This window comes from Talpa occidentalis, unplaced genomic scaffold (assembly GCF_014898055.3).
Source record: "Talpa occidentalis isolate TD23 unplaced genomic scaffold, MPIMG_talOcc4v2.1, whole genome shotgun sequence".
Classification (NCBI taxonomy): domain Eukaryota; kingdom Metazoa; phylum Chordata; class Mammalia; order Eulipotyphla; family Talpidae; genus Talpa; species Talpa occidentalis.
The window spans coordinates 43,684,802-43,756,890 of record NW_026555331.1 but is presented as its reverse complement, the minus strand read 5'-3'; the positions used below and the strand labels follow the sequence as shown (position 1 = coordinate 43,756,890).

At 34.2% G+C, this 72,089-nt stretch overlaps 1 long non-coding RNA gene across 2 annotated transcripts; it reads right to left on the bottom strand.

Annotated features, from left to right (window-relative positions):
• Positions 1 to 14,817: 14,817 nt before the first annotated feature.
• LOC119240379 (uncharacterized) lies at positions 14,818 to 42,060 on the bottom strand. Of its 2 annotated transcripts, none has more exons than XR_005124124.2 (3): positions 41,886 to 42,060; positions 17,285 to 17,418; positions 14,818 to 15,391 (listed from the first exon to the last, which is right to left on the bottom strand). It is a non-coding gene; the product is annotated as an uncharacterized LOC119240379 (long non-coding RNA). The 2 variants fall into 2 exon arrangements; XR_008550618.1 differs by lacking the exons at positions 14,818 to 15,391; positions 17,285 to 17,418 and adding exons at positions 20,855 to 21,139; positions 26,443 to 26,683.
• Between the last annotated feature and the right edge of the window lie 30,029 nt (positions 42,061 to 72,089).

Here is a 72,089-nt window from a genome sequence, read left to right as displayed (position 1 = left end):
TTATATCATGAAATGTAAGTTATTCTTTAACACTTTATTACTCAACATTGATATATAAATTTTGAGCAGAAATTTCAGATGCAAAGGCACATTTAAATGGCATTTTAAAATCAAACAAGTCATTATCTTTGCATTGTTATGTGCTAATAAATTAACATATCTTTGTGTGAGGCTATCAGATGTCTTCTTCCCAGAAGGAACATGAATTAATGGTTTTTACTTTCCAAAAGTAGGAGGGTCATCAATGTAATGTTTTCTGTAAGTGTCTCACAGTTGTCTGTATTTTAGCAGATGGAATTGACATTGTTTTTTTCTTAGCTAATATAAATATCAGAAATACATAGTATAAAATTATAATAAAAACATGCATATATATATATATTATCCTATGTCAGTTGTTATTCCCAATCTTTATTTTTCTCTTTCACAAAATATGCATACATTCAAACAGGTCTATTGTGAATGCTTATGGAATAAATCCAGAGTAAAATTAGATTATTTACTCCTGATAAATACCTATGATATCCACACCTATCCTTTAAAATTTTAACTTTTTTTAAAGTTTTTTTCAAGATTTATTTATTTATGCATACAAGAACTGGGGTACAGGCCAGAGGTGTGCAAGTGAGAGGATTCACTGAAGATAGAGTGGGAAACAGAACAGACAGATTGACTGAAATACACTGCTGAGGGGAGCAGTGGGCGAGACAGGAGAGGTCTGCTGCTCCATGTGGGTGCTCCCTCGCAGGGGATCGAACTTGTGCTGCAGTGGCTGTGGATAGCTTCATAGGTTGCTTCTTAACCCCTTGCACCGCCAGGGAGTACCTAAAATTTTAACTTTTTAAAGATATTGCTGTGCTATCTTTTAAAGATTCTTCTTTCTTTATATCTCCTATTCATTAAAATTTGCCATGATTATTATTTTATTGTCTGATGTAAACAATAACATATATAAAAGAAGAAAGTCTAATGTTTTCTTTTTTTTTCCCAAAGATTATTTATTTATACAAGCACTGGGTACAGTCAGAAGCACGGGAGGGTGAGAGAATTCACCAGAGCGGGGAACAGAACAGTCAGACTGATGAAGTACACTGCTGAGGGGAGCAGTGGGCAGCAGGAGAGGTCTGCGAGCCATTTGGGACCCTCACCTGGTGGCCGGGGATCGAACCGGTGCTGCAGAGGCTTCGGGCAGCTTCGCAACCCAGCGCTCAACTGCTGCGCCACCGGGGAGGCCCAGAAAGTCTAATGTTTTCATTGAGTATCAGTATTTTATATCAAATGGCATTTATTTCGCTTGTCTTGCATCTTTTTTTTTTTTTTGCCAGCACTTAATATCTAAACAATTATCTGTACTTTACACTTAATTTTACAGTTCTCTTTTCCCATGTTTTGCTGACCAGAGTTGTGTAGGGTGTATACGGCATTATGAGAGCACTAGAATTCTAAATTTGGGCCATGCTATTATATCAAAAACCATTGATAAATCACATTTCCATGTGAATGTTTACTGGAATTTTAAGGAGATATGGAGATACTGCTTTTGAGAGATGGTAACTTCTACAAAGTTGCTTAAACCTGTTAAAACTAGGGTTTTACTTAGTATTATTTTCCTTTACATATTTAGGTAAATGTGTTTACTTTTGAGTTCTTTCCTATTCAATATTAATGTTCCAGTTTTACACCTTTTCCTGAGAAAAAAGAGATTTCTGTAGTTCATTTGCAATTGCCGGTAGGATATAGAAACACCTTGCACCAGAAACTTAAATCCCAAAATGTTATAGATCAAGTTCAACACAGTCTGAGAAAGGAAATCTGTGAGGCAAGTGGATGGAAGTAAATTGATGAATACTATCCCTTATCTTCTGCATCCCTCAGTCTAGACACAGTCTTCTGCTTTTTCTCATGGTGAAAGTAATGTCACATCGTGAGTTCTATCTTTAGCTTTTATGTATTGTCCCACTTGCTCTAAGAGCACACATTACACTGTTTTTACAAAACTCAAAAGTAATATAATTGGTTCAAATTGGCATTGGAATCTTATCTCACTCCTCATAGATCCTGTCTCCCAAATTGGAGTCAAACTTAAAATAGTCCAATGCTGATCATCATATCATCTAAGGCTGTCTAGACAAGGTAAAAATGTTCTCATAAGCAGTCTTGCAGACAGGAAAAATACAGGTTTGTGTAAATTGCTGGTTCAACCCTTTTGTGATATGATTACAAAATGAGAACTCTGATTTTATGTCTTATACATGGTATAGCAAGTAAATTGAGAGAGTGAAAGCCGTTTTGTAGAATCTGTTCCATGGCACAGGAGTCTAGCCCTGAGTTCTCTATCCAGGATGAGAGTAGGAAAAAAATATACTCAATTTCATCTTTAATGGCAGGCTCACATTTTCATTCAGTTCATATTTTATCTATTTTTTTGGTTACCATTCTTTGTTGGACCCTTTCTACTTTGATTTCTTTTTAAATAAAGGCACTTAAAAGTTCATTTTGTTTTAGTGATTAGGAAGATCATTTCTCTCAATGTTCATTTGCTCCATAGCAAAATTTTCTTTATTTGCCTTTTTATTTCTGTTTCTTATCTTCTGGGTGCCAGTTATTTTTGACATAGATTCTGTTCTAGAGCCTTTTGGATATAACTCCTCTTGGAAAAAAATGTATATTTCCTAAGTAAAAATTTGTAGGTGTGTGTGTGTGTGTGTATGTATGTGTGCACACATGTACACAAGCACGTGCATATGTTTGTTTCAGGCAAAAGGGAATCTCATTGCTCCTAGGTGATATGTGGTGAGTGCAGTGATCCTTCCCTGGACTTCAGTGGATGCAGAAGGGCAGTGTGGCCTCTTTATAACTGGGTCTCTGAAGTTTGCAATATTTTATTCATTATTTTTTTTTTTTTTGGTTGTTGTTCAACAGTAGGAAAACCATTTAAATCTAAACACTTAGGGCCTGTTTAGATCCTGTGGAATTTTTCTTCTACTTTCCTTTTCCTCTTCTTTACTGTCATCATCTAAGTTATCAACATTATTTCCCCTCTGTTAGTTTTCTGTTGCTATGTAACAAATTAACACAAATTGATGCCAATTTATCCTGTCACAGATCTTCAGGTGAGAGGTTTCAGGTGTGTTCAATTTGGGTTCTTTGAAGGTCATGTTACAGTTTAATCTCCATAAAAAGGGGTGGACCTAAGTTCCTAAGTTCTGGTCCCATATAAGAAAGGGTAGGGCTGAGCACTAAGGAGACTTGCAGAGGGACTTAGGAGAGAAGAGTTGGAGCAGGCACGTAGAAGAGTGACACATGAAGGCTTGTGACACGTAGAGGAGTGACACATGAAGGCTTGTGACACGTAGAGGAGTGACACATGAAGGCATGCTTGCTTCTTGGCCTACGACTTGCACCAGAGACTCAGAAGGACTTGGAAGGAGACACTCGGAATAGAGGTGGATGAGAGACCTGTGCAGAGGCTTACCTTGATTTGTCAGCTGTTAACTTGATTTGTACTTTGATTTTGCTACTTTCTTTCCAGACTTACCTGGCCCCTTCTGCCCCTTCCCTCTGGTTCCCTGACCAGAAGAAAGCCTAGACTTGTGGCAGTCTTTTGGGTCACAGTGAACCCACTTTGTGCCAATCCTGGTTGTCTGGGCACTTACCCATAAGGAGATGGGTAACTCTGGGTGTTTTATTGGGAAACTATTGCCCTTTCTGTCTATGCTATGCACATTCATTCTATTAATGTAATTTTTTTCCTATGGAAGTTCTTAAGCACTAGAGTATGCTTTGTATTTATATGGCAGATGACAGAACCTATTTGAAGCATGCATGTTTGGGGGGGGTTCCTAGGTACCTCTCAGTTTACCCACTCATAGTCTCATGAGGCTGCAATCAATATATTGGTAGGGCTTTGTTCCCTTCTGGTGACTCAGAGGGGCAATCAGTTTCCTTGCTCCTTCAGGTTGTTGGAAGAATTGTTATGAGACTGTAAAACTATAATCCCTGTTGAATTGTTGACTGTCATCTAGGAGCCACTTTGAGTTCCTAAAAGCTCCCGTGTTTCTTGGCACATGCCCCACTCCACCTTAGAAGCCAGCAATGACATGTTGAATTCTCTTCATGCTTCTCTATCTCTTTTGCTATCAGCCAGAGAAAATTCTGCCTTTCAGAGGCTCATATGGTTAATTGTGTCCACCCAGGTAATATCCCTTTTGATTCACTGAAAGTCAACTGACTGATAACTTACATCTATAATCTTTTACCTCCTAATGTAGTCACAGGTGTGATATCTTATTGTAACTCACTCATCCTATTCTCCATTTTATGGGAATTCTGCCTGATATACCCATTCTTCATTTTTCTGTGTTCCTTTCGTTGTCACATGTTGGATTTTCTAGAGTCATCTTCCATGTTGTTTATATTTTTTCCATATTTTCCTTTTGTATATTTTAGGAGATTTCTTCAACTCTTATTTTCTATTTCATAGAGAAACTGCTTTTCTAAGAGACTGTTCTTATTTTTCTTAAAGAAATAGCATTCTGTCATTGTTTCATGGTGTAATATATTATTGAATGCCCTAGTTATGTAGCCGACGATTTTGAAGTTATTTTGTTTGTTCCAAATTATCTCTGATTTCTCTGGTGGTAACTTTTACTGTGTTTAAGTTTAAACTTTTATGTTTCTAGTCCTATATACACATGCACACACATACACACACACATTTAGTAATCTGTTCATATTTAAGACAGTATTATTGAGAGTATATGATGGACTTAAACATAGAAAAAGATATGTAACTGGTGACGGATGGGGCATTTTTACTGTTCTACCTCGAGGGCCATAGAGGGAGAGCTGTTTGGTCAACTGGGGTGGGCACACAAATGTACAAATATAAATTTTTATTTTATAGTGATTATTGGCTTTCTCCAAACAGATTATATTTTTTCTAGTATGCTATCAAATGTCATGCCTGTTGAAAAGGGTAAAGGTGCTACAAGAGAAATTAGGTTACTGAGTAGCAAATTTATTTTATGCATATATTTTTAATGAATGTTTTTTTTCTTCCCTGTTTCATCTGTTGGTCTGCTCACATACACCTTCATCTTTGAAAAGCTTATTGTCTTTTATTCTTTGATGTTCCTCTCATTCATTTTTCTGGCATATAATTGGTGGTTTTGTACTTCATAATCTTTCCTGAGTAGTTGGTGGGGTAGATTGAAAACAAACACACGTGTTTAGCCTGTCATCATAAAATAAAAGTATAACTTTTTTTGCCTATCTTTTGAGTTTGCTAATTTCAATTTAGTAATTAAGAGCATAAACTTGGGCCTCCCCTGGTGGCATAGGTGGTTGACAGCAGCACTGTGAAGCTGTGGGCCGCCTCTGCAGTGCCGGTTCGATCCTTGCCAGCCAGCGAGGGTTCCACATGCGAGCAGACCTCTCCTGTCTCACCCCACTGCTCCCCTCAGCAGTGTGTGTTGTCAGTCTGCATGTTCTGTTCCCCCCTCTGTCTCTGGTGAATCCTCTTGCCCTCCTGTGCATCTGGCCTGTACCCCGGTTCTTATATAGATAGATAAATAAATCTTAAAAAAAAAAGCATAAACTTAAAAACACCTTCAGTTTAAAACCAACTGTATGACTTACTAGCTATACCTCAAGTATACAACAGTTCAAACTATTGAGACAGCAGATCATTGATACTTAGTGTAGAACAGTAATCTGTTTGTCTGGGATAATAGCCTGACCAAGCCACTGACAAGTTAATATGTTATTTGGTTTTTATTATTGGTGTGATCACTAGCATTATTAAATATTGATTGAAGTCTATGATGTCAGGGGCAATGAGAATACAAAGATAAAATGGTAAATATTTTTTAAAATATAAGTAGAAATAGTTGTTGCATGTAAAATGTATGTAGTATTTTTATGTTATAATAGGGATAAATTTTCCTCTAGGAATAGTTCCACTTTTTATAGTGCCTAATAAAATGTTTTACTAACAGAAAATATTTCAATCAGCTATTCTTAGATTCTGTATTTCTTTTCTATGGGTAAACTATAAATTTTTTATTTATAGTTGTTTTCAAAGGACACACTGCTGAATATAATGTATATGAAATATGAAAGTAGCTTTTAGATTGCCTAATTATCTTTTAGCATGTATATAATAAAATAGATAATACATATATAATTATATAATATATATCTCTTTGGCAAATGGTCCTTGTTAGTCATTATATATCCCTTAGGAAAATGGTCCTTGTTAGTCATTCCTTACTCAGACAAAAATTAATTCCAGTTGGTGGACTGCTGGATTATTGCTAGCTTTGAAAACAGAAGAAGTTGCTGCACTTTGAAGTTTTAAGTCACTTATCACTATGTATTTGGGAACAACTCTGAGACTTTGTACATTAAATACAAGACCAGCAATACAAATTGAATGTTTTCTGTTTAGCAAAAAGGGATGTGTAAACAGTTGCCAGTTCATTCTTTGCTTTTTATTTTTTCTATTCCAAATGTGCTAGGTTATTAGCTCAGCTTATGGAAGTTCTGACTTTATTATGACATTTACCATGCATATGGTTGCATTGAGCACTTTAATATTTCTAACTTAGAAATTTTAGTTTCATCTTGAAAGAATGAATACCTTTACATAATTAATCTAGTGCTACAAATAAAATATTTTATGGATTTACAAAGTGGAAGTTTCATACATTCTTAACTTACTTGGTCTGTTTGTAATTGATATGTTCTTCAGAACTTCTTTTTTGAACTGACAAATTTGGTTCTTTTTCTGTTTTTTATTGTATGTTTTATAGCTCTTGTATGTTGTCTGATCATCTTCTGACTTATCCCCTTGTTGGGGAAAGTATCGATAAGACAAATATTGCTAATGGATTAGTTTATTGAAAAACTCCTGTTAACCTATGAGTAAAAATCCAAATTCATTCAAGGTAAAGACCTTTGCCTATTTTGCTAACATGGATTGAATTATTTTCTACTCATTTCTATACAACTAAAGTTAAGGCATTTTTATTCCCCAACACAAACTGAACAAAATTAAAATTGAAATTGTGTTATGTATTGCTATCTTTGTGTATGCTTGAAACTACTACCTTCTCTTCTTGTCTGCCTACCATCCTATAAGACTCATCTCAAGGATGACCGCCTCAGTGAAATTTTCCTGAGGGATTAGATTCTTTTCAATGCTCCCACATTCTATTGACCTCTAGGAAATTCCTCTATTATTGCACCTGTCATATTAAAATCCAGTCATCTTTTACATGTTTGTTTATTCAACTCAATTGAGCTTATTCAAGTCAGGGACTGAGATATTCATTTCTGTTATTTTGGGCGCCTAACTCAGTGCCCAGGTTATTAGGTATTTAATACAAGTTTGATGAATGGATAGATGGATAGATGTGGAGATGAATGACAAAATTATGCTTTCTAAAAATAATTGCTTGGAATATAACATTAGTCTTGCTCTCACTTTAGTGCATATAGTTTAAAAAGATTTCAATGAAGTGAGTTTTCTACCTCTGGAAATGAATTTGTATATTTTGCAACTCCAGTAAAAAGAGCTAAAATACAAAAAACCGCTTCTCAAGTCATGCATTAATTTCTTTAACATTTTTAAGATTTAAAGTGTGGTGGGAGAGCTTAATGGAAATTCAAAGTGGCTTTGAAGGACATCTCAGTAGTTACTTGAAAATGAGATCATTCTGTTTATCTTCTAGCTCACTAAGGAAAAAATTACACCACCACTGGGGAAAAATAGATTTTGAATTTTAAGTCACAACAAACAAAACTAATAAACAGCAAACCACAGAGACCTGTCAGCTGAAAGGAAGATACAGCAGTCATCTTATAAACAATTCACTAGTGTGTCAACAGTCAGTCTGACAGGGAAAGCAAGTGAACTTTTTTTTTTTTTTTTTTTAAGAAATACCTATTTTGCTGACTAAACCTTGAGCAAGATGTTGTGTGGTCAGTATTGATCTGGAGTAAAGGTGAGCCATGCAAATATGAAGAGGCTGTATTTCCAACATTAAATAAATAATTTTTCATTGAGTTACATTTCTTTTGACATTTAAAAATTGTGACAGTGTCACAGGAGTGGTAATTCTGGGTACTGTTGGGTTATATATAAAGAGATGGCTAAATTAGTGCAGGTTATATTGGGTTTATTTTGAAAGAGCTAGGGTTTCAGGTGGATGATTATCTGGTTTGAGATGCAGTCATACACCTATGACAAAACTGGATTACTGGGAGGAATTTACTGAAAATAAGATGAGAAACATAGGTGAGAATAAGAGAAACATGTAGTTTATAAATGTTGGCATCATCTGAACTAATATCAATTATCGTTCATAGGCATACAGAGGCAGGGGAAGGGTGAAGTTTGATTAAGAGAGAAAAAAAACCCATCTTTTGTGCGTTGAAGGTAACTAAGGACTTAAGGGAGGCTCTACCATAGTTGACTTCTGTGTTATTTAAGCGTTGTGATCTTTTTTGACTCAATACTCAGAGGTCAGTCTTTTTTCCTATTAGTGTACTGCCTTTTTTTCCTCTTAAAATACTTATCCTACAAGAATATATGGTGCTAAGAATGGTCATAACTAGAGAAAGGTATGATAATTTTACCTATATTGTTAGTGACAATGAAATATTCACCCTGGAAAAGATAATTTTCTTTCATAACTCACATACTAAGTAGAAGTCAGTAATAGTCAGTTATGTTTTATGTCCTTGTTTTTCTCACAATAACTAGAAAACATGTCAATGTTTTTAGAAATCTTAATATAAAGTCTATTCATATTTTAGTGTTCCTGCTGCTAATGTAATTTTGATTGTACAGTCAACAATTACATAAATATATATAATATCAACACATACAATACATAACATGTTAGTGTAATGTAGTGTTTAATATATCAATACCATTATCTATCTATACATGTACGCATACATGTATGTGTACATATATACATATAGAGCAGTTAGGAAGGAGTCAGGACCTAAAAACTTATCTTAGCTTCTGTTATAAATATTTACAAAAGTTATATATATATAAAAATATATATAGAGAGAGAGCATAAATTACAGATAACCTACTTAAATATAATGCCCTGGAAAAGGAAGAAATGAGGAAATAGTTTAATGAAAGAATTAAATGGAAATTTAGGACTATAGATGTTATGGTGGTGGGTATGATGTGGAATGTATCCGAAGAGGTAGGGTCCTATATTTCTGAATAATACACAATATTATGAACCAATGTTACCTTAATTTAAAAAATTATTTATGAAAATCAAGTCATGGTATAAATCCTGAGTTATATTTTTGGAATTATCAATTAATCATTGCCTAAAATAACAAGTTTATTTTTTATTTAGTAATAATCCAAATATAATAACCAATATTTATTATTTCTTATGACTGAGGCAATGTGTACATACATTATGTCATGTGCATTCCCAATAACTCATTTTTACACTGTTTTAGGGAAAATGCAATGAGTTTCAGGGGAACCTGATAATGCGTTTCAAGTCATAAGTGATGAAGCTGGGGATCACACATGTCTGGGTATCATATACCTGTATACACACAAGCTGGAAAGTTTTACAGAACTATACCAAGGAGAATATTGCAAAATTTTCTGATTTTAAATACCATGATAATTTTTTAAATAAATATTTTCCTGTTGAGCAATGATCATATATATTGATTTTCATATTTCTAGCCATAATTAAATTGCCTGGTATATAGATGCTCAAATTATAATACTAGTTTTGAACTAAGTTAAATGATTTGAATATTAATAAATAACATTTTTGTTAGAATTACTGGATATATGTCTATGAGTCTTCACAGAATAGTTTTAGTTATTATAATGAACAAAATCAGCTTTCCTGACCCAGGATGATAGTAGAAGGGACATCTCAAAATTGAAAGGAAGAAGAAAACAGAACAGAACAATCTGACCAGAGAACTAAGCACTGAAATGTTAAAGGATATTTATGTAGTATTGTGCTTTTTCCTCTCTATAAACTATTATATTGTCACACCAAATATATTTTTGTTCTAAGACTTTTAAGTGTTGTTCTTTCATTAAATATCATTCACCTCGTATTTGTTCACTTTTTAGTACACTGAAATTCAAAGCTGAGAGCATAATTGGGTCTGTTTGAATAATCAAGAGTTGAGCTAAAAATACCCACAGTGGGAAAAAGTCAGGGACTCAGTTATAATTTACCTCCCTATTCCCTGATGCTACATTAGCTATAATGTTCCTCTTTTAAATATTATACCTAAACCTGTTTTAAAAATGCCACTGAGATATGTATCCCCAGATGACACAACAAAAACATGATATTCTTCCTATTGATTCTTTTAGGAAAAAGAAAAAAATTATAAATTCATTTGTGATAATATCTGTCACAGTTTTCAATACAGGTTTTTCTTATAACTCTTGTTATCCAAGAAGTTATGTAATTTTTAAATGCTCTTTTGAAGCAAAACTGAAGTCGCATCTGTCTTATGTTGCTTCCTATTGTTAATGCCTTTTATAATCAAGTTTTTCTTTTTAAGGATTTGCTTTATTATATTTTATTTTTTCAGACAGTTTTCAAGAAGCTGCTGGAATATTTATCCTACTTTTAGTCAGTGGATTCCTGCTGTCTGTTTTGGCACTAGAAATAGTTGGTACTACAGATAGTTTTCACAAATTTATTTCCATATCATCATTGATCAGATAATGAAGCAGGGAAACTTGGCTTGATGGCTGGTCAGTTTTCATTCAAGTATTTCATCATTTAATTTAATCTTAGTCTTGGAAACAAAGTTTGCCTTGGAAAACTATGTTGTTAATCATCTGTTGGATTAAATATATTGTGTGGTCTTAGAGGGGAAAAAATAGGATCAGTGGATAAGTGTTCCTTCATCTTTCTTCCTCTTCTTGACCTCACTCTGTGGCTCCACGTATTCTGTATCCTGGGACATACTGCTTAAGGACATCTTCTGATCATGATAAATACCAGAAGCATTGGTCCAGTCATAATATTGGTTAGGAGGGGGCTCCTCTTTCCAAATAAAATTGAGACTGACACAGAGCAAGGGAGTACATAAATATAACTATTGTTATTTAATATGAATAAGCTGTAATAAAAGCTTATAACTATAACTAAATATAAAATATAACTATTGTTATTTAATATGAATAAGCTGTAATAAAAGAACAAGATAAATGAATGCAATACAGTTGTAAACATTGTATATGTTTTAAATTTCAGAAGCAAATAGACAATTGGGACACTGTGTAAATAAAAATGACACATATGTATATTTATATCCATGCAAGTTGTTTCAGGGAATGGAACACAAAACCCTGTCAAAGGTTTTTTTTTTAAGATTTATTTATTTATACAAGAACTGGGATACAGGCCAGAAGTGTGGGAGGGTGAGAGGATTCACCAGAGACAGAGCGGGGAGCGGAACAGGCAGATTGACAAGAATACACTGCTGAAGGGAGGAGTGGGCGAGATAGGAGAGGTCTGCCACCCCATGTGGGTATCTCCCTGGTCGGCTGGGAATCGAACCTGAGCTGCAGAGTCTGCAGGGCAGCTTCACAGTACTGCGCTCAACCCGCTGCGCCATTGGGGAGGCCCCTGTTGAAGGTTTTGATTAATACTGGGAATAGAACTGGTAATTTTCTTTGGAAAGAAAATCAAGAATTAGGTTTATCACTTTATCATTTTATGGTCAGATGAATTCATTATTTATAAATTTATTTACAGTAATGTATTTATAATAATAGACCTAGGTGATGATATTGTGAGCCACTTTATGGTATCTCTAGATAAAGCTGTATTTTTTTAATCTCCCCAAATTGTTATTAAAAACTACTTTCCTCTAGGTAGCTCAAATGGAGTAAATGAAAAGACTTAACTTTACATTTCATACCCTTTGGGTTTTGTTTGTTTGTTTTAGTTTATTACTTTTTTTGCAGGTATTCCTGTTAATAAAAAACAAATAATGGCACTACCGCTGAAAGAGAGAAACCTGTCTTATTATTAATAATATCTTTTACACTTGAGAGAAGTAAAATACCTAAACTTACAAATACAGAAGATTTTATTCCCCAAAAGTCATGGATACAAAACAAAGAAAAATTGTTGCAGAATGAATTTGATCAATCAAAGGGAAGTAACTGGTAAAATGATCAATTGATACTATCTTCCTGATAAGTTTTGGTAAATTGATTATTAAGAGAATTTAGAATCAAGAGGCTTTTGAAAGTTAAGGCTACAATTTTTTCCCAGGGGAAGATTTCCTTTATCACTTAACTGAACCTAGCTCATTTCTCAGAAAATAAAAAGAAACCGGAAAGCCTGAGGTTTGAGTCATGCTATGATAGCACCTGAAAAATGTCTTTAAACTTGCCCATTGAATTCTCAGAGAAATACTCTTTTTCCTTCCTAAGCCTTGCTTGTCGATCCTATTCCTCATTTCAGTATCATGCTCCCAAACCCCTTTTCCCCAACTTACAGCTGTTTTGGAGGCTTGGTTTGGAATAATCTCTTTCTCTCCGTCTCTCTCTCTCATCCTCCCTCCCTCTGCTCCTCCCTCCTTCCCTCCTCCTCTCTCTGTCAGAGAACCCTTAACTATTTCTCAAAGCAGCAGTTTATTTTTCCATAAATAGCTTTCTTGCAATATAATATACTATTCATTTCACCCATTTTACGTGTGCAATTCAACATATCATAGTCACAGTGTTATGTGACCATTGCTACAATCTGATTTTAAAATACTTTAGTCTCTCCGAAAAGAAAATCTGTTAACAATCAGGTTGTGTTTTTTTAATGCTGCCCCTCCTCAAACTCTAAGAAACCGTTATATATATATTTTTTCATATTTTAGAATTTCATATAAATGGAGTCATGTTCCTTTGTGATTAATTCTTTCACATAGCCTAATGTTTTCAAGATTCATCTGTTTTATCATGTATCAGTTTTTTAATGTTGAATTAATATATATGCCTGTAATATCTTTAATATTAATCGAGTGGTAGATCTTTGGGTTGTTATTAAACTTTGGCTGTTTTATATATTATGCTGTAAGCATTCATGTACAAATTTTTGTTGTACACATATGTTTTCAGTTTTCATGGGTAGATAATTAGATATAGAATAACTGGATCCTATGGCAACTCCATGTTTAACTTTTAAAGAATCAACAAGCTATTTTCCACAGCGACTGCACTGTTTTACATCGCCACCTAGTAATACATGTGTTCCAATTTGTTGCCAGTCTTTATTATAGCTATCCTAGTGTCTTTGAAGTAATATTGGGGTTTTGATATACATTTGTCTGATAAATGATATTGACATCTTTTCATATGTATATTGACCATTTGCATATCTTCTTTGGGGAAATATCTGTTTAAATCCTTTACCAATATTTATTTTTTAAAATATTTATTTATTTATGCATACAAGACCTGGGGTGTAGGCCAGAGGTGTGGGGGATGAGTGGATTCACCAGAGACAGGATGGGGAACAGAACACACAGATCTACTGAAATATGCTGCTGTGGGGAGCAGTGGGCGAGACAGGAGAGGTCTGCTGCAGCATGTGGGTCACCTCCCTGGCCGGGGATCGAACTTGTGCTGCAGTGGTTGTGGATAGCTTCATAGTGCTGCACCTTAACCCCTTGCACCACCAGGGGGTTCCCCCTCCTTTACCAATTTTTAGATTGGGTTATTTGCCTTTTTATTTTCTCAAAACCTATATGTTTTATATGTAAGTCTTTTATCAGATATATTATTTACAAATATTTTCTCCCACTCTGTGGTAGTCTTTACTTCTTGGCAGCATCATTTTTAACACAAAAGTTTAGATATTAATTTTGATGCTGTAATATTTATTTGTTCTCTTGTCATTTGTGCACACTTAGGTATGTTTCTCATATCTAAGACCTTGCCTAACTTAAAGTTATAAATGTTTACTCTAATATTTCCTTAAGAGAGATTTTTTTTCATTTTCACTGTACTTAGCATAAAGGTTGATGATTCATTTTGAGTAACTTTGTATATGGTATAAGGTATAGGTCTGGTTTACTCTTTGTATATGGCTAGTTGTTGTCCTAGTACCATTTGTTGAAAAGACTATTCTGATCTCATTGGTAACCTTTTCAAAAATTAATTGATAGTAAATTCAAAGGTTTATTTCTGGTTCAATTCTGTTCCATTGATCTATGCATCTATCTTCATGCCTGTACATTACATGGATTAATGTAGCTTTGCAGTAAATTCTAAAATTGGAAAGTCTAAGTCCTCCTAATTCTTATTTTTCTACATTGTTCTGTCTATACTGGGTCCCTTTCATTTTCACATAAATTTGAAAAAAAAATCAGCTGGGATTTTAATATAGGTTGCTTTGAATCTGTAAATTAATTTATAGAATATTAACATTTTAATAATAAGTTTTCTGATCCATAAAAGTGAGGTGTTTTTGTACATATTTAAGTATTCTTCATTTTTATTTTTAAAGATTTATTTATTTATTTATACACGCACTGGGTACAGTCAGAAGCGCTGGAGGGTGAGAGAATTCACCAGAGCCAGAGCAGGGAACAGAACAGGCAGACCGACGAAATACGCTGCTGAGGGGAAGAGCAGGTGCAGCAGGAGAGGTCTGCGCGCCATGTGGGACCCTCGCTGGTGGCCGGGGATCGAACCAGTACTGCAGAGGCTGTGGGCAGCTTCTCAGCCCAGCGCTCAACTACTGCGCCACTGGGGGAGGCCCTGGTATTCTTCATTTTTATAGACAGTGTTTTTTCAGTTTTCAGTATCAGGTTTTATACTATTTTGTTAAATTTACACCTAACTACTTTTCTCTTTTAACCTTATTTTAAAATGAATTGCTAGCTTAATTTCATATTAGCAATGCTCTTTGCCACGTTAGAGAAATACAGTTAAATTTTGTATGTTGATCTTGTATATGCAATCTTGATTAATTTATTAGTTCTATTAGGTTTTTAAATTTTACAGATAGATAAATAGAAAAAAAAATTTGAAAATAGCATTAGGTTTGTTTTTTTCCTATCCAGTATGGATGGCTTTTGTCTTTTCTTGTCTAATTTCCTTTCTTGCCAGAACCTATAGTACAATATTAAATAGAAGTGATGAGAGCAGACATCTTCATCTTGTTCTTGATCTTGGAAGAAGTATTCATTCTTTCACCATTAAATATGATGTTAACTGTGAGTTTCACATAGATTCCTTTTGTCAGATTAACAAATTCTCTTCTAGTCAGTATGATGAGTGTTTTTGTCATGAAAGGGTGTTGTATTTTATTGAATTCAATGCATCTTCTTATCCTTCCCAGGAGATCTGAGAGTAGAAGAGAGAGTTTCAACCCTGTGATCATATTGTTGCTCCCCTGGGAACCAGCCCCATCCTTAAATGTTTTCAAAAGTCACCTCATTAATGTAAGCTAAGAAGTGGTTGAATGGGGCTTACTATGAATAACAAGACATTTTTACTGTTCTTATCACTTAGAAAATTCTAAGGCTTTAAGTAGCTCAGTGCCAAAAATGAAGACAAAGACCAAATATATATCTTATTATATATCACTGTATCACAAGATAAAAGGCTATATGATTCATCACAATTATTTTCAGCAATATACAGTCTCATGGCAGCAATCAAAATGGCATTTTTCTGCTGCATTTAATTTAATCTTTTCCTTTGCATATAATTTGAGATTGCAAAGAAATTAAAATTAGATATTATATACAAAGCAAAACTCACAATATACCATATGTTCTTGGCATATTGTGAAATGTCTGTTACCGATAAGATACTATTTTATAAAAAAAAGTATGTTTTAGAACAGATACTCCCTAGCAGAGGAAACACAAGTCAGACCTCAACATGCTTTGTGGCTTTGGGTAAGTCATTCACATTCTCTTGGGGTATTATGCACCTGCCCAGTCTAATTTTCGGGATGATTCTGAGAATCTGAGGAAATTCATATGAAAAGATATTGCAAAGGCAAACACTGTAGAAGTCACAGTGTTTCTTCATTTCTGAATGGCTGTACTCTTGACTTCTGGGTGGTAATAAATAGAGTAGAGTTAAAATCTATTGTAGGACACTTCTCATAAAATATCAATAATTGTAGACATGAGAAGATGAGCCAGCGGCAAAGCACTAAGGGCCAGAGGCATTGCTGTGTTGCTCTGGGAACACACGCAGTCCATAATGGAACAGAATTTTGGCCAAGGGTGAGGGGGAGAGTGCTCTGTGTGAAGATAGCTGCTGGATATGTCACAGTTCTATATGTTACTAACCTACTTGGTATGCTTGATTACTGCTGTGTTCAGAGAGTCTCTGGGGGAAAAAAAAAATAGAAGGACCGATGGCCTTTGATATGTTAGAGTACAATGAATGACAGCAGAAAGAAAACTTGTCTGAACGCTGTGCAAGAGTAAGTGGTTAGCACATACCCTGAAGAATTTCCCACTGGCATTTTTGGAAAGACAGAGTTAAGTTTAGAGGAATTAAATATCTTCACATTATTTTTCCCAAAAAAAAGAAGTTAGGTCCTTAGGAGGGAGCTACAAGTCAATCATCAATATATAATAGTCATTAATTAATAGTAGCTCAGAACATCATGTGTATTTTTATTAACTCATTATAATAATACTGATAGGTATTCTGATCTCCATTTTAGAACAAAGAAAGTTTGGGTAATCCTGCTGACTCGGGTCGTACTGCTTATATGTGGTAAATTAGAATTCTGAAGTAGGTGACTAAGTTTTAGATGTCATGTACTTTGCCTACAAACTTGATTCTCAAATACCAATCTTTGAACCAGTGTTTCTTTAGTGAAACTTTCACTACTTATTCTTTTCCACTGCTTACTATATTTTGATAAATCTTGGTGACAAAATTAAAAGTTGTATATTTTATTTCTGTTCTTATATTGTAAGTCTTCATAAAATTCAGATATCTTTATATCACACTGATGATATAAGTAAGCAAATGAAAAATATTAAATGCTTATGAAATTGCATATGAAAAGTATTATTCAGATCTAGAGGCAAAATAATTATTTTATATCCACATGTTTGTCATTTATACTCATAAATGTACTAAAATAAGAAATGTACCAATGGGACATGAACAAAGTTTGGCATTAATGTTCATTTTTAATTATTTATATTTAAAGCATTTGCTGTCACAAGATAACTCTCACTAATTGTGAAGACTGAAACTCACCTGCCACTTGCAGACATCCTTTGAGGAAACATACTTTCCCCTCTTTTTTGTCTGAGTGCACATAGCATTTCCCAGGGTTCTTTCCATGAATTCTTTTATGTGTACTTTCACTGGGGCCTTCATCCAATTTGTGGCTGAAAATATTAAAGTGGTTGCTTAGAAACGCTGAAGTTGGAAATTTATGAGTTTTCATAAGGTTGCATTGAAGTGTAGGGGTAGCATATGGTGATCTGACATGTCTTGTTCCCTAGCCAAGGAGAAGGGTAGCCTTCTGTGATCCCTCCAATTATTTCATGGCACTTTAAGATGCCAAGCTGAATTTAGAAAACAGTAAGGTATCAAGGCTAAGGAAAAATAGAACATAATTTTTGTTTGCAATATTTATGACTAGATTATTTGTTGTTCATTTTTTAAACAAAATGGAATAGCTTTGGAAATCTAAAATCAGAAGATATGTTTTATCTAAAGGATATTAAAGATTCATTCCTTTAGAGGAAATAGGAAGTTAGAATGTTTGTTAATGTGGAAAGAAAAAAGTCAGCAATGAAATGAAGGTATTTCATAAAGAACAGTTATATCCTAACAGTAAATTTTAATATATCAAAATCTATTTAATAACTAAATACTGGAATAATAATCGATTTTTTCAATTATTCAAGGTTTGTAAATACTAGAGAGGACATCCAGGAAGACAAAAATAGGAAATTAATAAATGACTTAAGGAATTTAAACTCTGATAATGCCCAGGAGTTAATTTATGTTATTACATCAACTTAGTCTTGGGGAAAGCATCATGAACATTTTGGATGAATGAGCTGAATAATTGATTTATCTTCTCATTTTAGAAAAGTTTACCAAGAACCAACTGGTTCAGGCACCATGTTGGAATCAAGGGATAAAAAGAAGAGAAAAACATAGGTTTCTTAGAACCTGTAGTTTTTTTATGACATAGGCATATAAATTTATATGGAATCCCATATGGAAATAAAAATGATATAAATATGCCATGGAGTTTGGTAAACATAGAGGAATGGTTAATACAGTCAATGAAAATTAGGAAGGTAGGCTAAATACTGTAATAATTTTAAAATATTAGTGGTTTAACACAGTGATACGTGTATTTATTCATTCATTTCTATATATTTGATGTACTTGGTGGGGCCTCTTTCACTTGGTATTTCAAAGGTTTCTGTTTTATAAGCCTTTCTATTGCTTACTACCACGGAGTCCATTGTTGGGTCATATGTGTCAGGCAGGCAGCTAGGGACAAGAGCTGGAGGTCTTTTTTAAAATGGCTTAGGCCAGAAGTAGGACATAGTCTATTGTCCAAAACTAAGTTACATAGCCACATTTAACCTCAAGGGAAACCTCAAGGAATAATGAAAATAAATTTGTAGACTAAGTAGCCTGCTTATGACATAATATTATTGGAGGTGATTTTATGTCTGATGAGCCTTAAAGATATGACCCTGGTGTCTAAGTGAAGATTAGGCAAGAAAATTTCTGAAAAAAGGATACAATGATAAGAGACATAAGAAAGTTTTTCACATTTTATAGAACTTATGGGACATTTAAAAGACCAGTGTTACTGAAATGTAAACTGTAGGTCATGATTGAAAGATGAAGCTCCACTGTTGACTGTGAAGAGTATATACATGTATACATGCATATACATATATAGTGTATATATATATATATATATATAGTATGTACATATAGTGTGTATATATATATAAAATAGTATATTTACTATGCTTTCCAATATAAAATATATCCAGTTGCCTACTTGACAGCTATCCTTTGATGACCCAAAGACATACAAGTTCAGAGTATAAAATCAACCGCAGAATCCTCTACTCTGCTTCTTGGTCTGGTTTGTTTGTTCATTCATCCTAGTCTTCCTTCAAACAATTGAAAATGAATCTTGATATTGCCTCTTCCTAATACCACAAAACTAATCTATCGCTAAATATAACATATGCTATGTTCATTTCTCTCTACCATCTACTCCAAACCAATATCATCTATTAATAGAGCTCTCAGAATTGGCACCTAATTCAACTTTGACATTCATCTTTGCTTCTCTTCAGTATGTTACTTAATGACCCATTAGAAACCAAGTCCATTACAACCCACGATAATCTACAGTTATTGCATGCTCATAAAATAGGAGGCAATACTCTACATATGTAGCATGATTATATCATTTAATCTCTTTATAACCCTATACAGTAATGCATATTCCCATTACATTTTATCAACAAAACCCCCCCTAAGGTTTGTAAGATTTACCTTGCCCAGATTTACACAGCTGTTAGGCAGAGTAACATTTTATTTTATTATTTTTTTTAAAGATTTATGTATTTAGGGCCTCCCCGGTGGCGCAGCAGTTGAGCGCTGGGTTGCGAAGCTGCCCGCAGCCTCTGCAAGGCCTGGCCACTGGAGGAGGGTCCCACATGGCGCGCAGACCCCTCCTGCCGCCTGCTGCTCCCCTCAGCAGTGTGCTTCGGTCCTTCTGCCTGCTCTGCTCCCCGCTCTGGCTCTGGTAAATTCTCTTACCCTCCTGCGATTCTGACTGTACCCAGTGCTTATATAAATAAATAAAAATAAATTAAAAAAAAGCTTTAAAATAAAATAAAAAAAGGATTGATTTATTTATTTATACAAGCACTGGGTACAGTCAGAGGCGCGGGAGGGTGAGAGAATTCACCAGAGTCAGAGTGGGGGACAGAACAGGCAGACTGACAAAATATACTGCTGAGGAGAGCATTGGTGGCAGGAGAAATCTGCACGTCATGTGGGACCCTTGCCCAGCAGCCAGGAATTGACCCGGCGCTGCAGAGCCTGCAGGCAGCTTTGCAACCTAGCGCTCAACCGCTACGCCACTGGGGAGGCCCAGAGCTTGTGGGCAGCTTTGCAACCCAGTGCTCAACCACTGTGCCGCTGGGGAGGCCCCAGAGTAACATTTTAAAATCTTTACTGTTAGCTTCCTGAGACTGTATTCTAAATCACAGTTGCATTGCCTGTCAGTGTAGACATTTGAAATAGGTATTTATTGAATGAATATAATGTATGAATAAATGAGGAAAACATGGCAGGTTGACAAGTGACACATATATAATGAAGGGACATGTTAACACATTTTATCTTGTCCATATGGTGTAAAGGAACTTTTAAAAGATTTTTAAAAAGTAATGACATAGTCAGATATAGACTTTGAAGGATGTATACATTATGTTCATGGAAGTTGTAGTGTAAGTGAAAGAGATTCAAAGCGAAGAGTAATTTCATTAGAGGATAAAAGAAATTGGCAAGGATAATAAGGACAAAATTATATTAGAAAAGGTTTGAAGTTCCTTCAGGTTCATATTGGCGTACTCCTTTGTTTCTATAACCTCAATTCCTTTCCCAATATATCATCTCAAATGCAGTATTAATTATATCCATAAAAACAGTTTCAGTGGCCACAGGTTTTGTATGGTGAAATGAGTCATTATATGGAGAATGACTGTTCAATAGTCTTTTTTTTTTTTTTTAAAGATTTATTTATTTATTTTATACAAGCACTGGGTACAGTCAGAAGCATGGGAGGGTGCGAGAATTCACCAGAGCCAGAGCAGGGAACAGAATAGACAGAACGACAAAATACACTGATGAGGGGAGCAGCGGGTGGCAGGAGAGGTCTGTGTGCCATGTGGGACGCTCGCTGGTGGCCGGGGATCTAACTGGTGCTGCAGAGGCTGTGGGCAGCTTAGCAGCCCAGCGCTCAACTGCTGCGCCACCAGGGGAGGCCCTCAGTATAGTCTTTCAAAAAAGGAAATTCTTTGTCCTCTTTACATTGCATCCTCAAATCACCTGTATATGAGAAAGAAATTAATGTGAAGTTACTATAGTCTTGGGTTTAGAAAAAAAAGCACAGTCATGAAAGTTAAAGGACAATAATGGTGTCCAAGTTTGAAAACTTTACTTTGATAACTTTAGAAGAGAGGAAAAGAATTCAGTGCATGTATTCTACTTTTATCTAAGTGTGCTTATTCTGCTTAGTCCTGGTCAGAGCTAGTGGTTTAAAATAATCTGAAATGGGCTCTAAAATTTGATTAAATATATGCATATGTGTGAGTGAGAATATAATGGTATGCAGTTTTAGCTATTTATGTAAATGATCTAAAATAAATATAGCATACAAAAATCTATCTCTCTGTGTATATATGTACCACTAATTAAAATGGATTTCTTAAACAAAATCCATTTTGAGATATTTATTGTAATATGCATGGTATGACAATGTATCAGAGTTAACGCATAATAAAACCTTGGTCTAAATTTATGCTTTCTACTTTAAATGCCAGAAAGCTAGTCATGTAAATAGAATTTGAGATAAGATATAAAACCTAATATATAACAAGCCTATTCGGTGAATACATCATAAAATGTAATCACAAATATACTGAAGACACTGGTTCTTTAAAATGTTACGTGGTCTTGCTGAGTGTGCAGGACCTACGTTTTCTGAAAATATGGAGTCCCTCTGTGCATTATTTAACTTTCAAAGCAATAAGTTGCAAGGACTAGAGTTACAGAGTGAATTCTTTATAGGAGAGAATCTGGGAAGTGACACAGAAAGAGTGAATGAGGGTAAATGGAAAGGGGAATATCTAATATGCTCTTCTTTCTAAAAATGCATACTTCTAGGGCAGGAGAAAATTTATCTAATACCTATAATTTTCCATTATCATGAGGTCCAATAGAGAAAAGTAAAAGAAAGTTTGTATCCACTGTTACATCTTTTTGTGTATTTTGTATTTACTTTTGATACTTATGTTTTTCTCTAGCTTTACATGATTGATTTACTATTGATATACCAGTAAGTTTCCAAAATTTGAATATTTTCATAATGATCCCAACAATGTGGTTACAAACATATAAACAAATACATATATAGATGAGAGAATCATAATTTCTTTTTTTTAAAGAATCATAATTTCTTATGTAAGAAAAGTTAGAAACCTTTCTAAATTTGAGGATAGGATGTAAATATAATGGATGAGGGAAGTCAAAAGATTCAAACTTCCAGTAATAAATGTCACAGTGATTTAATGTGTAGCATGCTGACTATAATTCATAATACTGTTTTGTATATTTGAACGTTGCTAAGAGAATAGATATTTAATATATTCTATTATTGATATATTATCACTGATAATGTAAATGACCTGAACTTGCCTATCAAAAGGCATAGGCTAGCCATTTGGATCAGAAAACAAAACCAAAAAACCCCTTTCTTTTGTCTCCAAGAAAAACATTTGCACTCCAAAGGTAAACAGACTAAAGGTAAATGATTAGAATACAATCTTACAAGCAAATGGGACCCCAAAAAGTCATCAACAACATATTTATGTCAGATAAAAAAGGATTCTGCTATTATGAAAGGAGAAGTATAAATGTAAATCTTAGAATGATGGTACTTTGTTAACTGTGAAGATAATTACAGTTTTTAATAATATCACTTCTGGAAGAAGAATTTGGACATGACCTAAATAGTAGCCACACAAGGTCATTTGTGTGTAGTTATGGTTAGAGAAAATGTGGAGCCTATTTGCATAAGATATAAGGAGGTTTCTAAGTAAAAATTTATTCTAAGAAAAAGAGAGTCAGAATAATAAAGCTGAGAATACACCAGAATTAAAGAAAATTATCAATTTGGGGCCTGTGTTGATGATACTAAGCTTTCTCCTTAGTGGTATCTTTTCCCCCCTTCTCTTTGTTCAGGCACTTGTGGCAGAGTACCGTGGAGTACAAATTTTAAAAATATATGTTAGAAAGTATTGCTTTCTAAATGTTAAGTATTGATAATATGAGTCTACAGTATTCTGGGGCCTGTGTAAGATAAATGTGAAAAAAGAAAAAGAGAGTGATGTCCCTAACTTGTGCAGAGACCACTGATTAAAATGACGGAAACTTTTACGCATTTTAGACTCTAGAGTATTGTTGGTGGCATCAGTAAGAGGAGGTGCTTTTGACATAGAAGTATGGCAGAGAGAGACGTTTGTCTACCCATTCTTTAACATGCTCATTAACAACTATTTATTAGGGTCTTATACAGTGTTGTAAGGATTTCATTGAGTAACAACTCCTTCAAGGATATGTACTAAAACAGAAAAATAGCTCAATACTGCCAGGACTCTGTGAAAGAGTTATGTTCTATGACATAAAGATTACTTGAATGGTCGGTCAAGACTTTTCAGAGAGGCTTTATGAAATCAGTCATAAGCTTGTTGTTAGAGAAAAAGCAAATGTTAATTAGAAAAGTGTTTTCATTGCAGAGGAATACTTATGAAACTCGTAAGTTATGAGTTATGAAACTACTTATGAAACTCACAGACATGAGACCAAACTAAATTTGTAGAAATTTTAGCAAACTACATGCCATCATCCATTGAAAGCTTCATTAGGTTTATCTAAATAAGTCCTGACATTCCTAAAGTATGAATTCTAAAATATTCAGAAAAAATAGCACATCTTCAGTTTGATTTGTAAACTCTGATCTTCTTATGCTTTTATACTCCTCTTTTTAATATTGACGCTGGTATTTCTTTTGGCCTTTTTCTTTTTTCAGTTGACTTTTCATAGTATCCTAGGTCAGGTTTCATGTATACTAAGTAATAGCTTGAATTCTTTTTTATCACTGATAATAGCTCCATTTTTTGTGCATATACTATCCCAATCATTGCCCATACAAAACAGAAACTAACTGCATATTTGTATACAGCAACCTTAGCACAAAGATTCAGAAATTTTGCTGGATTTTTTTTTTTCCTTAGATGATATTGGGAGCTGTGTTTCTCAATTGACTACTTTGCAAGTGGGTAGTTTCTATAATGAAATGAAAAAAATGAAATGATGTTAATTTAAAACTTTGCAATATATTCTGATATTCATTCCAGGTGCCTGTGGTTCAGATAGATATTTTTGGCACTGTTCTGCAAAGTTGGAAAAACATTGCTCTGTGGGTTTCTGAGAAACATTTGCAATTTTTCTCATGTGCATCATGCTAGTAGCAACTTCTAATCAGCAGGAAACAGAGGGCATGAGCAATTTATCCATTAAGTGAGTCATATAAGGTAAGCAAAAGAGAGAGAGAGAGAGACGTGCTGATGCTTAAAAGTGATATTTTCGCATCTTGGTCAAAGACAATTTCTCATAAATGTTTTAACATATGCCAAGTGGAAAGTATTTTGGTTCAAGGAGGTTAGAAAAAAAATCTCAAAATTTTCTACCTGAATTTTTTTGAAGAACCAAAATCTATAGGGATTTTTCCAAGACTACTTAAAAATCACTTTTGACTTGAGATGCCAAAGTTTTGTTTTGTTTTTTTTTTTTAAAGATTTATTTATTTATTTATTTATTTATACATACAAGCACTGGGTACAGTCAGAAGCACGGGAGGGTAAGAAAATTCACCAGAGCCAGAGCGGGGAACAGAACAGGCAGGCTGATGAAATACACTGTTGAGGGGAGAAGCGGGCACGGCAGGAGAGGTCTGCGTGCCATGTGGGACCCTCGCCAGTGGCTGGGGATTGAACTGGCGCTGCAGAGGCTGTGGGCAGCTTCGCAGCCCAGTGCTCAAACACTGTGCCACCAGGGGAGGCCCGATGCCAAAGTTTTAAAACCAATTTCAAAAAATATAAATATACTTGAATTTATTGACTAATGTAGAACTAAGATTTAAAGATACAAAAAACAAAAACAAAAGTAACTCAAATGTTAGAAATCTAATTTTTGTGAAATTTAAAGTACGATTTAGTTTATATCAATGCATAGTTTTCTGCATTTTTTTCAATTTATTTTGAGTAATTCAAATATATATGAGTTATAAGTACATTTGCCAAAAGATAATATTTAATCATGTTTTATTTTTCTTATTCAAATAATTTGTGTGCTTTCAAAAACCAATATGCTTTTACATTACTATAGTAAAATTATAGTGAAGAAATGTGACAGAAAAATAAAATCATTTAATATAGAATCCATATGTAAATTCTACCAGTTTTACAAATAAAATACTTAATTAGGTATTTTTGATCCAGCCTACATTAAGAATATTATTTTGTTTTGTCTATTAGTAAAACTCTGCTAATTGCTAATTAAGCTAAATTTATTACCACTAATTGAAATAAAAGAGAGCACCATCTTGATAGCATCTTAATAGTTCACAAATGGTGAACCTCAAATGGTTTCATATTGGAAATTTAAGTCTAATTTTTTTTTCTTCATTTGATTGGAGTTTAACATTTTTTCTCTTCTTGTTGGAATAGAGAACCCAAGGGCATGATGGAATGTGTTTCCTATGTTTTCTTCAATATATTTTATGGTTTCAAGTCTTGCATCTGTATTTAATCTATTTTTGTGATACTATTATTATATATGATGTGAGGTAGTGATTTTAGTTTTATTCTTTAGTAGATGGCTGTCCAGTTTCACCAACATCATTTGTTAAAGAGACTTTCTCCAATGTCTTGAAGAAGACATTGACTCCTTTGTCATAAGTTAACATGTAAGTGTGGGTTGATTTCTGAACCTCAGTTCTATTCCGTTCATCTGTATGACTATAATGATATGTCTGTCCTTTCTCATTTTTGTCAGGATGGCTTTGTCTCCTCAGGATCTTTTGTGACTCCATATGAATTTTAGTACTCTGTGCTGTTTCTTTGAAGAATGACACTGAAATAGTGACAGGGCTTGCATTGAATCTATATATTAATTTGGATGTCACCATTTTAGCAATTTTAATTCTTCCAGTTCATAAGCGCTCTCTCTCTCTCTCTCTCTCTCTCTCTCTCTCTCTATATATATATATATATATATCCATTTCTTTATGTCTTTTCTATTTCTCCTAATAATGTATTATAGTTTTCATTGTACAGGTCATTCACCTGTTTTATTAAGTTTATTCCTACATATTTAATCTTCTTGGTTCAATGATAAATGGAATTGTTTTTTGATTTCATTCTTTTCTAGTTTATTGTTTACATATAGGAATGCAATTGATTTTCATAAATTGATTTTGTTTCCTGCCATTTTCTTGTACTGATTCATTGTTTCTAATATTTTTTAGTGGAGTCTGGTTTCTTATTGATTTGGTCTTTTTAAAAACTTACCCAGACTGGTAATAACAAATAGTCTCAGATAGAGTGAGACTTTTTATATGGCTAATTAGGTTTCTCTGTTCAAGAGAACAGAGAATGATAGTTCTCTTTTCAAGGAAAGAAGTTTGATGTCTTCTCTTTTATCATGCCTTTTTTGTTTCTTTTAGAAAAACGATCCTTTTTTCTTTTATATCCTTGCCCTTTGCAATGAAGTCATCACTGTGTGCATTCTTTTCCATATGTATTTTTATACCTGGGTAGTGGGGACATAAAATAAAAGGGACAAATTAAATAAGTAAAAAAAATGAAAGTTTCTAAAAATACTTGAGAGAATATACTACTTGGATAAAATTGATATAACATTGAGTCAGATGAAAGATGACACATCTTATACTGGCTTAAATATAAATTGGCTTTCTTTATAGAAAGCCCAAGTTGGAATACTTCTGTGGCTTATTCTCAGAAGCATAGATTAAATTTCACTTTGCCCTGTTAGACTTTGTTTTCAGATTTTTCTTCATTGGTCTATGATACTTAGAGAAGAGAGTTCTTACATAGGAAATGACAAAGACCAGAAGAAATTCTTTTTCTGTGTTCCCTTTTTAGAGAAGAGTTAGGTAAACTTTCTCAGAATCTACAATTTACCTTCCCTGCACTAATCCTTGTGTTTTTCCTTCCTGTCTCTTTGCCCAAATTTCATGAAATCATATGCAAGGTTATTAATTAACATTTATTTGATGTGTAAGTCAATATTTTCTTGTCTTTGGGCACCAGATATTTAAACTCTGTGTTCTTTTATAAAGGAAAAAAGAGTATGAGCTGATTTTTTCACTGCATCACCAGTGGTATCTAACAGAGATACAGGGCATGATAATAAATTCCACCAAAACATATATGCATTGAATTATATATAAAATAATAGTTAAAGCAACCTGAAATTTGAAAGATAATAATCTCAAAAATAGAGTAAGATAAGAATGTAGAATAATTTAGAACAAGTACCTAAAAGGTAAAATCTGAGAACGTTCAGTAGAGTGCTTAATCAGTTTTTCTCTCTAGATTACAGTAATGCAGGGAGTCTTTGGGAAGGAAGCCATAGCACAGCAAACTTAGCCATTTACATATTTCTAAAGACTGATCCTAAAATTTGGGATCTTAAATCTATAGATGACCAGTATCAATTACCAGTTAATGGTGGTCCTTATAGGTCTACAAACTTAGAAAGCTGGTACCAAATTCCTCCCTTACAATACACAGTACCCAAGAATGCATTAAAATCACTTATATGGTGTTAAAATCATTTATGTATATCATTATTAGGGATTATATTTGAAGAGGCAAGGTAATTGAACGTTATTTTTTTCCCAGCTCTTGTCCTGATACAGGGACATGACCCAAATAACGGCAATTGCCTGGCTATCAATGGTCAGACAAAGATTTGTCTCCCGGGCATTTGGATTTGAAATCTAAAATCCCCAGTTGACTGTTCAGTCAATCAGATCATATTAAAATAAGATTGTAGTGACCATATTTGATCATGAGCATGAAAAGATGGATAGGCCATCTGCAGAGAAAGATAAAAAAGGAAAGGATGTGATGGAGAATAAAATTATATATATATACATATATATATATATATATATATAGAGAGAGAGAGAGAGAGAGAGGGGTGTGTGTGATTGAGAGAGAGAGAGAGAGAGAGAGAGAATGTGAGGCTTAACTTGGTTTTTGCCTCTTAGGCCCTGATTACAATTAACTTAGAATTGTTGAAAATTCCTTCCTTTCCTCTCTGTTTCATTTTTATGTAAATTATTCTTGGCAGATTTCTATTACTATCAACCCAACAATCTAACCTTAACAATATTCTCTTGCTATTGTTTCTGTGGTACATCTGAGAATCTATTTCAAAGGTGAAAAAACTCTGATATCACAGTTTTATAAAAGAGGAAGCCAAAAGAGAGTAAAAGTATAATACACACAGTTGAAGATTCTGACTGAAACCTAGGACTCCTGATTTCCAAAAAAATCAATGTTTTATCTTGTACCCAGAAACACAAGATATTTTGACATATTTGCATCATGTATCATTTTATTAAAGATAGAACATAGTCAAAGTCTAGCCAAAATTTTGTTTGAAAATATAATTTTAGAACAAGTAACCTAATACATGTATTTTTATAAAGTATAAACTACAATATTCAGACTCTACTAACCTCCGATCTGGTTACATTCTAATTCTTTTCTGAATTTTCTAAATAGAAATATTTAAAATATATTACCAATACGGGATATATATTATATGTTTACATTAAATGTCTTAAATGTACTTTAACATATTGTGATATATCTCTACATTTTGATATTTGTATATGTTTTTATAGTTTTGGGAAATAACCTACATTTTAAACAGCTTTCTTGCCTTTCCTCATCTTGAGTCTTTGCTGGAAGCTAAGTATCATTCAAAATTAATAGCAATCAGAATTCATCATACTTATTGATATTGGTTTATTTTATATTAGCTTTGGTCTATGATATATGAAGATTAAAATATCAAGGTAGAATATTTCAAATATAGTGGCAATGAATTTATATAGTATTTATGTAACTCTCAATATTCTTTTTAAGGATTTATATTGTAATTCAAGATAAGTTGAGCACAATGAATACACTCTTAAAGTATTATCCAAATCTTCTTATTTAAGACTCTGGAGAGATCCTTTCCAATTAAAAAAAAATAGTACTAATCAACTATAATGCCTTTGAAGATAGATAAAGTACTTTCTTCAAAATATATTTATAGCAATATAGTTATTAACATTCTTCTTTATTCATCCTAGTGTTATGAAGTTCTATCATTCAGTTTTTTTTATGCTTGCTTTATTTGTTTTATTATCAGCAGCTTTTTACCTTCATATAATGTAAAATAATTTCAAAATCGGAGTAGTTATAAATATAGCACAAAAATTGCAATATACAACAATACAATTATAAAAATCAGAAATGTTAATTAATAGAAATGCCTGTATTTAATTATATTGCAATGTGTTCTTGAAAGTTGAATTATTATTTTTTCTTAAGAACTAAGCTAAAATAACATAGCTTAGTCTTTTATACAAGACATTTATTGTATAGGCTTTGGAGTCAGATTTAGATTTGCATCCCACTTTTTCTGACAATTAGCTGCACTCATCCTTTCTAAATTCTAATCTCCTAATCTTTAAGTTTGTTTTTCTAAGATTCATTTATTTATTGATTGATTGATTGATTTATACATACATACATACAAGCACTGGGTACAGTCAGAAGCGCGGGAGGGTGAGAGAATTCACCAGAACCAGAGCGGATGCAGAGCAGGCAGAAGGACCAAAGTACACTGCTGAGGGGAGCAGAGTGCGGCAGGAGAGGTCTGCATGCCATGTGGGGCCCTCCTCCGGTGGCCGGGGAGCAGCAGGGGATTGAACCGGCACTGCAGAGGCTGTGGGCAGCTTCGCAACCCAGCGCTCAACCGCTGTGCCACCGGGGAGGCCCATCTCCTAATCTTTAAAATAGGGGAAATGATGAATTATCAAAGTAGTTGTTGCCAGAAGGATTGAATGAGATAATATATACAAAGTATTGGGTATGTGTGCCTGGCACATAAACAAAGCTCCATAAAATGTTGAGCACATGGTTATGTTTGCCAATGTAACATAACATGAAAAACATGACAAGCTTGTTTCGTGACATTAAGTAGCTGATAACACCAAAATTCTGGAGAGAAAAAGTGGATGAAATTGCATTTTTTATTTGAAGGCCTCTGAAGTAGTTATGTTTACAGTTCCAAGTATTAGTTCTTTTTTCAGTGTATAGGAATTTATAATTTTCTAAAAAGCATAATATATCTAAATATCGCTATGTGTTTAATATATTTCCTTTTGAAATAAAAAAGATAGTTAAAGGAATTTCTGATAATGTACAATTTATAGTTGTTCAAACTGTATGGATTCATGTGTATATATATTGTAAGCATGCATGTACTATACATTTCTTATATGCTTATTTAATTATATAATTGCACTTTCTCAAAATAGATCCTGAAAGCCTATTTTACATCAGTGTAGTTGATAGACAATAAGAGTAGCTTTGACTTGATATGGAAATAAGGACCTAATTGGATTAAGAGACATAAAAAGGAGAAAATACACAATTTTAACTTATAGCTTGATGTAGGATTGATGCCAGGAATTATCTTGACTTAGGTTCTGTGAATGGCAATGTTCAATGACTCATCCTGGCATTTATTCTGCTGGTGGTCCTCTGCCTTGGTAGACTCAAGTTTGTAACACATAACCATTTTGTTATAGCTTTTCCTGCCCTGTCCTGTTCACATACAACTCTCTTCTTCTTGGGTAAAGAAGTCATGTGTTTTTAGGAAAAATAGCTCTATCAGCAAGACATTTTGGTTTGTTAGAAATCACAATAAATAATACCAAACATTTAAAATTTAAAAATATGTGATAATTTAAAAAAATTGGATATTTCCCATGCTTTATGCTTGATTGATAGAACAAGTTTGGATCACTTTGTGTTGTGAGGTTGTGTTTTGTAGGATCTGTTGCCTCTGAACAGATAGTGCTCCTCACATCTTCTTCACTCTCTTTAGTTTTAGAATTAGTGTATTTAAGTATTAGTGTATTTAGTCACAGTCCTCATGTCAGTGCTATATGGAGGAAGGACAGAGGCATGGCCGGATGGGTTGCCTGCCTCGGGAAAGCACTAGAATGTGGTTGTAAGTTTTAGTCAATGGCTCTAACAGCTGACTACTATCTTGCTAGAATGTGACTGGCAATTACCTATACCTTGGGTAATTTCAAGAAATCAGAATTTTCATTTTTTTTTTTCAAAAGTAGAGGGATTTGAAGTAAAATTATCTAAGTATGTTCTGTCCTCTGTCAATAGTAATGAAAAAGATAAAGAGGAAAAAACCAAAAAAAATAAAGAAAAACCTTTGCAGATGTCATCTCAAATGTGTAAGGTGAGTTATGTGCTTTCTTTTCCTTCATAAGCTTCCAGTCATTTAATGTTCCCTCAAGTTATTTTTTTGCTTTTTTATATGTGGAGCTATTAATTTCTCAGACCTATTTGCAGAGTTAGAAAGTCACTTTTTAAAAGCTAATAATTTAAATAGCTTATAATTTTGATGCCATCTCTGCAGAATTCAGAAGTCTTTTTTTTTTTTTCCCTATAGGACACTCTTAAAATGTTCTAATATAAGTGTACTATATTTCTTCATTTTGGAGCTGTCTTTTCTTGGAAATTGAGATTTAGATACTTGGGTACATTGATAATTAATTGGAAAAGACATTTGAAAGAAATTAGAGGTTGTTCTAAAAGTGCCCTCCTACTAGTGAGGCTTCACATATCAGAAAAATTCTTTTAAATTTATTTAAAAGTTAGAAACATGGTATTGCTATTTAAACAATTTTCTCACATAATAATTCTTTAAAAAGTTGTAATTGCTTTAAGTTTTACTACTGATTGTAGTCATTTGTGTGATTGTATTTGTGATTGATGCATTTTAATGTTGCAATTGTCTGGCAATTTTCTGTGATTATATCCATGACTGGTATTCTTTATGGTGCAATTGTGTGGTAATAGTCTGATTTTATCGCTATTAAGATTTTTACATAAGTTTCTCTCAGGACACATTTAAAGAATACAGACTTTGTTTCCTGGAGTATAAGCTTCTGTGTAAAGCAAATCAATTTTTCTGGTTTGGTGAATTATCTTTTCCACCAACTCAGCAGGGCTGGATGACTTTTAGAAGAAAACCATCATATTCACTTTCATATTTTAATATTAGTACATTATTTAAAGGTTTTTGTTTCAAAAATTTTTAGTTTATTAATATGAAGTTAAATAAGGTCTAATAGCAAAGACTGAAAGGGGTACCCAGAATATTTGGGGAAAAATCTAGCAAAAAGCAAAATTAGGAAGGCTAAGGAAAGAAGAGGTAATCAGAGGGTACACAGAGATAGATGGGGTAAAGTTTAATAAGTACTTCAAAGTGCTTTGCTGTAATATAGGAAAAATAACATTTTGCTCTATTACATATGCTATAGTAACAATAAAATTGACCTTTTTGAGCACAGATTCAGTGCAGTTGTGTATAAGTTAGGTGGACATGCAACTAGGAATCAAAAGAGAATGAAGTTATATAACATGGATAAAATTTTTTGGGGGGTTGGGAAGATAATTGTGTAGAAAGAGATGGGTAGGAAATACTGGAAAATTTTTTAAATGTAGGGAGCTTTTTTGTGTTTGTTTTAATGCTGAGATGAGTATACTTTGAAGATAAGAAAGCAAAAGAAAGGATTAAAGATACTGGGCAAAAAGGTTTTTGAAGAGTTTCAGAAATTTGAGAATTGGGTGCTTCTTTCCCTGAGGTGTAAAAGAAGAGGTCAGGTGGTATATAGTGATAAAACATTTGTGGGTGGAGGTAGGAAGTTGGGAAATTTCTGTTACTTGATTTCTATTTTTGCTGTAATTTAAGAAGATACATTTTCTCTGTCAAGGAGTGGTTTGGAGGTGTGCAGAGAAATAGGGATTAAAAAATGCAGTCAGTAGGAGGCTGATGACCCAGAATAGATAAAATGGCCATTGTTACTGATGAATTTCAATAATCTGTGCAGTGAAATACTGAAGGTAAAATTCCTTCAAGGATAAATGGTTTAAATGAGAAAATAGGATTTTAGAATAAAAGGTTTTGAAAGTATGTTAATTGGCAGGATGATAAGAGAATTTTACATTCATAATTTTAAATTAACTAATTTATTCTTTTGAAAATTGAAAAAAATATCTGCACTATTGTAACTGATTAATTCATTTTGGTAAATGATGGTCAACAGTGTCTCTCTGTTTGGGGAGATATTTTTATTGATCAATTCTCTTTCTTTAAATAATATATCTCCAACAGCAATATGCACCCTTCATGGAAAATCACTAATATGCACCTATGGAGGGTAGAACTGAGCTCTTCAGGATAGTAGCTTCTAACAAAATGCAGTTTTTGTTGAGTACTTACAATGTGGGTAATGCAATGGAGTCATCAGTTTCAAATTTAATTTAATTTTAAAACTGATGCACTTTACAATACTTTTCCTTAGTAAATCTTTATTGCTGCATTTTACTTTTTTTAAAAGAATTTATTTTTTTATGCATGCAGGAGCTGGGGTACAGGCCAGAAGTGTGGGGCATGAGAGGACCCACCAGAGACAGAGTGGGGAACAAAACAGGCAGACTAACTGAAAAACACTGCTGAGGGGAGCAGTGGGCCACACAGGAAAGGTCTGCTGCACCATGTGGGCTGCTCCCTGGCGGACTGGGGATCAAACTCGTGCTGCAGAGGCTGTGGATTGCTTCACAGTGTGGTGCTTAACCCCTAGTGCCACCAGAGAGGCTCCGCTGCATTTCACTTTAACCATTGCATCAACATTATTATTGTTGCAGAGAATGTGTATGTCTTTAATGGTATCTCTGTTTTCTTTCTACTTAAAACTTAGTGACCAAAAAATTGAAAATTACGTGTAGTTTGTGTTATATTTCTATTGGACAAAGCTAGTTTAGAGTTTCATTGACCATAACTGACTGTTGTAAACTAAAAAAAAAAAAAAAAAATCCTTGTTGAAATATAAAGTGTGTCAAGGAACAATACATTCATATACTTTCCTTTGAATATAGAAAACTAAATTTTCAAAAACAAAATATTTGAGGATAATCTACCATCTCCAGAATTTTCCTTAGCAAATTTCACTAATGTATTTAGAAGACAGTTTTCATTGTTTAAGATTATTTATATTAGTAGGAAAATGAAATAAAGTTACTTAAAAGTTATTGAACTCCCAAGCTTAAGATGATTCTATATTAACCTTATATAGATAGGTGAATTTTGGTTAATTTAAACAATAGCTCCTCATCAATAAATATCAACCAATGTTGTGAATAGAAGCTTTTCAAAAACAAGTTATTTCAAAAGAACAATAGGCACTTGAAGCTTAAATGAAAAGAGGAAGAATGGATTTGCATATCTGAAACTAGTTTTATCTTAGATCCTTCCTAGAATCCCTTTTTTTGGCTTCTGAATCAGTTGTAATCTTTATTCCCCACATTTTAATTTAAGTATATTTTTTAATCACTTCATTTATTGTCACATTTCATATATGTCATATATGCACAAACACAAAATACAAAGCAAATGTCGTTCTTGGTGGTGTTTGTACCATTCTTGTAACATCTAGCTACAGGGTACTCAAAGCACAGGAACAATGTGTATGAGGGGTGGGAATAAATACTACAACTCTGTCTTTTGAAAGAAAAATAAAGGGATTTGCTGGATATTAGTATAATGAGGACATAGGGGAAACAAGTGACATAAATTATGCCTACAGTGAATGAAGCTCCTGCCTCAAAGCTTTTCCATACTGGTTATCTTGTCTTTAGAAATGGAGCACATGCTGAAGATGAATAAAGGGAGACTAGACACTAATGATTGATTCAAGGAAAAAAATTATGTCAAATACCATGTTCTGGAGTTGAACTCAAAAATACATCTGAAAATGACATAGACATCAGTATGTATCTCTATCCATATCCAAATCCAAAACTGTTTTTATCCACATCCAGAATATAAAGATGTGGACTACCTACATGATTACATCAAGTTTTTATCCTCCATCCTGCTGTTCTGTTAATTCCTGAAACTTATAGATTTGGTAATGAGAACTAATTTTGTCAATGGAGGATACAACGTTGAAAGAACAGAGAAAAATAATGACTAAATTTTAGGCAATTGTGACTTATTAATTACTAATTTTTAATCTATTTGCAATGAAACATATTTTAGAAAGTGCAATTTAACTAATGAAAGTGATTTATTTCCTAATATGCTCTAAGAATGAAAAAACAAGGGCCTCCCTTGTGATGCAAGGAGTTAAGCACCTCACTATGAAGCAATCCACAGCCTCTGCAGCACGAATTCTATCCCCGGCTGGCCAGGGAGAAACCCACATGGAGCGGCAGACCTCTCCTGCCTTGCCCACTGCTTCCCTCTGCAGTGTATTTCAGTCAGTCAGCCTGTTCTGTTCCCCATTCTGTCTCTCATGAATCCTTTTACCTCCCGCATCTCTGGCCTGTACCCCAGCTCTTGTATGCATAAATAAATAAATCTTTAAAAAAAAGAATGAGAAAACAAGAGGATGGGTCGGGGGAAACACAGTGGACTATGGTGGAGGACTATGGGTGTTTTGGTGATGGGAGTGATCCAGTGACTGCACCTGAGGTGGATAATCTTAAACTGTCAAATCACTAGCAGAGATGTAAAATAATGGTACTTGAATAGCAATTTTTAAAAAGGAAAAGAAAAAAGGTTTAGTTAAAATGGGATTAATATATTCTGCAATTCATTGGAAATTGTCATAAACTCTAGTGACAGTGTTATTTTTGCAAAGACAATAGCATCTAATTTAGATTTCTTTAATTTATTGAAGGGATTGTAAGGTAACAAAGAATACTTACATGAACAACTCTGCACTTTTAGTGGTTAAAACAAAAAGATGCATTAAAAATGTAACTGGCCTTCTAATTCAAGATTCATAAAAATAGCATCAGCAAAAAAGTGCAATGTGTAATTATCCTTTTGCCAGCATGTTTACATTCTTTTTCTCATTGTCTTGCTTTTGAAAACAAATCTGGGTACCAAATATTAAAGTATTCAACTGTTATGCTAGCATTTTAAAAACATCCAACATAACAAAAAATAATTGTTTTAACATCTGTTTCTTTTTCAATGAAATCCCAAGTTTCCTAGATCATCTGTATCACAGGCTGAAGATAATTCAAATTCACTACTCCTCACTTTTAATGTGTTTTTAAAAATACATTTCTGTTAAATAACCACACTTTTAAAATGATATCTCAATTTGAATATTAAGAAAAAAAATCATTTTCTTATTGACATCTTGCCTATCTATGAAACAGATTTCAAGTGTTCTTTTTTCTATCCAACACTTTTCTTCCCTGTTGTAAATTTCCACATCACATTTCCTCTGTTCTACCTACATGGTCTCGTATACTCTTCACTTTTGTGTGGTAGTAAGCCAACTACACTTTAAGATCCTAGAGGGTGAAAACTTTATTCTACATGCTTCAGCACATCACCATCTGAAATAGCACAAGTGTTGCAAATATATTTAATTATTTTTAGTTGGTTTTGAGTAACAAAAGTATCTCCTGGAACCTGAGTTTTTGGTAAGAATGAGGAGTTTCTGTGAAGTATGTACTTACAGTCAAACACACTGATCAGAGCCAGTTAACCCTATCTTTCCTCCTGTCTGAACAATTTCTAAGAGCATTTCCTTAGAAAGTCCTAAGTTGATGAGTTCTGGGGTAGTTGGTCCTTGGTGTTATCATAATCAAGACATCATCACTTCATGGAGGACTACATGGTCTCCTTTATTTCTACTCCTAGATATTGTACTGTTATAAAATACTTATCTCAAACTTTTAATCTGAAATATGTTTCACTGTGGGGTCTGAGAAATAGTTTTGTTGTAGCATCTTGTGTTGTCAAAGATGACTATAACATGAAAAATATCAATGTTTGGGAATATTTATACATAGACAAAATATACCCCAAGGAATATACCCAAAGGAGATAGGAATTAGAGCAAAAATTTTAAGGGGAAAGAGATTTAGCACCTTCTTCCTCAGGTATTTTGAAATTTTGGATAAGGCAGAATGTCTAGATAAAGAAATATGTGGGAATCCAGAAATTGTTAATAATATTCCTGAATTGCTGTCTGCCTTAGCTTTGACTACCTTTCATAATTCTTAAATCATTTGGATGAAACATCTTTGTACCCTACACTGTTTTTATTATATTTTGCTGAATATGTTTGGTTTAATTTTGCAGATAGTTTGATATACATTATTATTTATAAAAAGAAGGCAATATATTTTCCAAGTATCACACCCAAAGATTATGTAATCTCTGTGGTATTTTCACTAGCTCTATTGAAAAAAGCAGCAAAGACATATTAAAGAGTCAGACTAATAATGGAGTTTCTAAGATGGCTGTTCTTTTCTCAGAATTATCTTCTTTAGCTCAATAGCAAATAGAGGCCATTATTTGCTACTTGCTAAGAAGTATTTTCAGTTGAGATAGGTGCTCTGTTTTTTCTTTGAAAATTTTGAATATATTTGTCTTATGGAATTCCATCATTTTCCCTGTACAAAGAACAGTTCCTGCACTAGATGGATAACCTATTGACTTGAGGAATGGATCCTTTTTCTTTTCCAGAAAATCCAAATCCATAAACAATCAGAAAATTTCATTTAAATGAAATTTCACAGCAGTATAACTTCCTGTATTCTGTGCAAACTCTTATGGTGTTTGGTTTCCATGGTTACTTGTTACTAGTCTTGTTCTCTCTATGGTTCTGTTAGAGCTGGACAAGAGATCAACAAGCCTAGGGTGTATTGTAATGAGGCAGAAACTGAGAATAAAGGGTTAGTTGATAGCTATGCAGCAATTTAGAACACACATAATTTTAAAAATACAAGGAAGTTTTTTTTTCTCTCCAATATTAACTGCTCATTCAGTGATGTCATAGGAATTAGAATGAGAAGAAAAGAGTTGAAAATATAACTATCGATTATCATTTATCCATCTATCCATCCATCCATCATCTATTCTGTATGTATAACTGAAAGAATGCATTCATGCATGAAATGTGGAATAGCTATGTACAATATTGCATGTGTTTGTGTGTGTGCATGTGTCAGTATTAAAACACATTTAAGTTTACAAGTGTGTATTTTGGCCAAGGGGAAACAATCAAATAAAAAATTGAACATGTTAATAGAAAAGCTATTCTCATTATTCTATTCTTAATGATAGAATTCATCTATTTTATTCATGGCAATACTTTAATATTTATAATAAAGCAATAATATGATATAGACAGGATAGTATTTCAAAAATCAACTATACTTGAAAATTATGTTTTAGCTGTGGATATGCTATCAGTGTAAAATTAAAATAGATTGGTATACCTTAGGTTTATGATTGCATTTGAATAGCAACCATAATGTAGTTATTTTCAAACTGCCTCCCAAAATGTCAAGACAGTTATGGGAAAAGGACTAAGAGAAATGATGGTAGAATTCTTTGGTAACAAACCTTTGATAGGTAACATAAATATAATTTCAAGAAATCGAGCAGCAGCCCTTATCACATGGTAGACAGTAGAAATGTATTCTATTCTTTCATCATTACTTTCAACTGTTCTTGGAAACAAAGGCTCTGTATCAAGCAGAAAATTGAGCATCCATTCCTCTTTTAAAGGTGTGACTTTTTGGAAAGGGCAGAGTATAATTCTTTTCTTCTTATAAGTTCTATTTTTTCCAGTTCCCGCAAATGAGCAATGATGTATAAGGGGAAAACTGGAGATGTTTGAAAACTTTATTTCTAGGTCTCATATTTATTCATGGAACTCAATTAGAGTTTTAAAATGTTAGACTAGGAAATAGATTGTTCCAGTTACATCCAATGGAATAACACCACAGCAGGTGCTCCAACCTAGGATTTGAATTCAGGGAGACAATTAAATTAGATGGGAAAAATAAATCTTTGTTTTTAAAATTCATAGCTGAGAAATAGCTTTTCTTTCAAAAATAAATACAGTAAATAAACCAGAGTCATATTTGCAGGACTTTTGACTTTCTCCCCAAGAGTAATCATTAAAATTTGATATATTTAGTGGCTTCATATCTCTTAGGTTCATGAATACTTTCAATTTATGGTTGTTTTGAGATCTCTTGCTATATGTCGGTATTGATGATTAATGAAGAAGCACATTTATTGGTATATGATATATATTTTATTTTAAAAATACATGCCTCTATTTTAATTTGTTTTCTTGGAATTCCATTTACTTTTTTAAGATTTCTTGATGATACACTATGCTGATAGATATTTCTGTGAAACAAAAAAGTAAAGAAGTTCTGCTCTGATGAGAATATTTACTGGACATTAGATAATAGGCTTGGACTTTAGTGTGTTTACCTGTTCACCAGGTTAAATCTGACTCCAAAATGAGGACTGGTGTAGCCAGTATCAGAGTGGTAAGCAATGCCAATATCAACATCTGGATTCTGCAAATAAAACTTAGTGATGAGAAGAGTAAACACACTGCAGAAAGAACATGTCAAAATGAAGAGTCACCAGAAAATGACAGCTCTAAAAATGAGGTGGTACTATATAAACTATAAAAATTCACAAAACTTTTGATATCCTTGATAAGGAAAACCATCAAGTTTAAACAGGATAAGATGAAAAGGAAGGACAAAGAGGAAACCAAGAAAACAAAATAACAAATGTCTGAATTAAATTTTCATCAGGAAAATCAAAGAATAGGATTCCCAAAGAAAGAAACAATTTAATGATGTAATGGTATAAAATATAGGCTTTATATACATTCCATCATAGCAGAGAGAAAGTAAAGTTTAAAAATAAGTTACAGAGAGTGTAATTACAAGGGGTTCAACAGGGGAAAAAAAGAATAATTAAACTATGGTTAAAAATGTTAAATTATTGGGCCTCCCTGGTGGCACAATGGTGCACTGGGTTGCGAAGCTGCCCGGTGCCTCTGCAGCACCGGTTTCATCCCCAGCTGCCAGGTGGTCCCACATGTCTCGCAGACCTCTCCTGCCGTCCGCTGCACCCCTCAGCAGTGTACTTCAGTCCTTCTGCCTGTTCTGCTCCCTGCTCTGGCTCTGGTGAATTCTCTCACCCTCCCGTGCTTCTGACTGTGCCCAGTGCTTATATAAATAAATAAATAAATCTTTTAAAAAAATGTTAAATTATTGTTGAAGAAATTTTTTTTCTGAAAAAAATGTTACTAATGTATAGTGAATGAGACAGACTCTAGGAAAAACTTTACTGTATCAGGTTAAACTTTGTAAAAGGAAAGTCAACTGAACATATGAAAATCTGTAGCACAGATCTAAATAAGAAATGAACAGGTTGTCTATAAAAGAATAGCCTTCAAATTCTCTGATAATACTAAATGCCAGAATCAGTGGAGGATGTTTACGAAGTCTTGAGATAATTGTTATGTAAATAAATTTCCTTAAAAATAGATCAAATATACATATCACTCACTTAAAGACTTTCAATACGTACCCTAACAATATTCTGACTAATTATGAAATAATTCCAAATAAACACATAATTAAAAAGTCAGGTATATGAAAACCAAGATAAAACCCTCCTAAAAATTTTTTTAATCCAGGGCCTCCCCGGTTGCGCAGCAGTTGAGCGCTGGGTTGCGAAGCTGCCCACAGCCTCTGCAGCACCAGTTTGATCCCCGGCCACCGGGTGAGGGTCCCACATGGTTCGAAGACCTCTCCTGCTGCCCACTGCTCCCCTCAGCAATGTATTTCCTCAGTCTGTCTGCTCTGCTCCCTGCTCTGGCTCTGGTGAATTCTCTCACCCTCCCATGCTTCTGACTGTGCCCAGTGCTTGTATAAATAAATCTTTAAAATTTTTTTTTTAATCCAAGCAGAAATTAATAAATTTTAAAAATTGTGAGAACACTTCTTAGCAAAACTTACATGATGCAACTGAGGCTATACTTGTAAGAAAAGCAGTAACTTTTTAAAAAGCTTTCGTTAACAAACTAGAACAAAAGTAAATTAGTTAACAGTTCAAGAAAACTAGAGCAAATGAAAATAAAAATAAGGGGTCTCCCTGGTGGCACAAGGGCTAAAGTCTCAAAGCTATCAAGCTATCTGTAGCCACTGAGGCATAAATTTGCTTCATGTCCAGGAAGCTAACCCACATGGTGCAGCAGACCTTTTCTGTTTTGTCTGTTGCTCCACTCAGCAGTGTATTTCAGTATATCCACCTGTTCTGCTCCCCACTCTGTCTCTGGTGAATCCTCTTACCCTCCACTCCTCTGGCCTATACCCCAGTTCTTGTATGCATAAATAAATAATTTAAAATTTAAAAAAAGAAAAAGAAAAAGCAAACTACGCAAAGTTGGAAAAGATACACAAAAATATTATCACTCATTACATAATCAATAACTTGAAAATGAACTCTATATTCTTTCAGTTTTATGTCAAATATTTGCAAACTATAGTTAAATCCTCATAACTTTCCATCGAGCAGTTATTATACAGTGTTACAGATAATTTTTATATTACAATATCATTTTATAGATGAGGAATCACAACCTTAGAAAAATAAAATTTCTTGTGTATGGGTTATCAGTTTCTAGATGGTGAGGTTGTAATTTGTTCACTGTTATCTCTGATTCTGAAGTTAACCAGAGTATTAGTATTTTATTGTCTTTTTGGGCTACTTTACAAAATAGTAGAAACTGTACAGCTTAAACAACAACAAAAAAAGAGACCTCTCATGGCTCTGGAAACTGAAGTCCAAGATCAGGATATCAGCATAGTCTGGTTCTGAGGAGGATTTCTTTCTTGCCTGCAGATAGATGCCTCCTCTGTGTGTTTAACATGTTCTAATGATCTCCCCTTCTTTTGCTGGGATGGTGACTCATGATTTTTCTGATGTCTCTTGTAATGACACTCATCCTGTTGGATTGACATCTCACCATTATGACCTCACTTAACTTGTCTAGTCCATGTCTAGTCTGGATTATCCTGCAACTGGCTTCTAACCATGAGAATTGCATAACTATCTTGATTGGCAGAGTTGAAATCTGATATTGACATCATAGTGACATGGATGTGAAGAAATATCAATGTATTGATTTGTTTGCTTATTTTTTTGATAGTTTTGAGATTCACTTGTGGAGAGCTATCAAACTGTGGGAAAGCTGTTCAAAATATTTTAGGCAGCCACAGAATGAAGTATACAAAAGTAAATAAAGAGAAATATGAATGTAAATGTATTTACCTTATAAATGTTTTTCAAGTTTCTTTTTGTGACTAGATGAATCATCAGGGAATTATCAAAGTTATCAAAAACCTAAGAAAGCTGAAGTAAATGAGAATATTTCTCTATCACTCCAAAAGTGTGATTTCAGGTTATTTTGTAAAATACTTATTTCAAATAATTAAGGAACAGATAATTTTTGGCCTTATATAGGCCAAAAATCTTTCTCTTGATTCAACAAGAGAAAGAAGAAAATCTACCCTGTAATGCTGATAACAAAAGTTAACAACGATTTTTGAAAGAATATATCAACCTCTATTATGAATACAGATGCAAAAATAGCAAGTAAATTATCAGCAAGTGATATCCAGCTGTATTTAACAAACTTAATCCATCATGGCCAGTAGAGTTTATTTCATGAATGCAAGAATGGATCAATACAAGGACATCTATTAATCAAATCTTTCATATTAATCAAATCTTCCATCTAAATGGAAATTCATTTAACTATCCCCATGTAAAATTTGATTAAATATAATTCACATTTCTGGCTCAAAATTAAAGACTAAAATTTTTGCCTTCATCCAATCAAACTATATATAGAATGTTTTTATCTCAGACTCAAAATCTGTGTCATGCTTTCTGTTTAATCTGTTTAAATTGGCTATATCAAAATAAAGGTACAAACATTGTAAAACAGATTTTCATTATTTGTAGACATTCATGTGTTTTGGGGCAACAGAATCATCAGCAAAGCTAAAAGAAGAATAAGCATTTATAGTAATGCATATGTCTTTTTGGTCTGACATTTATCTGAGCCATTTGCTACCGCAATCAATAAGTCAATGTTAGAAAATGAGTATAACTTCATTAAGTTTCATTTGTATAGATTAAAATGAACTTGATTCTTGTGCCCATGCTTTATTTTGAAAGTGTTCGTTGAGATTACACACCTCAGTACCAAGCATGAGGCTGGCATAATATGGATATTGGTGCTGTTTATTATTTTTTCTATTGTTATTAATAGTATGCAGAGAATAACATTTAAATGTGATGTAGATATATAAGAATCAATAGACTCCTTGTAAATCAGTAATATCTAGTGTAAATGAAAAAAAATCACTTCCTTTTGTTTTATTTCTGAAAACATAGAAATACAGTCATTATGTAGTTAGAAAAGTGACCCAGAAATTCTATATTAACACATATAAGGAAGGAAAGAAGAAAACAACACAACAAAAGAGAGACCTTGATTGTCATAAAAGAAAATTGATTAAAATGATGACTGGTTCATTTTTTTGTCCACAACTTTTGTTAATGCCTATAAATTTATGGAGAATTGGGATAAGTAATTAACTTTCTATGGTTGTGCTAAGTGCATTTGTACTGGCATCATCACTCATAATTGTTGAGGAATTAAAAAGAACCACATATAATCTGTGAGATCTCTGAGATCATTCCTTGAGGATAGGAGGATGTAAATACATCTCTCAAGTCCAAATCTACGTCCTGGTGTGAGTCTGTAAAAGCAAACAATGTATAAGCATATCAGAAAACATTTAGTACAAATCATCCTAGCATTTATTGTAATTCATTTTCTTTTCTTACCTTTTTTTTTTTTTTAAAGATTTATTTATTTATTTATATAAGCACTGGGTATAGTCAGAAGCACAGGAGGGTGAGAGAATCCACTAGAGCCAGAGGGGAGAGCAGAGCTGGCAGACTGATGAAGCACACTGCGGAGGGGAGCAGCGGGCAGCAGGGGAGGTCTGCGCTTAATGTGGGACCCTCGCCAGGCGGCCGGGGATCGAACCAGCGCTGCAGAGGCTGTAGGCAGCTTTGCAATCCAGCGCTCAACTGCTGCGCCACAGAGGAGGCCCTGTAATTCATTTTCCTTTAATGTATATATTCCTTCCTGCATGTACTCTTAGTATTTGAAATTGATTTTATTTTTCCCAGTAGTCCCAATATCAGCAAAAATTATCTCATTCACCTATTCGTTCATTCATTCACGTAACATATTTACTGAGTACCTACTCTCTGTCAGGCACTATACAAGATGATTGATACATTAGTGAACAAAATGACATTCTGTGACGTATATTCTGGTGGAAAATTTCCTTGCACTCACAGGGATTAGAATAATATGTTGTATCTGACGGCCACTCATAAAATACCAACATGATTTTGCTAGTAGATGACACATTTGGATATTTGAGAATTCTTCCCACATTTCTTATCACACAGAACTGCCCAGGTGTAGCACCAGTGTCAGATTCAACTTAGCAGAACCAGTCAAAAACTCTATCTCCAAGGCTAATTTTATAATTATATAATAATTTATATAATATTTATATTACAAATACAATTTTATAATCATAGATAATTAACAGTGTAACACTTAATTCAACAAATGTTTAAATAAGTTTGATATGTTGCATCTTATTTAGTGAAGAGATCTATCTAGAAACTTTTCTCAGAGATCTTAACAGATGACTGGACAGTGTCTAAAAATAATAAACTTTAACATAATTGAGAGACCATAAGGGAAGGAGAAACAAAAAAGCCCTTTGTAAAATCAAGACTAAGAGCATCATTAAGGAGTTTTGCCTCAAAACAATGTTAATAGCAGTGAGGAAGAAAGTCCAATGTGAGAAAACAGTATAATTAAAGTACAATTGTGAAAAATATATTTTAACAATATATTTTAACATTCAAAAAATGTTGAGCAATTCAAAGTAACTGGAAAATAGGTACTTGGAAGAAGTGGCAAGAGATGACTTTGGAAATGTGTAATTGCATAGTGTTTTGAACACTAGGGTAAATAATTTAAACTTTATTTTTGTGTGTATTTTGTGTTTTTTTAATTTGAGGTAGCATTGATTTATAATAATGTATGCTTCAAAAGAAATTCAAACTTTATAAGTAATAGAATATGGTAAAAAATTTTGAAAATCAAGTTCTAATTAGCACTTTAATTTAAAAATGGTTGATAAAAAGAAGTAATTTGGGAGAAGACAGAGATCAAAGATATAAAGACCCAGATAGTAAACTTACCGTAATTTCATGTATAATGTGATATGCACCATCCTAACTATAGTATTAGAAGGGGTGAAAAAAAAGTAGCACTTAAAGATATGATTTGGATGATAAAAATAAGTGGACATGACTTCATTATTATCCAGAATAACTTATGAGGGTGGAGAAGTCATTAACCAAGTAAGACTACATAGGTAAAAAATGAGATTTTGCTGTACAAAAACCTTCTCTTTGTTTGGTTCTAGCTTTAGTTGTGTTTAATTTGTCTCATATGAGGATTTTAATGTGGAAATGCAAGCTGGCAATTGTATGTTAGAGTTAAGACAAATCTCATATTCAGAATTCTACCTTATACATTCTTTAATGTGTTGAATATTAGCTATACTTTTTATAATGTTGCTTATGACACTATAAGTGACATCAGCTACACATTTTTACAATATTATTAAAATCATTTCATTCCTGGCAAGGAATTTAATATGTAAATACTTCATCTGACTGTTGGGTTGGAGTATTAAAATTTTAATTATTAGAAGTTTAAGAGCGAAATATAGGGAAGGAAGAAAATTAATATTCAGTACTATCCAAGGAGATTTTATATCACTTTTGCTCCTTTCATTCAAATTGTAAATGAATAGAAACACAAAATTTGAAGCTTCCCTAAGCATGTTACTAATAGCATGTTGTTATGCCATTATACCATGAACAAATAATCAGTGGTCTTTGTTCTCCAAAGGAAGTACCCATGGATTTTATGTGCTTTTCAAAGAAGCAGATTTTAGATTAATGTGTTTTAAGCTTTAATTCATACAAATGTAATGCTTTCAAATATACATTCTGATTTAGAGATCTGCAATGGAACCTTCTGCCTTTCTGACAAGTTCCAGGTGATGCTAAGGCTGCTGAACTGTGGAACACACTTATTTAGAATAGCAAGGTGAAGCTTGAAATGAGATAACTGATAATTAAAAATTAGCCAAAGTATGTTTTAGCAATCTATAGGAAAAAGAAAAAACTGTAGGTCTTTTTGTTTACATTATTAGTGAGCTGAGTTTTCATACCTACTTTGATTTGATTCAGATTCTGAACACTGGCCATGTTTCTGTAAATGGCTGATCACATTGCAGAATGTGAAGTCACAGGTCTTTTTCAATCTCAGTTACCTGAAAATTGAATCTTGAGTTGTGACGAATTCTTAATCTTGGCTCAGCAAAGATTGGCCTTGGGTGCCACACATGCCTGGAAGCAGTACGTCCTGTTCTAATGTTGCAGTGAGATTTTCAATAGCCTCTTCAGTTTTTCCTCTTTGCTTTGAAGTTTCTTTGATCTCTCAGCTACCTGAAGAGAATGGGCAAATCTAGCCTATGAGAAAAATATCTCTCAACCACAGCTACTGCAAATGAAAACAAAAAATACACCTCAAATATGAAATCAATTTTTTTCCCTTCTGGTTTTCTTCACTGAATATTTAATAAAGAGTTCAGTCACAAAGCTGTGAAGTAACTGGACATTAACTTCAATACCTTCCCAATTTTCAAAGATCTCTCACTTATCCATTCTTAGGATCTATAATCTTTTTCCTTTATCTGTTAGTAAGGCATTTAGTTGACCTTTTTTTCATATGAAGGCATGAAAATGATAACAGCTGAATTATTGGTTCCCCTTAAGAATCTACTCTGTAGTTAAAGTAGAATGTACTTTGACTGCTAGATTTCAGACATGAAATCAGGAATGCTAAACAATTAAATTGGGCTATCCAAATCTTTCTCTATGGCTCTTGATTCATACTCATGTCTTTTAAAGAGGTCATTAGAAGAACATCAAACAAAGTAGTGTCCTGAAAGAACGTATGTACATACATTTGTATAAATTGATTGGTGCTGAGTCAATACCTGACTAATAACCAGAACGGTGTGGTTATTTTTATTAATATAGGAAAAGGAAATTTATAGTCCTCATTGCAATTATGAGTAACTGGAAAACACAAGAACCAAACAATTTTTAGGGTTTTAGGTATGCATCTAGTCAATTGTGTTCCTTTGTTTCACCAATTTGGTAATTTTTACAGTTGATAACTACCTCTGAAAATTTGTTTAGGCAAAAAATTAAATCATTTTCTACTGTGCGACCTGTAACCTAGTTGAAGAATCTTCTGATTGGTACCTAAAATCTGCATATCAGTCTGATATTTCTCTCTTCTATACCCATCCTTCCTTATTTTATAATTCTTATGAAGTTATACAGTTCTGAGTTGAAAAACAGTATTTTGTTATAAAGATCTGAGAACATTATTTTTAGGCACATCTCAAGAATCGTTTACTTTAGATGGAGTTGCCTTGAGTTGTTTTGCATGCTTGAGTATTTCTGTTTTAATTTCCTGCCTAACTCTTATTCTAATCATGACTTTGTGTTTGTCTGCTATAACTATTAAAACAGATCCAAGAAAGTTCAAATATAAAGGAAATGCCACATGTGCATTTTAGAGAATTAGACCAGATTTCTCCAAAATTTTATCATTACCATGTCTTAGTTATTTAAAATACAATACAATTATTCAACATTCAATAATTTTTGAGAAATTGGGAATTTTCCTTTAACATGTAGGCATACATGTTAAGTGAACATGACATCTTGATTCATTATTCTGAATGTTTCTGGTTATTCTATCTCATCTCTTTCATATTTAAAAATGAATGTTATTTGTGTTTCAATGGGATATATCTATTGTCTTTCTTTTGTTTCTTTGTATTTAAGAAAACTGTTAGCATAATACACAAGTAAAATTACTTAAATTTTATTCTTTGTCTCAGTTTCGGTGTACTCTTTTATATTTTGCAAACCAGGAACATTTTGTTCCCCATCACTATAAATTCTATAAGTTTCTGTTAATTAGAATATGTAATAAATATGTGAAAGCATAGAGAAGCAAATCTTTGCTAGAATTGTATTACTCTAAACAAGAACACTGCTATTTCTGTTGTGTGTGAGACTTATGATTGATTCATTTCCATACTGTGTCTCTTAAGAAGATTTGGAATCTTACTGTAAGAACATGACATTATGATGATAATTTTAAAGTTAGAATATATCTGAAATTGTGAAAATACTTCTCAAAGTCTTAAACATTTTTCAGTTAATCCATTTCTTGAAGTAGTTTTGTTTGTTTGTTTTTTTTAAGATTTCTTTATTTATACAAGCACTGGGTACAGTCAGAAGCGTGGGAGTGTCAGAGAATTCTCCAGAGCCAGAGCGGGGAACAGAACAGGCAGAATAATGAAATACACTGCTGAGGGGAGCAGTGGGAGCAGCAGGAGAGGTCTGCGCACCATGGGGGACCCTCGCTGGTGGCCAGGGATCAGATCAAACTGGTGCTGCAGAGGCTGCGGGCAGCTTCGCATCCCAGCTCTCAGCCACTGCACCACCAGGGGAGGTCCCCTTGAAGTAGTTTTGATACTCTGAGATTTATGAGCAATTGGTGGTGCAGAAAAGGGTAAGTTCATTTTATCTACATTTATAGAATGTTAGTAGAAATCTCTATATCTTTTCCTACCAACTCAACTTCATAGCCTCCTATTTCCTCTCAAGGGTTATTATATCAAGTGAAAATCTTACTTTTCCCCCTATTTTCTATAAATCTTGGTAATTCTAATTGTCATTTTTAATTATTCTTTTGCTTGACTTTCTCAATAATAGGAGAAATAATAAAATAAATATATCATTATAAATGATAAAATTTGCTAAGATAAAAAAGTGAATTTCAGAAGAGACCAACTGAAGGAGTAATATAGATTTGAAATATCTCTTTGAGCAAGTGAAGTGATATTTCCTGAGGCTAGGAAAATAGGTAGGATTTGACTGGATTGATAGCAAGAGGAGTAAGAACATCAAATAGTATTGGAACATTAGTTATTGCATGAGGACATGAGAAAGGTCTTGGTCCTTTAAGCGTTTGAAAGTCATTGGAATAAAAATTGCATTTAATATTTTAAATCAAGTAAATATTCAGATGGGCAGTACTTTTTCTTTTCTCAATTTTCTAAATGAAAATTTTTAATCATAATTTTGTTAAGCTCCATAATATTTTTTATATTCTTTATTTTTCTCTATTTTTAAAATTTAGCTAATATTGGCTTAACACATTGTGCTTTAGAGGTTGCTGTCACTAGATTACACCCACACCTAAAACACCCATAGTTTACCACCATAGTCCATTGTGTCTCCTCCTCATATACTCCCTATCCTTCTGGCGGCCTAAGTTCTGAAGTGGGGTATGTTATTAGTTTGGCTTTATCTGACCCTTTGTTTTGTTTCTCTATATTCCACATGTGATACCATCTGTTTTTTGTCTTTCTCCATCCGATTTATTTCACTTAGCATAATCCCTACCAGCTCCATCCATGTTGTCACAAATGACATGAGTTTATCTTTTTATTTTTTAAAGATTTATTTATTTATTTATACAAGCGCTGGGTACAGTCAGAAGCACGGGAAGGTGAGAGAATTCACCAGAGCCAGAGCGGGAAACAGTACAGGCAGACTGACGATACACTGCTGAGGGGAGCAGAGGACGGCAGGAGAGATCTGTGCACCATGTGGGACCCTCGCCCGGTGGCCGGGGATCAAACCAGCGCTGCAGAGGCTGCGGGCAGCTTCACAACCCAGTGCTCAACCACTGTGCCACCGGGGAGGCCCAAGTTTATCTTTTTAAATATGAGTAGTATTTCATTGTGTATATATACCACATCTTCTAATCCATTTGTCACTACTTAGGTTGTTTTCATAGCTTGGCTATGGTAAATGTCATGCGATGAACATAGGAGTGCATATTTCTCTTTGAATTAGTGTTTTCTTTGTGCACTTTGGATGGATATCTAGGACTGGAATTGCTTAGTCATATGGTGGTAGTTCCCTGAGGACTCAAGTTGTTATTTGTTGTATTTTTTCATCTCCCTGTTATTTGCTTTCTAAATGTTAAAGTTGCATAGCTTCAATTTTTCACTGGAGGGCACTATATGTCAATTAGAACTAATCTGTAGCTTGGTCTTCAGTTTGTGTGTCTGGAGTCCTGGAAAGGTCCACTGCTGGTGAAAGTGGTATGTACAGGCTTGCCTCTTGCCTTCTTCAGGCTTCGAGCCCACTTCTCTGAAGTCTGTGAGGTTGGCTTTTAATACAACCCTGGCACATTCCAGTATGGTTTCACTATTGTCATTTGGTCACCCTATCCACCCACTCCCCAGGAAAAGGAGTGATGGGAGTCAAGCCTTTGTGAACTTAGTCTTCCTCACTGGGCCTCCTGTTCATCTGGTTCATCCTAGTACTCTAACATGGTTAAATCCTCAGCAATCCCTCTGCTCTCCCCTGGAACATGTATGTATTAATCTTATTCTACTCTGGTGCCCACCTCTTACCCGACTCATCCTTTTGTTTTGCTCAGTGTAGAATTTCCTGTGTCTCTTCTGTTGTACTTGGTCATAGTTGGTCCCTGGTGATTGTGAGGTACTCCAGTTTTGTCCCACATCAAATGATCCTTCGAGACCTGTGCCTCTCTATTCTTTTTCTTAATTTATTTTGCAGTGAACTTCCTCTAATCAGATCAAAGCAGTGAACTTCCTCTGAGGCAACCTCCCCCAAGTTTCCTAAGCATCAAAAATTCTGAAGAAGCATCATTCCTAAGTCAGTAAGTCAGCACCCACAGAGGTTGATCTACATGAACATGCCCATACTTCAGAGTCCAGTGAGTTCCACCAACATCTATAGCAGTACCCACAATAAATTTTTAAAGCACCCTTCTAAAATGACTAATAAAATCACTGGGTTCTATTACTATATTTAATGTTATTTGTTCTTGTCATGTATGTTCTCTGAAACACATTGGCAAGGGCCTCCCTGGTGGCGCAGAGGGTTGGGCGCTGCGCTGTGAAGCTGTCCCCAGCCTCTGCAGTGCGTGTTCGATTCCCAGCCGGCCAGGGAGATTCCCACATGGCATGGCAGACCTCTTCTGTCGTGCCTGCTGCTCCCCTCAGCAGCGTATTTCAGTAATCTGCCTGTTCTGCTCCCTGCTTTGTCTCTGGTGAATCCTCTCACCCTCCCACACCTCTCGCCTGTACCCCAGCTCTTGTATAAAAAATAATAAATAAATGTTTTTAAAAAATCCACATTTGCAAGTAGATAATATAACTTTCCTCTTGGGAGATTTTTAAGTTTATCATTTTTATTTATATTACTTTCTCTAACAAAGGATAGCTACAAAATAAATAACTGATTTTCTATTGAAACTAGAAAGTCATCTTCCATTGACACATTGAGGATACTTAAAATCTTTTTATTAGAAGAAAGTGTAAGCTCAGTAATATTTATTCTATACTTATGATCTGATGGAATGTATTTTTTTTCTCTTCATGAACTACTTAGGCATTTCACTAATGAGACAATTCACTTTTCAGAGCTTTGGATTTAGATGTATTTTAATTATACCATATGCTTCACTACAAATGGAGCTATTATAGATATCATTAAATTCAAACTTTTATCACAATAGTTCCAATTGAAAGGCTTTACATGAAAAAAGAATACAGAGAAAATGTAGATACAGAGAATAAGATTATACCCATAAAATCCTTGTTGCATTAAACCTTTTTAATTTTAACTGATTTAGGTATTGGATGTCTGCCATTTCACTTGGGTAGATAACAGAGCAAAATGATTCTTTATATTATTATTAAATTTAAAAAATATTGATGACATAGTTACTCAGTTTCAAATGATCTTTTTAGCCAGCCACCTATCCTGAGACAAATTCTCTTGCATTTAATCCCTAACACTTTTAAGTACATAAGTATATAAGATGCTTTGTTCTTCAAATCATTTCAAATTAATTGATATATATATATAATGTACTTCTTTTATTTTTATGAACAATTTTGCCTTTTATCAATTTTTATCTCCAGATATTTTCCTAGTTAATTTATCTCTTGATCGCTGAGTTAGCCAAAATGCCTAAACAGATAAACCTGTCTAGGTACCATGTACCAATAGATAGATACAACTTTTCATTCAATGATAGTTTTTTACCTTGATATGTTCAATACTTTATTTCTCCTTTTACTTGTCTCAAATCCATACTTCATTGTTATTATTTTTGTTGTGTGCATTTGTCTCATTTCCTTTGATCTAATATCTACAATTTGTACTTAGTTTTATGAAGACTCAATATTGTAAATTCTATTTTTCCTAATGAATCTGTAGGTTCAATGGAATCTTGATTATACATATTGAATAATATACCATGCTTTTGGGTGTGAAAATTTCTAACTGATTTTTAATTTTATGTGGACCAGGTATAATCAAGAAAATCTCAATGAACATGAATAAGATATTAAAAAAGTTAGAAAAACTACATTAGTAAAGGTAGTATGGGAGTGATAGGCAAATGAAATAAAGTGTGGAATCCAGAGACAGACTGACAAAGGAAATGCAGCAGAATACCAGTCAAAAATAGCTTGTTTTTTTCCAAGGCATGTTTTTGGAATAATTGGTTATCTATCTAGAAAAGAAATGAATCTTGACTTTTCTCACACTCAAGATCATCCAGATATGTTATAAATGAAAAACAATATAATCTAGATAATAATAGGTGACTGTCTTCCTGATATGAGGAGTAAAGGTTTATTTTTTTCTTTTTCTTTAAGATTTATTTATTTATACAAGAACTTGGGTACAGGCCAGAGGCGGGGTAGGGTGAGAGGTTTCACCAGAGAGAGAGTGGGGAGCAGAACAGGCAGACAAACCAGAAACACTGCTGAGGGGAACAGTGGTTGGACAGGAGACGTCTGCCGTGCCATATGGGTATCTCCCTGGCTGGCCAGAAATCGAACCAGCACTGCAGAGGCTGTGGACAGTTTCACACTGCTGCACTCAACCTGCTGCACCACCGGGGATGCCCAGGAGTAAAGATTTCTTAAACAAGACACCAAAAGTTTTATCCATAGAGGAAAAGATTTATAATTGGACCATATTAAATTATGCATTTGTGTTCATTGAACCAGATGTTCACACTGCAAAGAGGTGACAAAGGACTTATATGAGTACCTTATAAAGAATCTTTAAAAATCAGTGACACTAAAAGGACCTTCTCGAAAGAGAACAGCAAATTGTCAACGTATGAAATATTTGTTATCAGGTAGAATGGCAAACACTTATTCAGTATCAATTTATTTTCAGCTTTACTGGGGCATAATTAATAAACACAATTATAAAAGTTACAGTGGATGATTTGATAAACATGCACATTATGAGAGAATTTCCACCATCAAGTTAATTAACACACCTATCCCTTAACATATTTTTTTTTGACAGAATAGTTGTACTCTTAGAAAATATTGTTTATATATATAGTATTATCAGCTACAGCCACCACCTTATACATTAAATCCTTAGATATTTTTCATCTTATAACCGAAAGTTTGTACCTTTTTACAAGTCTCTCCTTATTCCTCCCACCCTCTTGCAACTTCTGTTATACCCTATGGTCCAAATTTGACACTTTTTCTTTAGAAATTCCACATATAAATGATTCTATTCAGTATTTGTCTTTCTCTACCTAACTTATTTCGCTCAGCATAATGTCCTCAAGTTTCATCCATATTATTTCAAAAGGATTTCTTTCTCTTAAGACTCAATAATATCACATTTATAAATGCACTTTAACTTCTTTACTAATTCATGTACTGATAGGTATGCTGGTTCTTTCCATACCTTGGCTATTGTAAATAATGCTTTAATGAATGTGGGAGTACAGATGTCACTATGAAATAGTGGTTTGTTGCCTTTGGATGTGTACCCAAAAGTGAGATCGCTGAATCATAGGATAGTTCTGTTTTTAACTATTTGTGGAAACATAATATTGTTTCTACATCATTGCTTTACCAGTTCATATTCCCACCAGTTCATTGCTTTACCAGTTCATATTCCCACCAAAGGGCACACAGGTTCCCATCTCCATATGTTCAGCCAGTATTTATTATCTCATATTTTAGATGACAGACATCCTAAGGGGGATTAGGTGATATCTCATTCTGGTTTTAAGTTTCACTTCACTGATGATTAGTAAAGTTGAACACCTTTTCTTCTATCTGTTGGTCTTTTTAATATCTTCTTTTGAAAAATGGCTACTCAGGTCCTTTGGTCATTTTGACATTATGTTATTTGCTTTTCTTTTGCTATTGATTTGTATAAGCCTATGTATGTTTTGTCTCTTAATTTTTTTTAAAGATTTATTTATTTATTATACAAGCACTGGGTACAGTCAGAAGCACGGGATGGTGAGAGAATTCACCAGAGCCAGAGGGAAGAGCAGAGCAGGCAGATTGACGAAGTACACTGCTGAGGGGAGCAGCGGGCGGCAGGAGAGGTTGCCATGTGGGGAGCTGCCCAGCGGCTGGGGATTGAACCTCTGGTGCAGAGGCTGCGGGCAGCTTCGCAACCCAGCTCTCAACCGCTGCGCCACCAGGGAGGCCCTTGTCTCTTAATTTCCTATAGGTGATGTGTTTTGAAAATATCTTCCATTTCATAGATTGCCTTTTTATTTTGTCGATGACTTCTTAAACTGTGTAGAGACAGCTGAACTTAATGTAGTCCCATTTATTTTTGCTTTGTTGGCATTGCTTTTGTTGTTAATTCCTAAATCATTGCCAGGACAAATGTCAAGGAGCTTAGACCTGATGTTTCCCATTATGATTTTTTATGGTTTCAGGTCATATCTTCAAATCTTTATCCATTTCTAGTTGGCTTTTATGCATGATATAAGATAGGAGTCAAGTTTCATTCTTTCAAATGTGACTATCACTTTTTTCAGCACCATTTATTGAATAGGCTATCCTTTCCTCATTACATATACTTCCTTTTTTCAAACATAATTGACCATACACATGACTGTATTTTGACTCTCTATTCTGTTCCATTAATATATATTTCATTTTTATGCCAATACCATGCTGTTTTGATTACTATAGCATTATTTATTATACAGTTTGAAATGAGGAAGTTTTATGCCTCTAGCTTTACACTTTCTTTAGGTTGCTTTGTCCATTTCAAGTCTTTTGTGGTTCCATACAAATATTAAGATTGCTTTGTCTATTTTTGTGAATTTTTGGAATTTTGTGGGCATAAGAGATGAACCTTATCAATCAGTCCAGCACAATCTCCTGGTTGTCTTTTAAACCATTATGACTGCCCATGCTGCTTTATTTATTCTTTTTTTTTTTTTTAAGGATTTTGTTTCTTTATTTTAAATTCTTTTTTTTTTTAAAGATTTATCCATTTATTTATATGAGCACTGGGTACAGTCAGAAGCACGGGAGGGTGAGAGAATTCACCAGAGCCAGAGCGGGGAGCGGAACAGGCAGACCTACAAAATATACTGCTGAGGGTAGCAGCGGATGCAGCAGGAGAGATCTGCCGAGGGACCGAACCAGCGCTACTGTGCGCAGCCTCGCAGCCCAGCGCTCAACCGCTGCACCACCAGGGGAGGGCCTGCTTTCTTCTTTTTTTTTTTTTTTTTTTTTTTTGAAGATTTATTTATTTATTTATATAAGCACTGGGTACAGTCAGAAGTGTGGGAGGGTGAGAGAATTCAAAAGACCCAGAGTGGGGAACAGAAAAGGCAGACTGACAAAATACACTGCTGAGGGGAGCAGCGGGCGGCAGGAGAGGTCTGCACGCCATGTGGGACCCTTGCCGGTGGCTGGGGATCGAACCAGCACTGCAGAGGCTGCAGGCAGCTTTGTAGCCCAGCGCTCAACCGTTGCACCACCAGGGGAGGCCCGCTTTATTTATTCTTAATGGCTCCCAATAGTTAAGTGGAGGGTCACATTCAGCACCTAAATGTGGTTTGGCAAGAAGTCAGACACTCATGCAACATCTGGAACAGCATTTACTAACTAACACCCTTCCAGGAATATCCTGTAAAATGAGCATTTTTGGCAATCCTTCCGTGGTAAGCACATGCATAGCTGTGGGGTGTGTGTGAGTGTGTGTTGGGGGTTGATCTTGTGTCATTTAAGAGCTTGTTTACTACAGTCCTTTGTGACTCATGAATGTAAGTCCCATTGGCTTGCAGTGCTCAGTGATCTAGTTGCTATACCTTGAGTTGCAAACATTAGAACTCCTGGCATGTGTGCCACTTTCTTTCAGAGAGATTTTGGCTTTGTTATTGGAGTGAGCTTCAGGGAGAAGGCAATGGAAGTGCCCACTGGATATTTAGAAGTCCTACCCTCAAGTAGCAGTTTGTAAAGTATACAGTCAAGAATCCTTCAGGAAGAGAATAAGAGATGGTTGTTTTGAACTGCTTCTTTATTTGCTATAGTCTTATAGTTTTCAGAAACTTATGCCTGTTGGCTTTCAAAGGCAAGTGATCTGGGATTCATCCCTCCCACAACAGCTGCAGCAGCTAGAGTGCCAGATGTGTGTACAAGATTCTTCCATAGATGTTGGCAGTCTGGTTTTATTATTGGAATAAATTAGAGGGAAAAGGTGGTGAAAATGTCCATTCACTCCCTAGGGAATGAAACTGGCTCACACATCCATACAGATTGGAGACCAGATCCTCTAGCAGCAAGATGTTATGTATGTAGTCAATATCCTTATTCATCTACCAGGGATAGACTGGGCAGCAACGGAATTTTTGCCTGCCCCTTTTGTACTCAGCCCTGAAGGTATAACATAGGTGAATGACTGTGGGTGCCCTTGAAGAACTGCATTTTTTTTCTGCTAGAGACTTCTGTGATTTATGATTTATCAGAGCCTGGTGATCCAGGGATTGTCCCTTGGGTAGCAGCCGCAGAAGTTGGCACAGGAATGACAAAAATCTAAATGATTGATATTATATAACCTTGGTAATGATGTACAGCAAATGGAAGTCTTTATTATTAGTAGGACTGTAAAAGGGTGTAATCACTTTAAACTGGCAAAATTTAAATCTGGCAAAATTTAAATCTGGCAAAATTTAAAAGTTGAATATTCACTTGTCTTATTATCCAGCAAATCTTATTCCTCGGTATTTTTCAAAGGAAACTGAATATATAATATACAAGCATATACATAGCAACATTGTTCATAAGGTCTCTCAACCAGAAACTATACAAGTGTTGAAGAGTAGACTTTGACAACTATGTATCTATGAAGATTATTGAACTATTATTATTCATAGCAACAGGAAGGAACTCATCAATTCATTGAAAATATATAAATGATTTTAACATACGTAATTTCAGTATATTTTTACATTCAAGGTATACCAAGAAAATGATATTACATTTAAGTATAAGCAGTGCACAAATAACTTTTGTTTTTGAAAAGAAAAAAATAGGGTTTAATTTAAAATTAGAGGCAAGAAGGAATGAAAACAAATATATGTATGTAGACAATGCACAGGTAACAACGCTACACTTTCCTTTTCTTTTGAAAGCAAAACAAAGAAAAAAGCAATAAACAGAAATTAAATACTTTTAAAAAGGATGAATGTGGAAAGATTTGAGCAGGAAGTTCTTATTTGATGTATGGAAGGATTTGAGTGGGAAGTTGACATTTAATCTATTTTAAGAAAGTAAATGGAGAAGATGTGAAGGAAGGATTTAACTGGGAGAAATTATAAAACTTGAGCGAATATTTAGAACACCCAATCCCCTTATTAATTACATGACAGTGCAGTAAATTGCAGAGTCCAGATTTTTGAATTTTTTTTTAAGATTTATTTATTTATTTATTTATTTATTTTTTTTTTTTTTAAAGATTTATTTTATTTATTTATACAAGCACTGGGTACAGTCAGAAGCGCGGGAGGGTGAGAGAATTCACCAGAGCCAGAGCGGGGAGCAGAGCAGGCAGAAGGACCGAAGTACACTGCTGAGGGGAGCAGCGGGCGGCAGGAGAGGTCTGCGCGCCATGTGGGACCCTCCTCCGGTGGCCGGGGAGCAGCCGGGGATCGAACCGGCGCTGCAGAGGCAGCGGGCAGCTTCGCAACCCAGCGCTCAACCGCTGCGCCACCGGGGAGGCCCAAGATTTATTTATTGATTTATACAAGCACTGGGTACAGTCAGAAGTGCGGGAGGGTAAGAGAATTCACCAGAGCCAGAGCATGGAGCAGAGTGGGCAGAAGGACCGAAGTACACTGCTGAGGGGAGCAGCGGGCGGCAGGAGAGGTCTGCGCACCATTTGGGACCCGCCTCCGGTGGCCGGGGAGCAGCTGGGGATCGAACCAGTGCTGCAGGGGCTGCAGGCAGCTTTGCAACCCAGCGCTCAACCGCTGCGCCACCGGTGAGGCCCCCAGATTTTTGAATTTTTAATCCAAGGAATCTTTTCTCAGAAACTCGAATTAACAACAGATAACATGTTAGTCTGGGCGAGAAGAGATGATGCCATGTGCTGGGATAGTGGGAATATGAATAACTTGACATATACAAGGACCATTGAAAAGGTGTGGCTGACAGGATTTGCTAAGTAATTAAATGTGGAGAATGAAGGAGAACATTTTTGGATTCCATCTGCAATGACTCGGAGGAGAAGGAAACTTTTAACTCAGAGAACCAGCAGACTTGGGAGAGAAGAAAGGAATGCTTAAATATGTTTATATACATATGACTAACTTTACTCAGGACTCAACAGTAAGTTTAGGAGTTATGTTCAAAGCTCCTTTTCAAGGCTGAGATGATACCATGTCAAACTTACTAACTGGTTAAGCCATTGAATGACTAACTCAAATCAATGGCTAAGAATTAGGTTGATATTTTGGGTAAATAAATGTACTTTTTCATTCTTATTTAGTTGCTTTAGCATTGTGAAGACAGTGGAAATTTTCCCTGGTTATTTCTTTGAACTTTATGTCTAAGTTAACTATGGCAAGATGAAGTTACATCGTTCACTGGCAACCAGTCTTCTCCCCCAAAACAGCTGGAAACACAGCATCAAAAATCCTCTGTAATGATTCATTGATTCAAAAATAGTTACTGATTCAAAAATAGTTATTGATTCAAAAATAATTATTTGAGGTCTTAATATGATCTAGACCCAGAACTAAGCCTAGAGATACAAAGGCGAGTAAAAACATAAGCAGACTAGACCTTGCACTTAAGGGACTAACTGATGAGGGTGGAAGCCAGGTATCAATTAACTTATCACAAAATATAATTGTTTAATCATAAATCCTGATAAGTGCAGTAAAGAGAATTGTACTATATGAGAATGTACCATCTGAAAAAGATGCATTTCTATCTATAATCAGTATATTAAAACTTAGTGTGAACAGTGACATTCTAATTTGAATGTTTTTTGAAATAATATAAACAATATCACACTAGAATCTAAATCACTGATCTAGATCAATGAAGTTTGTGATTAAATCTTGTTCTAATATATAATAACTTATTAAAAGTTGAATACATGGGCCTCCCTGGTGGCGCAGCGGTTGAGCGCTGGGTTGCGAAGCTGCCCGCAGCCTCTGCGGCGCCGGTTCGATCCCCGGCTGCTCCCCGGCCACCAGAGGAGGGTCCCACATGGCGCGCAGACCTCTCCTGCCACCCGCTGCTCCCCTCAGCAGTGTACTTCGGTCCTTCTGCCTGCTCTGCTCCCCGCTCTGGCTCTGGTGAATTCTCTCACCCTCCCGCGCTTCTGACTGTACCCAGTGCATGTATAAACAAAAACAAACAAACAAACAAACAAATAAATAAATAAACAAACATGCCTCTATAAAAAAAAAAAAAAAGTTGAATACATGGTTCATGGCATAACAGGAACATTCAAATAAGGGGTTTTTTTTTCCTATGATGTGGTTCTCATCTCAAAATATTTAATTCATTTGAATTTTTATGTGAACATCTTAGCCAATTTAATTCTAAATGATACTTTAAAGTACGACTTACTTAACTTTACTAGAATCACCTGGTTTATTTTATTGCTTCTTTGTGTATAATTTTATGATCATGGAAATGATCTGTTTAGACTACCATGGAATTTAAAGAACAACATATAATCTTCCAAATCCCAAAACAAAATATTTTGTATTCTATGTAGGATACTTTGAATTCTAAAAAGACACATCACTTGATCTCCCCTTACCTCTGAGAGATAATTCATTGCCTTTGCTGCCTTCTTTTTCTCTAACTCCTACTTAAACCTGGTGTTCTCCAAGTCTTGATCTCAGCTCCTTCTCATGCTGTATATGTTCTTGTGTAACCTCATTCATTCCTTCGGTGTAATTATCACCAGTATTTATAACTCATGCATCTTCATTTCCAGAACATGATGATTTTTCTGATTGGTCTAGCCAATTTCTCCCTGGCTAGCTCATGATGAAGAAATGGGTTCTAAAGTAAGACACCTAAGTTTGAGTCCTTGATTCACAACTTATCAGTTGTCTGTTTTTTAAAGACATTATGCAACTTCTCTGCTTTGTTTTTCTTATTTCTAAAATGATAGAGGAAGTTTGATGCTTAAATAAGGTACTATATAAAAGTATCTAAAACATTACTATAAATCTACTTTGTGCTTATCAAAAAAGTTGCATTTCCAAGCTATGGAGATAGAGAAATAGCTAATAGGGCTATCTCATTATTTGAAATATTACATTTCTATGCATTCTTTTCTCTATCACTTGTTACTCTGAGGGTCAAGGTATTTGCTGTCATTTAACATGACTCTTAGATATTTCAGGACAAGATGGTAAAGTGAGTTAATGCTTAAATTGAGATCAAAATGTTAATGGCAGATAGCATAATAAAGACAAAATAGAAATCCAGACAGATTCAAAATAAGGTACTCTCTCTACAGAGCAGAATGTAATCACAGGTTATTTTATAGGTCTGCGAGCCTCTGGATTAACAAGTAGGTGGTGGAAGCCAGAAATTTAGCTCCGTTCAGCCAACAACATTAGAAATGATTTTTAAACATTGGATTTTCCAGTAAAATATGATATTGGTTGGAAACTGAGATTGAAAGTGTAACACCGTACTCACAAAATATGGCTGAAAAAAATCTTCATTCAAGCCAGAGTATCTTGACTGGGTCTTATATATCTCTTAATACTTGGGATTAAACCTATATTCATGACAGACAGGGCCAGTTGCAAGCGTCAAGAAAAGAGCCAGACAGGGCCTCTCCTGGTGGCGCAGCGGTTGTAGCTGGGCTACAAAGCTGCCTGCAGCCTCTGCAGTGCCAGTTCAATCCCTGGCCACTGGCGAGGGTCCCTCATGGTGCGACAGACCTCTCCTGCCATGCCCGCTGCTCCCCTCAGCAGTGTATTTCATTGGTCTACCTGTTCTGTTCCCCGCTCTGTCTCTGCTGAATTCTCTCACCCTCCCGCACTTCTGACTGTACCCAGTGCTTATATAGATAAGTAAATAAATCTTAAAAAAAAAAAGTCAGACAAAGGAGAGTGACAAACAAGGGGAACGTTATTTTAATTTAAAGATCTATTGGTTTTATTAGCCAATTCATGAATACTGTAGTATGCCATTCAGCTTATGCAATATTATTAATTACAACAAAAATTTTCTGTGTAATGTTAACCCAAGAATAAAATTTGAAAGCACTTTTTATACTATGCTAAAGAAGACCATACAATTTATCCTGTTGACAAGAATTTCTATAATATTTTGATAAAGTCTTTCAAGTTAAGTATGTTGTGGATGTTCAAAGTGTCAAATTACTGTCCAGCTTCTATGAAAACAGAATAAAGAATTATACTCTCTAAAAGTATATCCAAAATAGACAAATAATATATGTCATGTAGTAAATATTCAATAAATATTTCATGAGTGAATTAATTAAAAGAATAAAACAATGTAACTATTGAAATAAATTTAAAGAGTATATAAAAAAGGATCTCCCTGTTGGCGCAAGGGGTTAAGCACCACACTATGAAGCAGTCCACAGCCTCTGCAACACTAATTCGATCCCCGGCCGGCCAGAGAGAAACCCACATGGCGAAGCAGACCTCACCTGCCTTGCCCGTTGCTCCCCTCAGCAGTGTATTTCAGTCAATCCACCTGTTCTGTTCCCCACTCTGTCTCTGGTGAATCCTCTCACCCTCCAGCGCATCTGGCCAGTACCCCGTTCTTGTATAAATCAAATAAATCTTTAAAATAAAAAAAGAGTATACAAAAGAAAGTATTAGCAAATGAAAGACAGCATTGTTTATAAAACAGTATAAATTATTAGCAAACTAAATTTATCTGTGTATGTGTGTGTGTGTATATATATATATATATATAAATACCATTATGATCAAATAAAATTTGTCCCATAATGTAATTTGATCATCCCAAAATCTATTATTGCAGAATGTGTTTAGTTTAATCTATGATATACCACCAGCTACCTTTTTAGACTTCAGGACAAATTTGCTAGTGCCTGGAAATGCTACTAACAGTTAATGCTCATCTCCTGGATGAAGAGAGTCACTGTGTCCAAGTTTAAGCCCCCTTTCCTAGACAACTTGCAGCAATTTACTGGTTTATAAGGGAGTTTAAAATCCTGGCTGCTGCCTACCAATTTAAGAAAAGTCTCATATCCCATCCCATCTCACTGCAACTTCTTATTATTTCTGTCTCAGAATATGCATCCTGAGAAACCCAAATAGTGATGAAGTAATAGTGATAAATAAAAAAGCAAATACAGAGGAAAAATTTCAGCAGTTTAACCTTTATTCAAGATTAATGTCTCAGGAAACTAGAAATTAAAGCTTCAGAAAGTGATAAAATATATATTAAAACCAGGAGCAAATCCAAGAAAATCCACAAAAAATCATTGAAACTAAAAAAAGGGAAACAAATTCTCTTACATATAAAATCAACATGAGGGCCCCCCCTGGTGACGCAGGTTGAGCCCAGCGCTGTGAAGCTGTATGCAGCCTCTGCAGTGTGGGTTCGATCCCAGCCTGCTGGGGAGCAACCCACATGGTGCAGCAGCAGACTTCTGTCTCGCCCGCTGCTCCCCTTAGTAGTGTATTTCCGTCAGTCTGCCTGTTCTGTACTCTGCTTTGTCTCTGGTGAATCTTCTCACCCTCCCATGCATTTGGCCTATACCCCAGTTCTTATATGCATGAGTAAATAAATCTTTAAAAAAAATAAATAAAATCAACAGGAAAAATCTCAAAAAAATTACAGTACAACATTAAAAACTAATATAAAATATAAAAGATGCAGTAATAATGACAATTAACCATTTTTGAGAACATATTTTTTCTTGTTTTTATTAAAGGTTTTACATATTTTCAAGTAACATGAATATGTATTTAGGAATAAGCTAAACAAGAGATGGCAATATGGATGTGGAGAAAATTTTAGAACAGCATTTAAGAATAAAAAAAGAAAATCTGAATAAATGAGGAATATACCATTTTAAGGTTTTCAAGAGTCATAAAACTTTAACAAGCTAGTCTTAATATTTACACAATGGGATCTAAGTGACAGGAAAAATCAAGACATTTTTGAAAAGTTGCTGGAACATTTTTTGTCATATGTAGGTTTACTATTAATCTAGGATAATAAAGACAGAGTTGTATTAGTGTCAAGATTGAAGAAGATAGGGGCCTCCCTAGCACAGGGGTTAAATTAAAGTCTCAGTGCTATCAAGCTATGGCCAGTCACTGTAGCCAGCCACTGCGGCATGAGTTTGATTCTTGGCCAGGGAGCTACCCCACATGGGGCAGCAGACCTTTCCTATCTTGCCTGCTGCTCCCCAGCAGTATATTTCAGTAGATCTGCCTCTTCTGCTCCCCACTCTGTCTCTGGTGAATCCTCTCACACACATACCCGCCCTCCCCACACCTCTGGCCTATACTACAGTTCTTGTATGCATAAATAAACAAAAATAAATCTTTTTAAAAAAAGATTAAAAAAAAAAACAACAGTGACCTTACACTTACAGGTCAGTGTAAGTAAGCAGAGCATCCCCCAAACCAGCTGTGGATATATGGAGTCCTGAAACATGACGAATGAAGCTGAGTACATCAGTATGGGAGAGCACAGTAAATGGTTCTAGGACCACTGACTAGGAAAAATAGGAAAAATAAATGTTAATTCTAATTATTTCATGCACAAGAATCAATTCTAAAAAGGTTACAAAAATCTTAATGCAAATAGCAACATTTAGAAACTTTTGGAAGAAAATATTGGCTTTCGTATTTATAATCTAGTGCTTGACAAGGGTAATTTCAAGAAGACAAAAAGCTCAATCCATAAAGGAACCAACTGATGCACTGACTTCATTAAAATTTAAGTTTTCTACATAGCAAAAGATATATGGCTTCACTTTTTATTACTCCTTAAATTGTTTTATACTTTATTATGTATTTATGGATTTTCTAATATTATATATTATTATTTGTCAGGATTTTGAACATTTTGCATACAACACCCAAAATCGATTTTTCTTTCCATTTGATGATATATTTATATTTTTAAGATGATAAATGTAGGCCTACTAAATTCATTTTTAATTTCCAAAACATTGTTATAAGAATATTCTCATTATACACATTGATAAAAATACATATTGTTTATATATAATATATTAGTTATAATGCTTATGCTTCATGCTTCATCCATATTATAATACCTTTTATCAATGTATATGCCCTTTAATTTGCAGATAATATTCCACTGAATGAACATAGTACATTTTATTTTTCCATTCATCAGTTGATAGACATTTGGGTTGTTTCTACTTTTTTTTCTTTGCTGTCTTGAAGGTTGCTGTGAACATTCATTCCTCTGTGCAAGATTTTGTATGGAGTTACGTTTTCATTGCTTTTGGTTGTGTACCTAAGAATTGGAACGTTGGGTGACATAACATTTATTAAATATGCTTAGCATTTTAAGATACTTTTAAACTGTTTTACAACGCAGCTGCACTATTTCACAATCCCATAAGCAATATATGATGGTTCTTGTTTCTCCACATCCTTGTCAACATTTGTCATTGCCTGGCTTTTAAACGATAAACATTTAAGTAGGTATGAAGAAGTATTTCATTTTGGTATGATTTTCATTTTTTAAGTTATGAATGATACTGAATATCTTTTCATGTGGACAAATGTTTATTCAAATCCTTTGCCCAAATCCTTTTTTTAAAGATTTATTTAGTTATGCATACAAGAGCTGTGGTACAGGCCAGAGATGCAGGGGAGTGAGAGGATTCACCAGAGACAGAGAGAGGGGAACAGAACAGGCAGACTGAAATACACTGCTGAGGGGAACAGCGGGAGAGATAGAGTTCTGCTTTGTCATGTGGGTTGCTCCCTGGCTAGTCGGGAATCAAACTTGTGCTCCAGAGGCTGCGGATTGCTTCATACTGCAGTGCTTTACCCCTTTCGCCAACAGGGAGGCCCACCTTTGCCCAATTTTTAACCGAAACTTTTGGTTTTATTTTTGAGTTGTAACTGATGTTCATGCAGTCTAGACATAGTCTCTTATCACATATATGATTTACCGATATTTTTTCTCATTCTGTGGATTATCATTTCACTTTGCTAGTAATTAATGCCTTTTGAAGCACAAGTGCATTTATTCTGATAATGTCAGGGCTGCAAAGCACCCTCTAAAAGCAGAGTAACCCCTGATTGAAAGTCAGCAAGGAAACAGAGAGCTTACTTCCATAATCACAGGGAACTAGATTTCTCAACCGATTTGAATGAACCTGGAAGTGGAATCTTCCCTTGAGTGTACAGGTGAAGGTCAGCTCAGCTCACACCTTGATTCCAGCTTTCTGAGACCTTATATGGAGTGAAATCTATCCAGACATCTTGCTGGTATTGCAGTAATATAATAGATGGTTTTAAAGTGCTAAGCTTATGGTAATTTGTTACATAGCAACATAAAATGAATACAGTATCAAGCTATAAAATATAAAATGTCCTATTTTTCTTTTTAATTAATGAAAATGCTTCAAATGATTTAATATCTTTAAAGATGTATTTTATTTTTACATGATAGGCCATAAAAAAGATTTTTAAAAGAGCCTCTGTAAAGGACTGGAAATACAAGAGGCATATAAGGCAGTGTCTGCAAACTTTAAGTTACTAAACCATATATCTAGTGTTAAGTCCAATTCAGATATATCTGATCATACAGTGAGCCTTGACAAGTAAGTCACTCTCATGGAGGAAATAATTTTCCCCACTGTGAAAACATAAAATTTTACAGAGCAGCATAAACTATTTAGTCATGTTCCCCTTTTTTTTTAAATACACTTTTAGAAGTTTGGAAGTATTTGACTCATTTCACATATGTGATAAGTTTACCAGTGGCTTAATATAAATCAGGGTTTTTATGACTTGTTATGTTGTATCTAAAGATTTCTGAAATGCATCACTTTCTCAACTTTCTTCTTTATAAAATGTCTGAAATCTGGTATACCAGTAAAACTCTGTTTACTTAAGTAATATCAAGAGAGATGTCTTCCTTCACATTAAATGTATGTGGGTATAAATATATGTGTATATACGTTTGCATTTATATATGTATCTATGTATTATATATGTGTATATATAATCTGTTAAAGACTTTAAAGTAAATCCAACCTCATGAGCATTTTGGGCCTTGGCTAACAACTACGACGTATTACTAAATGATGTTCATATTTTTTTTCATTGAATGTCAGATAAGTTCCATTCCCTGGGATGAGACTGTATTTACATACTGGATAAGTTATGGTCTCTATCTTGCAGCAATAACACAGAACAGATGAGAGACATAAAATGTGATAAATTTTATAAGAAATATGCCACGGTAATAAAGAATTTTGATTCATTGCTTATAGAAATTCATAGTAGTGGAGGGGATACTAAAGGGATTTTTATGTTTACTATATTTGTTAAAATGCCTCATATAATACTTTCTGAATTTCATCTCCATTATAAACAACAAAATATAAATAGGATACAATTTAATTTTAAACTCTTCTAATAAAAACTGAAACAGTATATTATTCTTCATTTATCACTCTGTTTTATAAGTTTTATAATAGTGAACATAAAAACACTCAATTTTATAATATCATAGAAATATTAAGTAATAATTTTTTTCTACCATGTCAGTTATATCTGATTATCACAGGTAGATTGTACCAAGAATTTTTTTTTTAAATATATGTTTTATCTCAGAGGTAGATTTGTAGCTACAAAAGGAGAGTTGTTTTTTTGATAATATTTGTCAGTATAACCTTTTCATCTTGACAATTGATTGCAGAACCTGTGTCATTAATTTAAAAATGTATAATAACCACAGGTCTATACAGGAGGGATAAATGATATCTGATGAGAGTTACATGTACAGAGAAATTTATTTCCAATAAGTATGTTTAATTATAAAAACTTAATTTGTCTCAGGATATTACATTGAGTAATTAAAAATATACGATGAAGTATAGTCAAGGATCAAAATTTGAATTCCAACTCTGCCAAAAAACAACTATATTTGGTTTACTCGTTAACTTTTACCTTGGATAAAATATTTTAACCCTGTTGACCTCAGTTCCCTTCATTCAAACAGTCATGATCATGACTTTCTGTGACAGCTGTTTATAGATTTCTTATTAATAATATATGTGTGATTTCATTTTAAGCTGCAAGATATAACAAAGTAGGAGATGCAATACATATAGTTATTTAAAATATCACATAAAAATAGGTAATTGTTAGTGTTTAACACTAAAGACCCATGATGTATGTCATCTCTCAAAGAATTGTCAGTAGTCATGGTTCTTCAAATTTATATGGAGACTGAGGATGATACGGATCAGTATTACAAAGGACATGCACACGACAGAATTTGCAATGTTGAAGATGCACAGAACAATAAAGCATAGGATAAAATAAGTGGGGGAAATATGGGCAGATGGCACAAAATTAAAAGCCTTATAGATGCAGCATTTCATCTTTGTCCAATAAAAAAGAATTCCATGGGAAGGATTTTGTTAAACTTTTGTGTTTGATGTGTTTTGTCTTTTTATATAATAATGTAACAAGAACTTTTTAATATACGTTCTTGATTGGTTGGCTGGATATTTGAATGATAATGCAATCTTAGACAAAGTAATCAGATTACATTGTTAGCAGTTTCCAAGACAAGGAGGAAGGGTTGAATTCACAAGGGCTAGCTCTGTGTAAATGGTCAATCTGTTTCCATGGTTACAGACTGACTGAGTAAACTATAAATTTGTAGGTGTTGGTTTGTGCCCTCTTATCTTAAAGAATCTGAAGAAGATTGTTTCTATAAATATGGTTTCCATCTCTGGGCTAAGTATGGGTCTGAGGGTAAAATTAGAGCCAGCTTTTAAGCTATATAAATAGCAGTTCATAAAGATACCTTTCCTGTATTTTGCACCATATTTTCAATATTAAACATGACTATCTTGTAGCTTGTGCTATCCTAATTGTAAGGAAGTACACTTTGTAAGGAAGTATATCACATCTTTCCTGAAGACATCATTTTTATGACTTTCTTGGCCACAGCTGCTGATGTAGTTCTCAGTAATGCAGAAGACTATCTTATTTAATACAGTCTATTACTTTCTATTCAGGACTATTACAACAACCAACTTTAGCAGACCCAAAGAGTATTTTAAAGTATGATACAGAAGAGATATTTTCAAATTCAAAATAAGGTTTAGGAGTATGCAAGAAACATAAATGAACATACAGGTATCTTCTTTAAAGAATAGAAAATTTCTCTCCTTATACTAGCTTATGCAAGATAGTGCTCTAAAATGTTTTAATTTTTTGCTTTAATGCTTTTTCCTATAAGTAACATTTAAAAATTTGTTTCTTTTAATTATAACCAGAAGCCTTGTCTCTATTTTCTTAACTTTGAAACTATGGAATCTATTTATGGTGCGATTTTTCTTTCTTTCCCACATCCTCCCATTCCCTGCTGAGTTGAATTGATTGCAGAACTTCCATTGATTTCAAAGGGAACTCCATACACCCCCAAAACCTCCCTGACTGTGTTTGTGCACATAAGCAAGTGATAAAGTGGTTGAGAATTACTTACAGCATGTGCAAGATGGAGATTAGAATAATAATTTCATCATTATCACGATTATTGCTCTTTAATATTTATATAGCACCTTACTCTGCTAGCTCAAGAAACTTTATGAATTATAAATTATCCAATGGGCTCTAATATTAACTGTACCCCTATGCACTGGGTAAGGCAGAAAATTAATAATAGATTTGACTGACATAAATTGATAGGGAAATCTAATTCCATTGCTCTGTAACTCTGTTATTGGGAAATGGCATTATATATTTGCCTAGAAAGTTGGACTGCTGTTTCATTATTTTAGTGCTGGGGGTCCATTTGTTATTTATTTTGGAATAACTGACTCCAGGTGACAATTTATTGAAAAGTAAAGAAGAAATACACTAACAAAATATTACTTTTTATTTTTATCATTAGTCATTCGCATCCCAAACAAATCTTTAATGAAAGAAAATTTTATTACTTTTACTCTTATGCTGACGATAGTAGTTTTACACTCAGCACCTAAATATCGGTATTGCTGAATAAATTTTCTGGGTCCTTTAAGGTAAATAAAACTGGAATCAGTGTTTTGTCTCTATGCCTTTACATATGGACGTGAATTCCAAATTATTACAATGAATTATTTAATGCTACTCCTCTAAAATTATTTTAAATATTATAAACCAATGTTAGTTACTTCAGTACAATTTAAAAAAAACACCACAAATCTAGAAAAATGTTCATTTCCTCAGTAATACTTCACTAAAGAGTTCTCATTTCTTAGGCTTTTGAAATAAGTTTTAGCTCTACTAGATTTTATGCAGATTTTAGAGGTTTTTTTACATACTGATTTTATCTAAGACTCTTACTCTTTTTCTGTTAAGTGTTAATAATCAAGGAGCTTGGCAAAGTTTATACAGAATTGGCTAATTTATTTCTGGGAAGACTTTAAAATAATACAAGTGGACAAATAGAGTAAGAGCTACTGTATAGCCCTGGGTTCTTTTTTTGAAAAGTTTCATTAGTATGCTAGAAATAAAATTATAATTAAAGTAAAATCAGGTAAAGAATGCAATTTTGCAAATGATTAGGGACCGGGAGAGAGTGGAGTGTATGGAGATAAGTGGAGTAACATTACTGACATCGCTTCATTTTAGTAATCATAAAATTCTAAAAATATACTACTTACCTATTTAACAAGTAGGGGAGTTGATACTGAAGAAAGTTAAGAATTTTGAGCAAACTCATACAGCCAGTGAGTGGTCAAAGAAATCTAATTCTGAAACTGATGCCCTTCTTTGTCAGGTAGGTCAGTATCCAAATAGATATTGAAACAAAGGAACACAGTTTGAGGGCTTCTCAGTAACCCTAGTATACGGCCATGAAGACACCATGTAATTTGTGCACAGGACTATTGCTTTATGACTTAAAATCATTCCCTTTGGCCTTATCAAATAATTTTTTGTTTCTCTGACCACTCTTACGATGGGTTTTCATTTCTAAGCTATTCTACGTAATACGCAAAGAAAATTTGCAAGAGTTTTCAACATGGATAAGTAAATACACGCAATGTCAAATACTACAACTATTACTGCAATCTCATGGGGGAGTGGATTTTGGCAATATTCCCTCTCACTTGTCTTCCTGGCGTACATGATTTTTCAAATTATAAGCACAGAAAAACTGCAAATAACTGTAGTCCATAGACTTTACATATCACTATAAACTATGAAGTCTACTGTTGCCAAGCCTGCAGTAGAGTAATCCACCTTTGGATTTCTGCTTACTTGCTTATGCTTTTGAGCCTTGGTGCTAACTTAATTCTTTGAGAAAGCCCATAGCAAATATTGCTGCCACATGAATTTCTTTCCCCTGGGGAACATATATGTCCATTTGGCAGAAATGCTAGAGAAGTCATCTGGTCATTGTACATCAATAGTTGCAGCACTTGGATTCTATATGTAAAATTTAAAAAATTACCTTGTGAAATTTGAATTGTACAAAAGTTCTATCCTATTTATCCCCACTACAACAGTAGTCTTAATGGTTATTTATCTAAACAAGCAAATTTAGTAGGGAATACATTTTCTCGCAGTTAAAATTTGATTGGATAATTTGAACTAAACTCATTTGAGGTTGACATTTGTGTTTTGTTGTCATTCTTATCAATGAAAATTGTCCATAATAGCTGAATGTGACATCAAATTATAATTGTAAGGCTGCAAAATAGGTACTTCATAAAATTACAGGTAGTCATTTTAAGAATATCCTCCTTAATTAGTTTAGTGCAAAGTGTGTCATTAACCTCAGTCTACCATTCTGTATTTTCATTGTCAAGTGTGCAATTACCTGATAAAGGTGTTATGAGAGAAACTAAACCCTGATAAATTTTCTTAGTAATCCTCACCAGTGGAACAGTGAGGAAACAATACAAACCTTGCTCCATAGGAATTTGTTTGAGTAAATATCGTTGAACAGACTCCTGGGAATAAGACTGAGAGGTAACACCAGTTGTTTCATTTAAATGAGATGGGAATGCCAGTTAATATTATTCAGAGCCGTTCAAATGCACTGAACTAAGTCTTTGCCTTGCTAATTATTCCAAATTAAGCAGGCATGCCTTTTAACAGGATAATGAATAAATAGAACTCTCTAAATTG